The sequence below is a fragment of the Phodopus roborovskii genome, unplaced genomic scaffold (assembly GCF_943737965.1).
Source record: "Phodopus roborovskii unplaced genomic scaffold, PHOROB, whole genome shotgun sequence".
Classification (NCBI taxonomy): domain Eukaryota; kingdom Metazoa; phylum Chordata; class Mammalia; order Rodentia; family Cricetidae; genus Phodopus; species Phodopus roborovskii.
Window position 1 is genome coordinate 4013293 of NW_026126484.1, and position 72089 is coordinate 4085381.

A 72089-nucleotide genomic window follows, 5' to 3' on the forward strand; every position below is an offset into this window, starting at 1 on the left:
TAAATGGAGTAGTGACTTCAAGACAAGATTCTACCCAGCTAAATTTCCAACTTGTAAAAAGGAATTAAACAAAAGCTTAGAGCCAGGTGCAGTGGTATATGCCTTTAATCCCAGTACTCCAGAGGCAGAGGCAAGAAGATCTCTGAATCTGAGGCCAGCCTGGCCTTCAGATCCAGTTTGAAGACAGACAAGCTTAGGCAGAGGAGGAAAACATGGAAAACAGAAAGCTAGTGAATATGCAGTTGGACAAGGCGGCCGTGTTCTAACCCAAGCAAGCAGCACAACTTGGCAACTGTGGCCACATGGTTCTGGCTTTAAAGTCAAGGATAGGAGTTATGGAATCTTGCTCCTTGACTAAGGTAAGTTCCTGAAGCCAGGCATGTGTCAGTAGTGACTTTGAATAGAGGCCTGGAGAGACCATTGTGTGAATATGTGAAACTGAATCCTAGATTGCCTTGAAGACCCCAATATATTGGAGATGCCAGAGCCATGAGATACCTGCTGAGGAAAGCTGCTGTGTTGCCATGAAGAGACAACATGACCAGGACAACTCTTATAAAAGTAGACATTTAATTAGGGTGGCTCACTTACACTTCAGAGTTTCAATCAATTACCATCATGATGGGACATGGCCATGTGAAGATAAACATGGTGCTGGAGAAGTAGATGGGAGTCCTACATCTTGCAGGCAACAAGAAGTGATCTGAGACACTGGGCAGTATCTTGAACATATATGGAACCTTAAAGCCTGCCTCTACAGTGACATACTTCCTCTAACAAGACCAAACTTACTGTCACAAGACCACATCTATCAGTGCCATTCCCTTTGGGGGCCATTTTCTTTCCAACAACCACAGTTGTTAACAGGGAAAGGAACCAGACAAAGAGAAGTATATTGCACTCAACAGAGATTAAAGGAGTTGAGAATATGAAGAACATTTTGATATCAGACATGTAGATGCAGAGTTTGGAGTTTGCCCAGCTGGTTTTTGGTCTTCCTTTGGTCCAGTATTTCCTCACTATGCTCCTTTTCCTGTGTTTTAAATGGTAATGTATATCCTATGCCATTATATGGTGGAAGTATGTGACCTGCTTTTTTATTTTGATTTTACAGGGGATTATAGTAAAAGATTACATGAATCTCAGAATAGACTTTGAACTTTGAATTTCAAAATATTGTTGAGATTGTAATAGGTTATGGAGACTTTTGAAGTTGTACTAAATGATTTTGCATTGTAATATTGTTACAAGCTTATTGGAGCCAGGGAGTAGAATAAGGGTAATTTGAATGTAATTAGCCCCCCCAATTTCATAGGGAGTAGCACTATTAGGAGGTATGGCTTTGTCAGAGTAGGTATGGTCTTGTTGGCAGAAGTATATCAGTGGGGGCGGGCTTTGAATTCTCCTATGCTCAAGCTGCACTCAGTGTCACAGTTTACACTTCCTGTTGTCTGATGATCAAGATGTAGAACTCTCTCTCATGTCTTTCTCCAGCACTATGTCTGCCTGCATGTTGTTATGTCCCACCATAATGATAATGGACTAAATCTCTGAAACTGTAAGTCACCCTAATTAAATGTTGACCTTTACAAGAGTTACCCTAGCCATGGTGTCTCTTTGAAACAAGATAAATCCTAACTAAGACATGAGCTAATAATTTCTCCCAAGGCAAGTCCTTTCTTGAGTTATTATAGGTAAGAGATACATGTTCACTATATTATCCTTCCTGGATTTGGGGATGAAGAGAATTAATTATTTTTCTGTTTTTACTTCAGAATAGATAGGGCAGAGCACAGGTGGAGTTATTCAGACTGGGTCATAGCACTGGATGTGAGAACCAAGCTTGGTTGTCATACTTGGCAATGGCAGGAGAAAAGGATGACTAGAACTGTAGTTTCACTTTCATTTTTATCAGTTCATTCATAACTCTCATGCTCTTTTTAATGGAAAACTGATAAAATGCTAGAGGTCATGGTTAAAAAAACAATTGAAAGCTTTTATCTATACCATCTCATAAATCTACAATTTTATCATAAATCTCATATAGTATCAACTTATTGCTTTATTCTTTTCCTTTGTGACTTCATCTGCCCTCTCCCACTGCTGTAAGCTCCCAAAGAGAAAGTTTTATTGCAACTCATAAGTAGAAGGATGGGAGATCTCGATTGCAGTTTTAAACTTTGTATTTTTTAAAAAAATTTATTTTAAAATGCATTTCAAAACTACAGAGACATTTAGATTTAGGTTTCAACTCCCATTTTATAAAGTTTTGGCAAGCAGAAGAGTGCTAGTGTATTAAACACCCACTTATAGCTAAATTTCCCTTTATCACTGGAAGGCTTATGAAAATGCAAAAGGAACATAGAATTCTAAACTCCTTCTCTTTGACAGTGATTAGTCTGTGACTCCTTGAAAAACAAAGGGGAAAAGTGGAACTGTTCTTCTGCACTGTTCAGATCGACTCCACCCTGGTGAGTTTGCAGAGATGAAGTAGAACCCAGCAGGTGGTGGATGCAGATTTCATCTCACTTGTTAGATTTCTACATACACATGAGGGTGTGCTGAAGATTTGCTATCTAGCTTTAGGGGTAAAAAAATCTCATTACACCCCAAATGTAATACCAAAATAGCACTGAAATAATAAGAATAACCAACATCATTTATAGGATATAATTCTTTTGTCACCCTTATAGAATGGAAGATATACTTTCTTGTTTCAGAATGATTTACATAAAATTGCCTACTGCCAACATCGGTTCATGCTAATGAAGGTAGTCTCACCTACTTGAACTGCCAATTAATTGTCAACAGCAGCTACATATAAATTACCCTCACTGAAATATCTAGATTAGAGCTTGGTTAAGTAACTACCTACAGTCTAGTCAAATTGACACATAAAATTAGCCATCACAATCCTCCATTCTTGAGGAATGGGTGATTGAATTTCTTCTCTGATTCTGTTACAGGGTTCACAGACAGCTGGTCCAGAAATATATATCTAATTCCTGCAACTCAGATTTATTAAGAAAACTAGGAAAAATAATGACAAAAATTTAGCCTTCCCAGGCAGGGTAGGAGCCAACAAGTGTGAGGCTTGGAAGGATCAGTGGCACTGGGGACAGCCAATCATTCTATGATAGAGGCTCAGGCAAACCTACAGAAAGAGACAAGACTGGGGCAGACTTGGTTGCCAATCAGTGAGGTCTAGATGCATTCCTGCATTTTCACTGATAGAATGATTTCAGTCTTATGAGCTATTCTCATTGTTCCCTTTTTAAATCTAGGGATGTTTTCCTCATCACTCTTTAAGCAGGGCTGAGCTGGATTTGTGTCAGATGCAACTAGAAGTGATTGTAATAAGATAACCTGAGAAGATTGTCTGGGGTACATAAAAGCATTTGTTTCCCTCTCACTATGGGCATGTGTTAATAACACATTGAATTAAGAAAGTTACTATAGAAACAGAGTGGAATGAGTGGCTTCAAGATATAGCAGGGAGGACTGCTGTGGTATGAATGAATATGGTCTCCCAAAGTAGGTGTCACTATTAAGTGTGCCTTGTTGGAGTACGTAAGTGTGGTCTTGTTGGAGGAAGTGTGTCACTGTGGAGCCGAGCTTTGAGGTCACATTTGCTCAAGCCACGGCCAATGAGACAGCTGACGCCCTGTTGCCTGCAAGATGTAGGACTGTCAGCTGCTCCACACCACATCTGCCTGCACACCACCATGTCATGCTGATAATGAACTGAACCTCTGAAACTGTAAGCTAGCCACCCCAATTAAATGTTTGCTTTGTAAGAATTGCCACAGTCATGGTGTCTCCTCACAGCAATAAAAACCTAACCAAGACAGGGAGATATGGGAGTTGAGTGGATACTGAAGAAGGAAAAGTGTCACATTTTTGAAGTTTGGGGATTCCGTTTGAATATGCTGGGTTTGAGTTGAGTGCCGTTAAAACATCCAAGAGACATTAAGTAGAGAAATGCACACGTGGGCATCAAGCTTACCAGTGCCCTTTGGAAGCCCCACAACCCAATTTTAAAAAGTAATTGGAGATGGAAACAGAAGCAGACACCCACAACTAAACACTGAGCCAAGCTGGAATCCAGATGCAGAGAGGGAGGACAAGACCAGGCTACAGAAACCCACAGAGACAGCTGACCTGAACAAGGAGGAGCTAATGGGCCCCCAGACTGATGGCTGGGAATCCAGCATTGGACCAACTCAGAACCCCTGTACATGGGTCTCAGTTAGAAGGCCTGGGCAGTCTAAGGGACCTCTGACAGTGGAACCAGGATGTATCTCTGGTGCACAAAAGGACTTTGGGAGCACATTCCCCACAGAGGAATACTCCCTTAACCTAGAGGCAGGAGGGAGGGACTAGTCCCTACTCCAAATGACTTGACAGATTTAGATTACCCCTCCTGGAAGTCATCACCCTACTTGTGGAGAGGGGGGCGAATGGGAGGGGAGGGTGGTTGGGAAACATGGGAGGGTGGGAAAGATGGAGGGAGGGACGGAAGGAGGAAGAGGGAACTGGGATCAATATGTAAAATAATAAAAATAAATAAAAAAAATAATTTTTAGAAACCTAAAAAAAGGTAATTGGAGGGAATGTTGTAGAATATTATTTTAAGATGTGTTACATTTGTTTATGCTGTGGAACATTTGTTTAATGATGCAAAGATGTATCAGATTCTTTTATGGTGCATTTGTTTAACTCTGTGAAGCTGTGTTTCTTTGCCTGTCTAAAACACCTGATTAGTCTAATAAAGAGCTGAATGGCAAATAGCAAGGCAGGAGAAAGGATAGGTAAGGTTGTCAAGTAGAGACAATAAATTGAAGAAGAAAAAGAGAGAAAAAAGATTGAGGAACAAGGAGAGAAGGACACTAGGGACCAGCCACCCAGCTACACAGCCAGTCATGGAATAAGAGGGAAATTAAGATATTTAGAAGCAAGAAAAGGAAAAGGCCCAGAGGCAAAAATCAGAAGGGATAATTTAAGAAAAGATGGCTAGAAATAAGCCAAGCTAAGGCCAGGCATTTGTAAGTAAGAATAAGCCTCTGTGTGTATCTATTTGGGAGCTGTGTGGCAGGTCCTCAAAAAACTAAAAAACAACCAACAACAGGGAGAGTAGAACACATGTGACATGAAGGATGAGTGAAGAATACTGTGGGTTAAATGATTAAGCAAGTGTGGGGCAGAGAATAAAAAGGGATTGTGGGTGCATTAATCAAAACAAAGTGTATATGAAATAGCCTTATGGAATCTCACTAGTTAATAGGCTAATTTCAAAGAACAATTTGAAAAGTTTGAACAAAAGTACTTTGCATGGATGAACAATGCCACCCCAAAAATACGGGAGTACAAGGCATTGGATACCTTCCAATGAGTCAAGGAAGTCCCAGAAGCCTCCAAAATACCAGCTATTGCCATTTTCCCTGGTTACCCACCATGATTACATAGTGACCCATAGCTGAAAAGATCACATACTTTGACTGTAGAACATAGATAAATCAATCACAAACTGACCAGAAGACTTCCTCTCTGGTGTCTAGCTTTCCTAGTGCCAGAAGGCACTATGCACACAGGCTGCTGGGAGAGAAAAACATTAATGAACTTATCCAGCACTGTACCCTGCATGATGCAATACAGATATGCCAGGAAAGATGAGCTTACCTCTGCAATAGTGGCATGGCTGTCACTGAGTAACTAATTACTTTCTGACTATATGTGAAGCCTGCTCCGTGTGAGGAATTTCATGCCTAGTATTGCAATTCCCATGACTAGGAAGGTCATGGGCCTTAGAATAAAACCTGATATTGTTATTTTGCTAAATGGTCATGTTGTCAAATTGCCACTTAAACATTTATGTTTATACACATAGATCTGGGCTTTCCTCAATCTTGATCAGAAAAGCTTCTTTTTGCAGTAGACACCTGTCAATGGGAAGATGTAGATGTAGTCAAAGTACTGAAAATGAATTTAAATACTTAGACCTAAATGGGATGTTTATATCACACACACGCGCGCGCACACATACGCGCGCACACACACACACACACTGTGAGAGAGAGAGAGAGAGAGAGAGAGAGAGAGAGAGAGAGGATACTTAGAAAACACTTCAGAAGAGGAGATGGAAAGAATGTGAGAGATGGAGGATGGAGAAGGATGAAGTGAAGTGTTAGCTTCTGGATATGGCATGGCTCTCACAATGTCAAACTCACAGAGGCTGTAGTTACTTTCACAAAGTAACTACAAATATCAAGCCAGCCAAAATTCTGGTGTAAATGAGGTAGATGATCTCCAAGCCCCACCTATTCTTGAGGAGCTATTGATGGCTGAAAGTTTCTGGGGCAGAGAGAATCTTTCTTTTTTGGATACTATGGCCAACTGATATGATTCCTATGTTCCAATAGACAACCCCTCTTCCATGCACATTGAGGTAACACTAATTGAACTTAGTGGTTTATTATTTTTTTAAAGACACAATATATGGAGGGGGCATGCTGGGGTAGTATGAAAAGAATTTCATTTTAAATGTTTGAAATTCTCAAAAATAAGGACAGATATTAAGACATTAAAAAATAAGCATAGATCAGTTAACTCAAGAGGAATACATAACCTAGCTACACATAGCACCCTCAGAATTCCTTAGAACTGCAAAGACAAAAACACCTAAGGGAAAGGGGAAGTGAAATAAAGAGTGAGGTCCAGTATCAGAGAAGCCAGAAGAGATTGTTTCTAAAAGGAAGGAAGACCAGCAGCTTCCAGTGTCACTGAAACATGAGAACTAAGAGACAGCAAGTGAAAGTCCATGGCAGTTCTGAGGGTGAAAGGCTGAATATAAATGACTGAAGAGTAACTGAGAGGTGAGCAAGAGGAGGTAGCAAGCACAGACAATTTTCAAAGTTCCTTTATAATGAAAAAAAAAAAAACAAACGGTGATTTGAATGAGAAGCGAAAAGCATGATGAAGGCACTTCAAAGAAATGGAATACAAATGGCAAGGTACAGAGTGAAAAAAAATGAAGATACACAAACAAAGTGAGTAGCTCTCTAAAAGTGGCGGGAGGAACTGAAACCTAAAACACATATTGAAAAATGGCCTCTTCTGGCCCTGCCCCTCACCTGGGTAGCTCAAGGTGGCCCAAATGGCATGGGATTAGGAGAGCTGGCTCTGTCCTTCGCCTGAGTAGCTTGGGAAAGGTGGTTGGTTGATCAACTCAGTTGCCACCCAAGCCCAGATTCAGGGCTTGGGGTTGGCCAGGCCCAACAGCTATCCTATTTATGAGCTCCTGGAGCTGAGAAGGGGCCAGTTCTACTGAATCATAGTTGCCGGATCTCCATGACTCAGTATGACAGCAGGATATCAGAAAGGAGTCTTAGTGAGGGTCCAGTATTAGTGGTATAGCAGAAGCCAGAGGCCTTGAAACAGACTAACAACTCATAGCAATGAATCTTTGCTGGTAAAGCTGTTTGGGCAAAAGGGTATACTATACTGTGTGACACACAGCAGCTCCCAATGCCACGACAACAAACTAACATTTGCTGGAGTGGAAAAAGAGCAGCAGGTCATGCCCAGAGGGATCAGTGAGATGTTTTTGTTTGTTTGTCTGTTCGAGTTTTTACTTTAATTTTTAGTTTTCTTTTGTAGGGGAGGTTCAAGGATGGATGGCAGATATGGAAGGACTGGGAAATGGGTAGGATTAGGGTGCATGATGTGAAATTCCTAAAGAATCAATAAAACATTATGAAAGAAGGAAGGAAAGAGAGAGAAAGGAGAGAAAGGCCTCTTACTATAAAAAGAAAGAGGGCACAAACTATGAATATGGTCAATAATTTAATTTCACTGTATTCAATAATATGCATCCTTAATTTTTCAGTGAATTCTTACAATAAACTCTGTAATAAAGTTACAAAAAAGGTAGCAACAGAATTTATTCAAGTGTCCTACTTATTATTACTTTTTTACTCCCAAGACTCAAAACTACCCATTAGGAAAAATTTGGGACTTTTCTCCTTTTATAATGTACCTAGCACAGGGTCTGAAATACATTAAGTGTTCAGTAAGTGATGACCTCATCCTTTTTCCTTGATTCTGGGTTTAAACAGCTGCTTCCTCTCTAACAGCATTTGTGTTGTTGGGCTTCTCTGATCTGTACTTGCTGATTTAATTCAGTGTCTGCTAGATCCATCCAGCTTTTATAAATACTTTCTCTTCTGCTCTGTCCTTATTTCTGCATTTCTCTGGGAAAAACCAATCTGTTTATAAAGAAGCTCATTTTAACAAGTTCATCTAAATTAAATTAGAAGTTTGCATGAAGACATGAAGGTGTTCTGTTGACACACATATCCATACCCATCTGTGGACATAGGAGCAGCTAGAAACTGATGCTGAGATACTTTAATCCCTCTGGAAAAATGACATAAAAATTAAATAAAAGCTAAAGTGAATCTCAATTTTGATATTCACAGACACTGACCAACGTTCATTTCCATACTTTTGCAAAATGCATCAAAGAGCACTTTAATTTCATTTCCAGTGATAAAATACATACTTTTTATAACTCACAAGGATAAAACATGTTCAATAATAAAAGACTGAAGAAATTTTCAGGAATTAAACAGAATCAAGTGTATCTATTAAGGGAACATATCACTTGGACTATTACTCCAAGCAGATAATGGCTTCTAAATAATTATTAAATTGAAAGGATAATGTAAAATACCTTATCATATTAGCCATATTTTAGAGTACAAAATACTACACAACTATACATCCAAATTTTTATTTTATATTATTTTATAATATTAACATTTCTTCTAATATATCAGAAAAAGGACAGTAAGTATGGCAGCAATTGCCTGTCATACCAATATTAGGGAGTTGAAAGCAAAAAGATCAGAATTTCAAGGCCATCCTTGGACAGTGAGATCAAGATCATTTAGGGCTGCATGAGAACCTGTACCCACCTTAAAAATCTCAAATCAGTGCATATTAACATAAAAAATATAAAAAAACTTTATATAAATCAAGGCTTCCATAACAATCGAAGAATGTCACCACCTTTATTTATATATTTTTCTATGCAGAAATTGTTAATATCTGATGAAAATTTATCTAATTTAACCCAGAGCAAAGTAACTATTAGAACCAGACAATGAAAATTTATGCATTTGTCTTTCTTATCCTTACCACACACCAGCTATAGTTCTAGGGACTCTACAGGTGTTATCACATTAAATCTTAAAACTATACAACAGAATTTGACTTTAAAAAGTCACAAGAAAAAGTGTTTGTGTCACTTCTCATTTTGCAATATCATATAGTCACTTAGAAGCAACAAAGGCCTAATGATAGTAATTTAACTTAGACTCATGATACTTGGGGCAGTTATTGGCTCTGTTTAGTGTTCTGTACAATCACTGAATTGTCTTTCCCTCTAACCTTACAGAATGTCTGAAAATGTGTGATCCACAAGGGTCTCAAGTTCTCAGAACACCATTCTTTGTGTTCTCCCTAGTGTAGCTACATCAATGAGGCCATGTAGAATACCTATGCCCAGGTAGATACATTCATGTTGACATACATGTGATATCCATTCTTAGTCTCTACTTAAGCTTACCTGTCTCCATGACATGATACCAAAAAAAGTTAATCTGGAAACTGAAGCAATAATCTTACTAATTTAAAAGTATAAAACAACAACCTACCTGTTCTGGTTAGTTTTTTGTCAACCTGACACAAGCCAGTCATCCAGGGAAAGGGATGACCAAATGAAGAAATGTCTACACCAGATTGGTCTGTGGGCAAGCCTCTTGATTAATGACTGATGTAGCTGGGCCAAACCCATTGTGTTTGGTGCACAGATCATCTGGAGTTGTATAAGAAAGAAGGCTGAGCAAGTCATGGGAAGCAAGCCAGTAAGCATCATTACCCCAAGGCCTCTGCTTCAGTTCCTACCATTAGTTCCTACCCTGACTTCCTTTATAAGGAACTAATAGAAAATTGTCAGATGAAATACCCTTTCCTCTTGTGGGGGTTTGAATGTGAATGCTCCCTGTAGGCTTATATATTTGCACACTTCGTACCTAGTTGATGCCCTGTTTGGAAGGATTACAATGTGTGTCCTTGTTGGAGGAAGTGTGTCACTGTGTATGAGCTTTAAGGTTTCAAAAAGCTCATACTAAGCCTAGTTGCTCTGTCTTTCGCCGCCCACTTTGGCCAGCAAATCAGGTTATAAAGCTCTCAGCTACTTCTTCAACACCATGCCTGCCTGCCTTCCTGCTGCTATTTTGATGGTGTAACTATAAACAAGTCCCAAATAAAATGCTTTCTTTTATAAGAGTTGCCTTAATCATGGTGTCTCTTCACAGCAACAGAATAACAACTAAGACACCTTCCCACTTTATCAGAGCAATAGAAAATCTTTATTTCAATGTATAGGAAATCTGCACACACATATGCCTCTCAAAGTTTCGTAAGCAAAATCAGGGTTTTCTTTCCCCATTCAACTAAATACAATATGTTTTTTATTCATGGCTCAAGATATTTTCTCAGTATTTATACTGACACCATGAAGAATACAAACACAAGTAAAAATAAGTGTTTATCTTCAGGCTGGCAAAGATACTGTCATAAATATACAATTGTAGTCTAAGTTTAAAAACATAAGTTTTGCTGAATTTTAGAGATTTTACAAGCATTCGATAATAAGACAGAAATACTCAAGTGATAAAATGTCCTGATATAACTGTCATATCCAGATGAACATGGTAGGAAGTATGAGAAGGAACAGTGCAATTGAGTCTCAGGGGCATTTTCTCTAGACATTGGTAGCCTGGAAGATTCCTGGAGAGCCCCTGGTCCCTAGTCAATGATGAACGTTTGGAAATATTTGTTCTGATGTCAAGGAAGGAATCAGCAGCAGCCACAGCAACAAGGCAAATAACTGAGCAAGAGGGAAGGCTAGAAGGCCAAATGACCAAAATGCAAGATGATTTTCTTTCTGCCATACCTTTTATCTGGACTGCCACCAGAAGGTGCCACCCACAGCCAGGATGGGTCCTTCTATATCAGTTAAAGCAATCAGGACACTTCTTTAAGTGATGCTCCCTGCTCAGGTCATTTTAATTTGTGGCAAGTTGACATTAAAACCAACCATAGGGTAAGTCTGAGTCTATTATTAGAAAATTATAAAGATTTGAATGCTAAGGCATGCTCCAAAGCCTCTGGGGCAACTTCTTGGAACAATTAAGAGAAAAATCTCATAAGCTGCTGTGCAGACAAAATGAAAAACAAATGTTAACTTGTTGTATGTCTTACAATGTTCATAACTGTAACACTACTTAGACATGTACTCTGATTTTTTCATTACTGGCGACAAACTATTAACCAACTACTTTTCTATTTAGCCCCCCAATACATCTTGGGGATTTTAATTGCTATTTCAAGATACATAGCTAGTGTATCTTTTTCATATACTTTTATAAATTGGTATGTAGTAAACATGTCCTTAGCTATGCATTATTTAGCCGAGAATATGTTTAAATGTTCCAAATGCATAAATCTTTCCCTAAATAAATATTGATGCTATGAATCTAATATCTACCATTCATGATGAACCCTGAACAACCCACAAGAGACTCTACCAGTCACTATGCATTTGACTAACCAGTGATACAAATGTCATTTTCACAGGTATGCTCACATTCACATTAAATTTCAGATAAGCATGTAGGTGAATGTAAATTCCTATTACCCCATAGAAACACGAGTAATATTTTAAACACAAAATCTCAGGTGACTGTAGTAGCTAAACATAATTCTGATATGCTTCACAAAAATCGCAGTTAGTTTGTATTTTTCCCTAAAGCATATATAACCTATGAATAGCTGTGAACATAGAAACTGTTTATTAAAACTTTCTATGTTATTATTATACTACACTAAGATTTGGCTCATGAATAACAAAAGCAAATTTGTAATTTAAAAGGAAATCCAAGCCTGTTTAAAAAGATCTTTCATGTTCTTCAATTTGCCCAAGGAGAAAAATCTAGTAATGAATGCTCCTGGGTTCTACTAGACAATGATGGGGCTATGAGTTCTAGCTTATACTAGTTCAATTAGTAATACCTTATGATGCTCTTTCGTTTAAATTCTTGGCAAGCTTATACTGCTGTTATTTTTACAGTATCTCTGAAAAGCAGACTAGTAAAGTCATTGCCTTCATTTTATAGGTAGAGAAATAAAGGTACAGAAAGATTAAGGAATTTTGCTAGGGTCATATGATGAACAAAAAGTACTCATAGTAGATGGGGTGATAAATGATTGTGATTCCAGCACTTGGGAGGTGGAGTCGGAAGGATAAGTGCTTCCAGGTCATCCTTGGTTATGTAGAAAGTTATAAGATTAGCCTGGGTTACACAATTCTGTCTCAAAATTCTAGAACTGGGGGTGGTAGAGGGAGAGCAATGGCAAAAAAATAAAAATTAAAAGACTCTAGTTAATTGTTCTCATTCTTAGTTCATAGAGGGGTTTTGTTCTTGTTATTTTGTTTGTGGTTTTGTTTTAGACAGGGCTTACTATGTAGCCTAAACTGATTTCAGATTTACCAGAATCTTTCTGTCTCACCTTCCTAAATGCTGGTATTACAAGCTCAAGTAGCTGCATGCAGCTATGTGGTTTAATACGCATAAACATACTTCTACTCTAAAAAATCTGAGAAAGTGCACTTAAAGTAATCAAGAACCAAAGGTAAATAGGTCTATCAGTATGTATTCAAAAACACTATTCTACAGGCATATAATAGAGTAAAAACTAATAATTTGGTTTTGGCTGGGTGCTATAGTTATTATATATATTTTGTTACTTGCAGCTTTCAGAAACTTTTCAGTTCTTTTCAAAATGAACTGTTGATTTCTGTCATCTGATGCTAGGTTAACATAGCTGTGAACAACTACGCAGTGGCTGAGACAGTTTGATGAATCTGAGGTTGTTCTCCATTCCATAGCTATTTGTGAAGCCCACTCTCCTCTCCATCGATCTGTGATTAGTACATGCTGTTGTTATTAAAAATATTAACAAATACCAATATCGATAACACTTCATCTCAGTTTGCAATACTATATGAGGGTTAGCACTGACTTGTTTCTGGTATACCTGACCTTTTTATAGTCATTAGACCATTAGGTATTAGAAAATACTAGACTATTAGAATTTCTATGGATAGTGAGATATATTAATATAGTATATAAAAATTTTCTCAAGTAAAGGCAGAAAGGAGGAAAGGTTTTGCAATTGTGGTCAATGAAGTGAGACTGGATCTGCTTGAATGTGGTCATGTAAACCTGTGGTGTTTCTATCTTCAGGTCCTGCAGAATTCTGAATCCACCACAGAGCAACTGCCATTAGATAACACCACTCTTATTTCAAATAAAGAAATCCTTCTCCCACAACCTATGTCCATCCTTCTTTATCTCTGTAGTAAAGTACACCTTTATGTAATGGAGATATAGCTTTGTTACTGTTTGCTAGCTAGGCATTGAACCCAGGGTTCCATCCCCAGCAAAAACCAAACATGATGGTGCAGGTCTGTATTACCAGTACTTGGGAAGTGGCGTCTGATGTTTAAGGTCAACCTCAGTTAAGTGGCCAATTGGAGGTCAGCTTACGATAAACGGCACAGTCTCAAAACATCAAAAACCACACGCAAGCTTAACCTGCATCTCTCCCAAGGCAAAATAAAACATTCTCATTGCCACTTCCATTCTCTTTCCTACCTAGCAAATAATCCTCACCTTACATGGATGGCTTCATCATTCAAACCATCTCCTTTAGCCACTTTTAACACCTTCTCTTTGTACTAGGAAAAGGCATTTACTTATGTTTAAAACAGTAAAGTCATCAATTCTTCCCTCCATTCACACTTCCAAACACAGCTATTTTGCTTTTTAAAATTCATTTATTTTTATGTGCATTGGTGTTTTGCCATGGGTGTCAGGTCTTCAGGAACTAGAGTTACAGACAGTTGTGGGCTGCTATGTGGGTACTGAGAACTGAACCAGGGTCATCCGGAAGAGCAGTCAGTGCTCTTAACTGCTGATCCATCTCTCCAACCCCAATCACTTGTTGTCCTGACAGCCCACTTGACTGGGGAGGCAATCCTTGAAATAGTTATGCCAACCAAGTCTTGGCTCTCAATCTGAGGCCAAGGGAGATAGCATTTTAAAGTCACAGGAAGAATGTGTGTCAACAAACAGACGTTGGTAAAGTATTTCGAACTTGTAGGAAGGTTTAAAGACAACAACCAGTTCCGTTAAACTACAAATCAGTGTGTCAATGGGGCCACCGCCTTATCTCTGCACCATATCTACTAGTATCGAAGGGGACCTTAGACGTATCCAAAAGGAACCAGAAGCCCATCCGCAGAGGCCAGTCCCAACCACAGTGGCCAGTTTTTCGGGGTAAGCAGCACTGAGACCGTCCAGCCAAGACAGGCGACCAACCCACCTCCCAGGATTTGACCTGAGATAAACCACGTCGCAAGCTGCACTGGAAAACGCCTGCCAGAGAACCCAGCAGCCCCCAGAAGCAAGATGGCGGCGTCTCCCTCCCCCTCCTTTCCCCAGGAGCCCCTTCGTGTCCTGAGGGGACGAAGACGCCGCGGCCAGGGAACCCCGGCCAGGCGTTGGGAGGTAATTAGGCTTCGCAGACGGAGACAGCCACCGTGAGGCCGCCTGAAGGATGTCCCACTGAGCCTCGCCAGTGTCCGTAGAGCCTTTGTTCGTGGCCGCCATGGTCTTTCCGGCCCCGCGGACCGGAAGTTTCGGCGGGCGCCCCGCCCCACTCCCCCGCGCCCCGGAAGTGATCTGGGGCGGCTGCTGCAGAGCGGCCGGGAGGAGGGTGGGTCTCCCCAGAGCGGAGTGCCGGAGTCCTCCTCCTCCGCCGCCCAGGCCGCCGCCGCCCTCCGGACTCCTGCCGCGCCCCGCGCGGAACTCCGAGTGCAGTGCCGAGCGCGGCCCGGTCGGCACAGCCGAGGCCCGAGAGCCCGCGGGGCGAGCAGCTCGCGGTGCAGGTGAGCGCCCGCGGGCTGGGGAGGCCGGGCCGCGGCGGGGGTGTGTCCGACGGGCCTGGCCCGCGGCCGCCGCGATGCACGTCCCGCCAGTCGCCCGGGCTAGAACCTGTCTGCGCCCCGACAGCGGGCGGCCTCTCGGGAAGGTCACCTGCATCACGCCGGTGACTCCCAGGGCCGCGCCCGGGCGGTGCCCGCGACCTGGGGCCGCCGCAGCCGCAGTCCCTGCGCCGCACTCCACCCCTGGCCTCCCTCGCCTTCAATCCACTCCTTGCCGGTACAGAGCAGCTGCTTTTCAAGCTTCTCCGCCAGGGTTTGGTGCCAGTTAAAGGAATGGCTTTTTCAGACTGAAGTCTTTGGACGCTTCGCGTCCAGCTGAATGCTCATGGGCTCTTGTACAGGTTTAGCCTCTAGAAGAGGAAGGGAATGTGGGTATTGTGGGTGTCTTCCGCGCTTGGTTCCTGAAAGATGTCCAGGAGTAGAAGACAAGATTTGTGTGCTTTAATTAGGTATGAGTGTGTTTGAGTGGACGGGCGTGGCGGCTTGAGGTGGACTTGGGGTAAATTAAGGAATTAACTGGCCTTTGCTTGGAAACCAGAAAGTCCAGACTTGTGAGAGCTCATCCAAGTGTCTTTGAGCTTCTGTGAGAAGGAACTCTGGTGCCACGCCCTACCTGTCAAGCTGGAAAGCACCCAATCCACAGTTTGGGTTTTTGTGCCGGGAGAACCTTTATTTCTGTAAATTCTTTTCCTGTAAATAAATTACAGCTTTAACCACGTTCCCAAAATTGGGTAACATATTCATTACTGACAATATAGAAGACATTTCTTTTGGCTTATGTTTGTTAATATGTCCAAGAGTATCATTGGCTTATGTTTTTTTGTATCTGTTGATACAATATTCTTGTAAATGACTCTTGTGACCTTTAAGATGTTTCTTACACCCAATCTTAATCAAAAAGAGGAAGTTAAGAGTTGATACTGCTTGGAAATACACGGCAGAGCAGGGTTGCTCAGAGTGGCTCATTTTGAAGTCTTCTAACACCCCAATGTGACCTTGCATCTTTTCCCAGCAGGAACTTTCATGTTTCTGTCCTGAGATCCACATGTTTCCCTCTGCTGAGTGTGCAGTTGTGTGTAACATTTATTTTGAAGCAGTATTTCATTACAACACTTTTTCCCTAGGGTTTTCAGGGTGGGGAAGACTAATTATAGGAAAGAATCTTGCTCACCACTTTAAAGGGAATATTTTGGACTATGGATGGTTGCATTATTTTCAGTTCAGGGATGTCTAAATGAAAAGCAAGCTGCAGATGTCTTCTTCTAGTAAGTATATGATGGCCCTGGCTTTCTAAAGAGCACTGTTTCTACAGAGCACAAATAAATGTACCAATACTACTTCTTATTTATGGAACCACCAAACTAATAGGTTCTTGTATTCTTTCATAAATGGTAAGGACAGTCATTTTACAAATACTGGCATAATAATCTGAATGTTAACTAGGGAAGAGATTATGATCTTGAAGTGTTAGGAGATAGTATGTTTCCATTGTTTTATAAGATATTTTAATTCTTAGATTAAGGAGAGGGAAGCCTTTGGTTTCTTTTTTCTTTAACTTTATTTTATTTGCATTGGTATGAAGGTATCAGGTCCCTTGGAATAGGAATTACAGACAGTTATGAGCTGCCATGTGGGTGCCTGGAATTGAACCCAGGTCCTCTGGAAAAGCAGCCAGTGCTCTAGGCCAAGCTTTGGTTTCTCAACATTACTATGTAGAAGTTAGGTTTCCCTTCTTTAATTCAACAGCCATCATGGCATTAATAGTTCTCATTTATTGATTGCCACTCTTACTTAAGGATTGTAATGATGCTAGTACTACTTGTATTTTTTTCTTATCTCCACAATATCTCTGCAAGATGGGTGGTCTTTCCCCAGTGCTAAGAGATATTATTTGGCCAGAGGCACAGCTCATAAGGTAGTGTGTAATAGAGCTTGGATTTGAAAGTACAGTAACCAGTTCTAAGAGCGCTGAAAATGGCAGCTAGTCCTTAAAGTCCTAGGAAAGATGATTGTGACTGAGCTGAGTGTCCAGAAAGCCAGATACTGCTTCTTAGCCATGAAGTATGACCTGGTGTCACCAGTGACCCTAGCCAAGGAGTGTCAAGTGGGAATTGCTGGCATCTTTATCTCCAGGGTGCTTGCAAACACAGTGAGTGTACCCCTACATACAGTCTGTGTGTGCCTAGAGGAAAGTGGTAGAGCATTGTTCTTGCTGATGTCCCAGTAGAATACTAGGACCTCCCCACAGGCGCTCTGATGACTTTATGCTCCTGCAGCACCTGTGTGAGATGAGTGCCATGCCTGTTTGAAATCATGTTTGTTTTCTTTTTCTTTCTGCCACTGATGTAAGTGTGATCCAGGTAGGACAGTAGGAAGAATGTTTAAAAAAACACACAATACTTGCTGAACTCTGTTTGTGTAGGTCTGATTGTTTCCCCCCTCCCTTTGCAAGTATGTACTAAAAAAAGAAACAAAAAACAAAACAAAAAAAGTTTTAATGGGTTTAGTCTAGAGGATGTGTCTGTCTATTGGTTTAAAAGATGAGAAGGAAGAGGCTATTGCTCCAAATAACAAAGCTCCTTTTGCACCCTTATGAGGAACAGTCTCTTAACTGTGAGACACCTTTTTTTAGTATGTTACTGTGTTTAGAAAAAGTTGCTTTTCAGAGAGACAATGAAATTAAAGCTCTGTGAGGCTTTTAAAACTGCAGAAATTTTAGAAGGGAATTTTCATCATTGATTTAATCATACATGAAAGTGGAGGTTTTATTTCCTCAAAACCAGGAGAGTAGTCTTTATAAGCCATTAAATAATTTTTGTTTTTCCAGGCAGTGTTTCTCTGTATTGCTTTCAAGCCTGTCCTGGAACTAGCTCTGTAGACCAGGCTGGCCTCAAACTCACAAAGATTCACCTGCTTCTGCCTCCTGAGTGCTGGGATTAAAGGCATGGACCACCAACGCCCCAGCAAATAAATATTCTTAAATGCAAAAATAACTTTGAATAGCTGAAGGAAAAAGTATCACTCATGTAAAAATTAAATATGACACTTTTCTGAGAACTTTGCACAGTATTAGATACAAGAGACAGAATACCAAACATACATAATTTCCTCAACTCCAAGTTCCAGTTTTTTTGTTTGATTCAGTTTTGAAACTGTCAGGCTTTCACAGTATAATTATGGACAGTCATGCAGTGTGAAGGTAGATGAAAATCCTATTTGCACGAAGGATATGATGGTGGCAATTTAAGTCACAAGATGTCTGTGTCTTTTTTTTTTTAAAACAGTCCAATAGCTATGGTGGTACCCATTGAAAATGGAGGCAGCTCAGTGGGTTTCAAGTGCTTTTATTCTGATTACTGAGACTCCTGCTTGCCTGGTTCACCTTGTAATCTTTTCCTCATATTTAAAACAGACATCATATCTTAATGGTTGAAATCCTATGGGTCCTTTTCCAACATTATCCTTATCTGGTACATAGAACCTTCCAGAAGCTACTTACCTAACTCCCTCACTAGCCTCATCCTTTTGCAGGAGCACAGTTCTAACAGTGCTACCATCTGAGAATCCGAGTGCTTACTCAGGTGATCCCACTCTTCCCCCAAGTCCAGTAAACTGTGAGTCCTTCAGACTCCAGTTAGTTTACACCTTTTCCAAGAATTGTGTCTAGTTGGGCTTTTTCTTCTTAGATCCATATCTTAAAAGAAAGAAAGAAGAATCTTTAATACTGGACTAAGTAGGAGTAGCTGAGTACTATGGTCATGCCTCTAACTCAGCTGAGGCAGGATGACTGTAAGGTGAAGTAAGTAGTGAGACTCTGCCTTAGGTTGGAGGGAGTCTGCTGTGCTTCCATGACTATTCCAGAACTTACTGGAATATGCTTGTGGAGAATGCTTTTATCCACTTATTTCAAGTTTTGTTGTATTCTCATGGCTGCTGAGTTCCCAGTGTGTGCCACAGTGTAGTTTTCTTTTGTATTTTTCTTATTATAAGCGAATTGAATGCTTTTAATATGCTTAAGAAGAAATATATTATTAGCCTGGTTTTCTACATGATTTTTTTTTTTTGGCATTTTTTTAACTTCATCTTTTCAATGTTCTCTTTTTGTATTTAAGAACATTAGTTTTTAATTGTTATAAGTTAAGATATTTAGTTGCTTAAGTTGTTTTTGTCATGAAAATTTTTCTTTTGCTTAATCAAATATATTCATCTTAAACTTACTTCATCTGGAGTTCTAACCATAGAAAGCTTTTCTGTGCCCTTAGGTTATGGAGGAATTTCTATTTTCTTACAGTTTTATTTCTCATATTTAGTTCCACATGGGGCATAATTCTATATATGAAGTGATAAATGAATGTAATTTACTATGTTCCAAATATTGATTGTAGTTATCAAGTGCCATTTATGAAAACCAGTATTTTGCTCATTTGACACATGTTGTATGAAGCTGGGTGTGTTTCATTCTGTATGCTTCTTTGACCAGTGGTGTGCCAATACCAACACTCACTCTTAGAGGTTTCTGTCACACTGAGGTAGGTCTGCTGTACTCTTGGACTGGGTAGTCCCCATTGCAGTAGCTCTTCCTCAGTGTTTCTGTGGCTCTCTAGTTTTGCTGTGTTTTGTTCTCCTAGTGAATTTTAGCACCAATTTGCATGATTCTGTTGCTGTTCTTACTGGAATTGCATTGAATTTATGGATTTACTCAGGAGCAATTGACTTCTTGATGGTATTGAGACACTTTAACATTAATGTAAAATGTCCTTGTTTCCTTGTTTATTTTTGTCTTTAAGAACTGACTTAGGTTTTTAAATACAACTTCTATGTTTCTTATTTAGTCACATTTTAGCCTTTTTTAAGTACATCTCCAAACTGATTATTATTTATGCATATAAATACTGTTGATTTCTGCTCATTTTCCTGATACCTTGCCAAATTCATTTACTTTATACTGTTTTCTCTTAGGCTTTCCAATACTGTCACATCTGTAAATACAACTCTTCTTCCTTCTTCTCTGTGTTTATCTTTTAACATGTCTAATTTCTTTAGCTGGTCTCTCTAGAACAGTATTAAGTGGCTATACTGATGCATACAGTGTACCTGGATATTGATTTGGTGTTTCAAATACTGCAGTTCTCTGCTGTCCCTTTAAGAGAGATTTAAATAGAGACAGATACATTGAGAGGCAGTCAAGGCTGGGTTTCCTGGGGGGAAGCAGCAGACTATAATGATGAGCCATGTTAAGACTGCTTGGTGTTTCCCCAGTTTATGTATAGATCCTGTTTTCTTTCAACTTCTCTGTGGTGTTCTTCCAGACTTTACTGTTGTCTTCCCTCAGCCTCATAAGCTGCCATAAATATAAAAATTGAGGGGATCTCCTATAGAATTTCTCTGTCTGAAGTGGTTTATGAACTTTGCAGATGAATTCAGGTCACTTTATCCTGCTGTGGCTCTGGCTTGCATCATTGGTTCTTCAGGGCATATAGTAAAGCTGATGTGTAATCCGATGAGTGTATCCAGGGATAACTGAGAGTACACAGCTATGGGGTAGTTCTAGACAGGATTATCCAAGGGCCTGGATCATCTGGCTTTGCGGTTGGCCTTTCTTCAGTTTATGTTTCATAAGAATAACTTTGTTTCATAATGAAGATTGAATCTAGGACCTTGCGTATGCTGGGCAGGTGCTCTATAACTGAGGTACACCCCAGTTAGTACATAGATTCTTGTAATTTCTGGATTATGTAGGTCCATGTGTGAGGATCAATCCATATCCCATTGTTCACTGTTTAAATCTTTCCTCTCCCAGGAGTGGTAGGCAGTTATTTTCTTGAACCTTAGACTGCAGAGCTTGTCCCTCGATGTCCCTGCACTAGCCTATTTATCCTTACTGTCATAGATGTGCTATCAGGGTATTAATAATCTCTTATTGTCCTAGGTTGATAACATCTTCCTGGATATCTTGGTCCATGCCCTACTGTGCATCTCTGCTTTCCTATATAGGAAAGCATTTTCTCTGCATCTTGCTGCCTCATTGGCCTGGAATTTTGATTTGTTTGGGGAACTTCATTCTTTGGAGACCCTCAGATCTCACTCTGGCACATATTGCTTGCTGTCGTAGTACAGAGTTTGTAGTAATTTTCTCTCTCTCTCTCTTTTTTTTTTTTTCAAGAACATCTGGCCTGGAATTTTTGACCCCTTGCCTCCATTATGCTAAGATTGCGGGAATGTATCACTTCACTTGGTTCCACTCATCTTTTTTGCTGAAGACATTCAGTCTGTGAAAGAAAATATGTCTTCTGAGGCTTTAGGTTTCTGGGACACCAGCCCTGATCACTTAGTACTTAGATAATTAGTACCTTTCCCACGGCCCTATTAGTCCCTCAAGTCTCCCTGATTCTCCTGTCTGTGTGCTGCAATAGAATAATTCTCTATGTCCCTTTATTATTTATTATCATTTGCTATTTTTGTTTGTTGTTTGCTTAATTCCAAATAAGTGAAAAACTGCCTTTGTCCTATTCTTGCTTTCAGTTCAGAAAATTCACTCCTACTTGTGTTTTTTTTTAAGTCTATATTTGTCTTGTTACAGTTACTTGAAATTTGTGTGTTTATTGCTTTGCTTTTCTATGACTTGTCCTTTAATGTTTTGCCCCATTTTTATGCAATGAAGAGGCTAATTCTTTTTTAAAACATTGAAATATTCATCTACCGTAACCTCATCCTTTTTTAAATTTCATAGTTCAGTGGATTTTAGTATAGTCAGGAAGTTATGCTATCTTTACCACTCCTAGAGCACTTCCATTGCCTCTTGAGAAAGTTGTGCCCATTTGCTAGCTATCACTGTAGATTATCCTGTCTTGCAGGGTCTCTTTAGTTGCTGTATTTCATGTGTCTACAGATTTGCCTATTCTGGATGTTCTAGAATTCCATAGAGGGTCTTTTGTATCTGACTACTTTGTTTAACATGGTGTTTTTCAGACTTCACCATGTCATAGCATATATGAATACTTCATTTTTGTATGATTGAATAATTTGTTGTATGAATATGTTGTGCTTTATCTATTGATTAGTTGATTGATATTTGAGTGGCTTCTGCTTGGAGGTTTATGTTACTATCTTAACACTGAACTATATCTGCTGACTTACCTTTAAGATTTTGAGGAATGGTCAAAGTATCCCCTAAGGTACTTGTTCCATTTGGTGAATATTTGGAAGAACTAGCAATGTGTTTCCAGTTGTATTCCATCTTACTGTCCATTTTTTTGTTTATAACCATTGTAGTAGGTATAATTTCTACATTATTTCATCTGCTAGGGCACTTTAAGCAGTCTTATCTGTGAAGTAATCTGTACTTTAGCACATCATGTCTTTTCTTCTTGTCTTTAAGATCAAATACTGAGAAAGCTTTATTATAAGAGTTATAAATGTGACTTTTTTGAACTAAGTAAATTTCCTTTTTAGTTCACTAACAAGGTTTATGTTTTACATTAGCATTTTGTTGAGCTTCATACTATTAAAAATTATATTTTAATGTGTGCATGTGTTTATGTCTGTGTCTTTATCTGCTGTGTATACATGAATGTCCAAGGAGGCCTAAGAGGGTGAGATCCCCTGAAACTTGAGGTACAGGTGGTTATGAGTTGTCTGACATGGGTGTTGGGAACTGAACTTCTGTCCTTTGGAAGTGCAACAAATGCTGGCAACTGTTGAACCATCTCTCTAGTGCCACTGTTAAAACTTTAAAGTATTAAAATACATTGTTATTTTAGGTAGAGGAGTTAGTATTTATAGGGAATACTGGCTGTATCTCTTAAGTGAATGGTGTAGTGTTGACTACAGACTGCAGAACCCAAATTTTAGGACTAGAGTAACCAAAAATGGTAGTTTCATGATACACACACACACACACACACACACACACACACACACACACACCATGCTTTTTTTATTTTATTTTTGAAACAGTACCTTTCTCTGTAGTACTAGAATTATAAGTGTGACCACACCACCATACCTGTTCTATCTATATCTGCTATTTGTTAAAGATACAGTGAGGGCTAATGATATGGTTCAGTGAGTAAAGATGCTCGCTGCCAAGTCTGACAACCTTAGTTTCATATGCAGAACCCACACAGTGGACAGAGAGAATCAATTTCCACAAGTTGTCCTCTGACATCTACCCACTTAGAGTGGCATACTTGCATCCACACTCATCACACACACACACACACACACACACACACACACACACACACACACAATAAATGTATAACAAACTTAATAGAGATCAAATGAGAAGCTGGATGTGGTTACATGTTTGTAACCTGATCACTCAAGATGCTGAGACAAGACAACTGAAAGTCATATGAAAAGCAGCCTGGGCTACATAGTGAGCCTTGTCACCAAAAACTAAAAAGTAAAATTAATGTAAATTGAACAAATAAGAGTTCATTTGGAATGTTTTATTTTGAAACTTTTCACACCTACAGAAAAGTTAGAAGAGCAATACATTGGATACATACAAACCCTCACTTGTATTCATCATCCACTGATTATTGTTTTTTCAATTTATTCATTCATCCATCCATTCAGTTTAGTGTTGGGGATTGAACCCAAGGCCTCATGTATCTGCTGGGTATGCTACTGATGAGCTACATGACAGCCCTGATTTTCATTTTGCTACCTTTGCTTTTCCTATATTCTTTTCCAGGAATTTCCCTTTGCCTTTTCTGGACAGAAGATAAATATTGAGTCATATATGTGGACTTTCATGCTTTTTAAAAAAAATTTGGCGTGTTTTTTATGACTTGTTCATACTGAATATAAAACGACATCTCATGGTGATGAACTCTGTTTATGTAGTTATTTTTGTCTCCACTTCCCAGGTGCTGGGATTCCATGTGTTCATGGTCACTTTTGTGGTACTGAAGATTGAATCCAGAACTTTGTGCTTGCTAGGCAAGCCCTTTTCAGACTGAGCTACATCCCTAGCCCTCCTTGTGATTTGATTTGCATGTTGGGCATCTCTATGTTCTTAGAGGACATTAATATATCTTTTTTAGTGAAATGACTAATATAGGCCTCCATATTTCTTTTTAAATTGAGTTGGTGCCTTATTATTATTGAGTTGTGTATGTTCTATATATTAGATTATATATATTTGCCTTTCATTAGATGTGTATCATTAATAAATGATTTAGTTGATGAGTGCTGGTATTCTGTAATGACGTTAACCATAAGTTATGTGTAATGCTTTGTCATTTGCTATGAAGCTGCTTTTTGAGGGTTGGAATTTAAACCCAGACTTTTCTCAAGTCTTCTGCATGCTTATTATTGAGCCACATGCATAGCTCTTGATTTAGTTTTGTTGTGGTGGAGTGAGGAGTGGATAGTTAATTCCCTCTATAAAAGGAAGAGATGATGCACAGACAGATATGTGTGCTTGTCTTGTTTTATGGTGTTATATCATTCTGTAGTGAATAGATGGTTGGTTAATTATGAAGTATTTAAGAATAAAAACTTGTTTGTTACCTGATTAATTTTGGCCCTGATCAGACTTTATGAGTAGCACTTTTTCCAAACACATGTAACACATGGTTTAAGATAAAATATCCCAAAATTTTCCATGTCCTAAGGAGGTGAAGGTACTGTAGTAACAGGGAAATAACCTGATAATGGCCCAATCCTACTTTTTCTAGCCATTCTTTTACCTATTTTCTTTAGCTCTCTGAGTAGGGTTATATCCAACTGATTTGGAGTCTGTGCATTCCTACAGATTGCAGAAACCAATCTTATGTGGTACCCTTCCACATTCACTGAAGTGGGTCTCTCAAGCTGTGTTAGTGCTCATATGTTACATGATTCATCTTTGAAGTGATTTTTTTTTTTAAGTAAGGCGTTCCCAGTTCATTTTCATAACTGGGTGTGTGATAGGTATGATGACAATGATGAGGACTGTTGACTTAGCTGATTTTCCTGCTCAATACCAGATTTCTTTTTTTCTTCTCACTTGAAGTCGTTGTTTTATCTAAATCCTGAATCAGTAATAAAATTAATTGTTCATATAGTTGAGCAAGTAATTGTGTGGATTTTGCATTTCTTCCATACACTGCCTTCCAATATATGAATGATTTCTTTTCAGCATGTAAAGGGGGACAGATTTAAAAGGTTATCTAGTATATTTCTTCACCTGCAGGAGAAGCATCTTAGTGTTTAACTGCAATAGGTTCTCTAACAAAAAATACCTATAAAGGAAAAAGAGATTATTTAATGTACGTGACACACATGAGAGGAAAGTTCAATGAAGAGTGACACAGAGCAGTGGCTAATGTAGTAACTTCAACAAAGAATAACATTTGTGGAGAATTATAGGATTACCCCCCCAAACACACAAACAAAAAAATGATTTTATGATTTCAAGGACTAGGAACTAGGAAGAGGTGTGCATGGGAAGAAACTAATGGAATGAAATTTATATATGAATTTTATGAGTGTTGTCTAGAATCCACTGCAGTGGTTTAACCTGTCTCTTGGCAGAAAAGAGGTGGATAGAGAACTGGCCCTTACTTTCTACATCTTGATTGCCTTCAACTTAAAAAAAAAGGGGGGGGGTCATAGGCATGGTTTCTGTTCTTTACCCCCACACCTTTACAACTTACACACACACACACACACACACACACACACACACACACACACACACCCCTATCCAGCCACTACCCATGGTTAAACACTTGTAGTGGAGCTTGGAATGTGCTTCATGTGGGGATGTTTGCATTTAAAAAATGTAGGGGACATTATCTTGAGCCTTCTCTTTGATCTTTGTTTTTTCTAGATTACACACTTAAGAACTTGTTAAACTGTATATCTGGTAACAGACTTGAAGCCATTTACTGTGTCATATAACTTACTCAACTCAGGGAAGCTGGTAGTTATAAAACTGGTGCTTCCCACATGATCCACCAGTTCATCTCTTTAGTTTGACAACATCCTAGTTTTAAAAGAGTTAACCTATCGTTAACTTATTCAAAGCTTAAGTTTAGAGACCAAATATGAATCCCTAGAATCTATAGATTACCTTTTGTTGTTGGGTCCTAACCTAGGCAATTTCAGATTCAATGTTTCCATGTACTGATCCAAACATACAACATGTGGTAGAAAATCACTGTATCTTTAAAAATTAGGAAGTAAACTCTATCTGTCTCTCTCTTTTAATAAAATACTTTTCCGCATCTAAATTAGAAATTCCAAGACCACACTGGTAACAAGTTGTTATTCATTTGATGCTCAGGAATATCATTAGGCCACAGTACCTCACAAGATTGTGCTTGTTAAGTAATTTCCCAGTGATTTTTTTTTTTATGAGTAAAAGAAAACTACTGAATGCAGGTAGTCACATAGGTTGTAGTAGTCAGTAAGGGACATGTATGGGAGGGAGTCAAAAGACAAAAAGGCTGAAAATACTAGTTATAACCCATAAGAAAAAGATTAAACTTGAGATAGCTAATCTTGATTGTCAACACACCTGCTGAAAACAGGGACACCCCTCCCCCCAGCACCCCAGTTGAAGAATTGCCTTCTCCAAATTGGCCAATAGGCATAATGTGGGACATTTTCTTGATTACTAATTGATATGGGAGGGTCCAGTCCACTGTGGGTAATACCCTTCCTAGGCAGGTGTGCCTGAACTTGTAAGAAATGTAGCTGAAACATGAGCCTGGGAGCAAGCCAGTATAGTGTGGATCTGCTTCATTTCCTGCCAATGGCATCTGTCTTGAGTTACTGCCTAATTTCCTTTGATGAAGGTCTATGATCTGCTAGTATAAGATAAAATAAACCCTTCCCTCCCCTCAGTTGCTTTGGGAAAGAGTATAACACTTCAGCAACAGAAATCAAACTGGAAAAAAAGATCATCATACTGATATTTGGCCATCCAGAAATTTTTAAGGAACTGTGTTGTTAAATTGAAGAATTTGTGAAACAGATGAAATTCCTACTTAAGAATCTATATGCCTGTCATTATTGTGCTATTGCATAGTGCCATAACTCTTGGTGGTGTATCAAGAATGGAAGAAAGGACCTTGACATTTTTCACAGTAAGGATATTATAAATGAGATTAATTTCTGTTTAACTTGTAGTTTTGTTACATCTTTAACTTTGTGATATATATACTAACAATTTGTTTCTTAATCAAAACTTGTGTTGTTTAAAATCCCAGAATTAAAAAATCTTTGTCAAAGCATCACTATCATTGAGACTATAAAATAGTGGAGTTATCCTTGCTTTTAATGATATTTTAATAACTTCTTATTAAAATTTCCTATATTATGCATAATTAGAATGCATGGCATCGAATGCAAAATTTGTGCAAGAGTAAGAGACCCATATTCTGCTCATAAATTACTTGTGTTTCACTATATTAATAAATTAACTGTAATGTAACCAAAACTTTGATGAATTTTGGACCTTAATTGTAAAGTACCTTTTAGTTAGAAGTATTGAAATTATAATTGTAACTTAACATTAGGATTTAGAACTGAACACGCGCGCGCGCGTGCACACACACACACACACACACACACACACACACACACACGGAAAATACTATTTCTTATTGTCCTAGTTAGGGTTTCTATTGCTGTGAAGAGACACCATGACCATGGCAACTCTTATAAAGGAAAACATTTAATTGGGAATAGCTTATAGTTTGAGAGGTTTAGTCCATTATCATCATGGCAGGACATGGCAGAATGCATGCAGACATGCTGTGGAAGAAGGAACTGAGAGTCTTACGTCTTGATCAGCAGGCAACAGGAAATAAACTGATCTAGACTTAGCTTGAGCATAGGAGACCTCAAAGCCCAACCCCACAGTGACACACTTCCTCCAACAGGGTCACACCTACTTCAGCAAAGTCACACCTCCTAATAGTGCCACTCCCTATGAGCTTACGGGGACCAAATATATTCAAACTACCTCACTTATGGTATAATTATTAGTTCAAGGGTAAATAGCAAGCTGCTTCTTATGGCCTTCTTTGCCGTATTAGTCATATTAGTCAATACCCCCCCTCTTTTTTTTTTTTTTTTTTTTTTTTTTTTTTTTTTTACTTTGTCATGGTATAGGATATGAAGGCACAAGAGTTCAGAAGCAACTTTTCCCTTTTAAGCTACTCTTGTGAACATATGTTGAGATGAAAGTTGCTAGTTGCTATTAATGCTTTTTCTTCATACACAAACTGGGATGAATTGGTGGTTATGTTTTGTAAGTGGAATGGGAAAATAACAGCAACTGGGGGTGTATTTGTTTTGTTTTTTGTTTTTTTGTTTTTTAAGGCTCTATTGGTTGTTCTTTAACATTTGGAACTAATGGTATGCATCTGTTATCTATAGTGTAAAATCTCAAAGCAGCACCCTTGTGGTGGAAGACACAGTGTATGGTATCACAGTGCAAGTCTTGTTTAGTAGCAAAACAAAAATGAGCCTAGCCTTTCAACCCTGTACTCTTTAATTTTATTCTTCAATATTATCTTAGCTGTGTGGAACCTTAGTATTTTCAAATTTTAAAACTAACCAGTATCCACATTGATTCTATAGATAAATAGGGGAAGTATGTCATTTCTACAGTATGAGTGTTTGTCTTAGTTACTTGTTTCATTGCTGTGATAAAGTATCCTGACAAAACCAGTATAAGGAAAAGAGAGTTCATTTGGGTTCACCCTTCAAGGGAACCAGTTCTTCATGGAATGTAGGAGCTTGAAGCAGCTGGTCACATTGCATCCATAGGCAAGAAGCAGAGGGAGGAGAATGATTGTACTCAGCTCAAAGTCTTTTTATTCAAGAGAGTTTTATAATTTTATTTACCACCCCCATTAAAGGTAGGTCTTCTCATCTCAACCAAACCAAATCTAGGTTACTCCTCACAAACATGCCCAGAGGACAACCTACTTTACATAGTCTCTCAGCAACCATCACTATATTCTAACCCATTAACACAGTCTAAATTATTGCTTCAGTTTCTCAGCAGTGTTTCCTAGTTTTCTAGAAAAGTTGTTTGTGGTAGCTGTGCTTTAAGATGTCCACCAAATGTCTTTGCTTCTTTATATTCAAACCCTTGTGTGGTTCCTTTCACAATAAATAATGGCAAACCTGGAGATCCAAAAGACTATTGAGAAGTAATATTAGCATGGGATTTCAAAGGCCTATAAAAGTAGTGCAGCACCTGCTTTCCCTTGTTAGATAACCCAGTATAGAAGACATGAGCTGTCACATCATGATGACCTTAAATTAGCCCAGTGGAGAGGCCCAAGTGCCAAGGAACTGAGGTCTCCTGTCAACAACCACATGAGTGAACCATCTTAAAAACAGATTGTCATAGGATAACAACATCCATAAGAGTTGTGAATTGTATCAGGCAATTGAAAGGTAGCTGGATCTAATGCATGGGCCAAAGGTTTGGGGATGACTTACACATGAAGAGTTAGTAAGGAACAACAAGTGTACCTTCATATTTGTGTGGGGACCTCAGCATAACTGAGTGGTAATGCCATTCACTGAAATTTGCCATCTAGAAGAAAGAACAGGTTGTTTTAATAAGTTCAAGCGTAAGACTATCCCATGGGAGCAGTTGGAAACAGATGGGTGCCATCAACTCAAGTCTTTAACTGTTACGATTGAATTTTGAGTCAAGATACATACTTCCTTGTACAATCTTAAGAGTTTTGTTTACACCTGTGTGGTTCCTGCTTTACAAAACATTTTGATGAATACTATAAAATATTCGAAGGCAGTAAGTATTTGTCCCCAGAATTTAGCTTCATTTCATTTAAAAATAAGCAGGAATGACAGTATGGATTGAGAACTTTAATGATTCTATTGACTTATAAGACAATTCCTTCTGGGAAGAAATGTATTGCCTCTGCCCTTATGGGTCTTGCCCTGTGAGTATTATTTGTAATAACTCAATTATGAAGATTATTTTTGTACTTGTTAGAATCTAGTTGGTTATCTCTGATTAAAGAGTTCCTTAGGTGTCTGTGGCTATTCCAGTGTATTATTTCATAAAACTAAAACTTGTATTGTTGTAGTTTTTGGATTTTCCTAGCTCCATATTTTCATTCCAGCTTAGACATGCAAGTTTATGTGTCTTCAGTATCCATATACTGAACTCCTAACTTCTAAGGTGATACGTTTAGAAAATGGAGCTTTGGGGGTGGGGGTGATTAGGTCATGAATGTACAGCCCTCAAGAAGGGATTTGTATAGTCCCTGAGAAATCCTCTTTCCTCATACCATGTGAAATTACAATGAGAAGAGAACTATCTTTGAACCAGACTCCATATATTCTGGCACCCTGATCTTGGTTTTTGAAGTCTTAAGAATTAAGAGGAATAACGGTGTTTTGTTCTAGCTTTGGAGTCCTATTTATATGGCTTATCACAAAAATAAAAAGTCCAAAAACTGTTGCCTTCTTATTTGTGTTATAATTAAAGATCAAGATGTGAGTTTCTAAGCCCTGGAGTAGTCTTTAGCAACTGTTGTGTATATCAGGACATTTTCCTGGGAAGTCACACTTAAATCCCTTCCTATCAGTCTTTTAATGCTGTCTCTAAAGTCACACAAGGGAGAGCAAGTTGGCTCACTTGTCATACAAGCCTGACTACCCAAGTTTGATTTCTGGGATGCATGTAAAGTTAGGAGAGAGCCAACTTCACAAAGTTCTCTTCTGATCTTCACACTGTGTTCTCTCTCGTTCTCTCGTTCTCTCTCTCTCTCTCTCTCTGTCTTGCGCGCGTGTGCGCATATCTCTAATAATAATTTTTTTAGTTAGTTATATCCAAATTTTAGAGTTTTAAATATTTTAAAGGTTCTAGGACTTTGTTTTCAATTTTTTCTTGCTATACATACAGACCTGAATAACTTGGTCTGTAAAGATTTATGAGCAGCAATAAACCAGATTTTTTTAGAGGATCAGCCTCAGAACCTAGGACCATTGCTACATATTCTAGCCCTCTTTCTGGTTTAGCGTGTAATCAGAGCTTTTTGTTTAAAATACTATAAAAATAAAAAATTATACATACAGTGTTTTTTGAGTTTTGGTTTTTTGAGACGAGGTTTCTCTGTGGCTTTGGAGGCTATCCTGGAACTAGCTCTTGTAGACCAGGTTGGTCTCGAACTCACAGAGATCAGCCTGCCTGCCTCCTGAGCGCTGGGACTAAAGGTGTGTGCCACCACCGCCCAGTATATAAAGTGTTTTGCTGACAATTTTTCATCACCTTCAGAAAACATGCCCTTTTCACATTTAATTAATCCATTCAATAAACATTAAGTCACTACTATATGTTAGGAATTATCTAAGGTAATAGAGTTGTGACGACAAATAAATTGAATAGAATCCCTGCCCACATGGTTGTTATGTTCTACAAGAGAGCATCCATGGGCATAAGAGTGAGTCCTGTTATATCTTCTTCCCCTATAAAGGATAGCAAAAGCATATAGAATAGATAGAGACCATTGTTGGGCTTTATTCTGATGTCATGGAAGTCTTAGAGTAGATACAGTTTGAGAGATTTGTCAACAGTAAGGTCTTAGCTATGATAGTGAAATTAAGGATTTTAACCTGAGCAACTTGATGTTTAGGGTTGCCCTTTTCTAAAAGAGGGAAAGTGAAGAGAGAGACCTGTTGGGGTAGATTAATTAAGAGCTCAGTTTTGGTAGCTTGGAGTACAGACAGTTATGTTAAAAGTTATTAGACAGCTGGTTCACGAATTGAGCAGGAAACTGAACATGAAAAAAATGAAATCTGAAGTGTAAATGAGTATCATTACATATAGCCATACCTAGTAAAGTGATTCAAATGTTCATACCTCCACAGTTCATATTAAAACTCAGTCCACAAGGCAGAGTAGTACCAGGTGGAGCTTTGGAGAGATGAGGTTATGAGGAAGGAACCACAAATGGGATATGTGTATTTATAAAAGGACTAGAGGGAAATGCTCTTACTACTGTATGAGGACTGTGTTTGTCATCTCGAGGTACCATCTTGAAATAAGAATAGTGCTCTATAAACAACAAACCTGCAGCATCTTGATATTAGACTTACTATCTCAAAGATACAGAAATAAATTCCTTTGTTTTGTAACTGCCCAATCTCAAGATATTTTGTTGTTATACAAATAGCACAAGAATTGAGCAAAGTCCTTTGCTAAATATAGATAGAAAAAGGAGGCCCAACTATACCAACGTTTAGAGTGAGGTGAGATCTTAGCTGTGGGGGGAAACAACAATGGTAATTATTTCTCTAGAAATCAAGGTTTTTGTTTTGTTTTAATGTTTTAATAAGGCACTGGCAGGATGGTTTGGTGGTTAAAAGATCTTGAAGCTCTTCCAGAGAACCAGAGTACATTTCCTAATAGCCATGCCAAGCAGCTCCCAACTACCTGTAACTCCGGCTCCAAGGGATCCAACACTCCTCTGGCCTCCATGATCTCTCTCTCTCTCTCTCTCTCTCTCTCTCTCTCTCTCTCTCTCCCTCTCTCTCTCACACACACACACACAGCTTACATACAAATGCACATACATAAGTAAAAATAATTTTTTTAGCCTGATGTAGTGGTGTACACCTTTAATTCCAGCACTCAGGAAGGAGAGGCAGGTGGATCTATGTTATTTTGATGCTAGCCTGGTCTACAGAGCAAGTTCCATGATAAGCCAGAGTGTTACACAGAGGAAACCCTTCTCTCAAAACAAACAAAAACAAAATGAGTTTTCAACGAAATTGTTAATGAAAAAGAGAATGGCTGTCTTAGTGAACTGCTACCAACAAGTGAAGAATAATGAAGATATAAAATTGACTACTAGTCTGAGCAATGTGATCATTGTTGTCCTAAACTAGAGCTAGTAAGCATAGGCATGAGAGATGATGAGAGGAGCACATCAGTGAGTTTAAAAAACTGGGAATAGAGCCCAGCAATTTCTATTCTTTAAGACGAAGGGAGGGTATTCATGTCAGACACAAATTGATGAATGACAAAAGACACTTTTGTGGAGTGGTCTATTGAACTAGCTGCAGTGAACGGAATCTTCTGTATAAGTGAAAGTATTAGGATTACTATGATTATTTATAAAAGGGGCAAAGCCAAATCTACCTCACTGTCAGATTTTAGATAAAAGCTGTTTTGGAATACAGTCATACTCTTTGACTTAGGTATTGTCAATGACTGTTCTGGAGTCCCCGTGGCAGAACTGAGTAGATGCTACCAAGCTTTAAGTGTTTGCTAGAAAGCTTGCTGACTCTAGATTTATAGTAGTTGAAGAAGAGAGGTTGAAATATGAATGGGGAAGGCAAAGAAGCAAAAGTTAAATAAGGGAACTAAATTTTTCCAAGAATGAATTCAAGTGTCTGTTTTGTTCTGGTTAAAAGGTTGGAAATCAGAACCTTGAACTTAGCAAACTGTCTGGCGGCTTAGGTAGTTTTCCCAAGGTGGGTTCTTAGAAAGTCCTTAGTCTCTGTTAGCTTTCTATCTATATGACAAAATTTAAAAAAAAAATAGATCAGTGTAAAAGGAAGAAACATTGTTTCCAGGCCCTTGTGTGGCAGAGCATCATGACATGAAGTACATGACAAAGAGCCACTTGACTCATGGGACAAGCAAAGGGAGGAAAAGAAAGGGAATGAGGAACTAGACCTCGCCTCCTCAGGTTCCCTTCACCCTCTCTCCAGTAGTCTGTTTCTGTCAGCTATGGCTCCATTGGTGGATAATATATTGATGAGATTAGAGGCCCTAGTCCATTTACCTCCCAAAGGCTCCAGCTCTGACTTAGTTGTATTAGGGGTTAAGCCTTTAGACCATGAAGCTAAAGGACATTTTAATCCAAATCATGACAGCAACCAAAATTGTAAGCCAGCTGTGTAGTTATATATTGCTGCATTACAAATCACCCTAGTCTCTACTGCTTGGAACAACATACATTTCTTTCTCTCACACCTTGTGCGAGTCAAGAACCTAAAACCTGCTTAGCTATATGGTTCTAACTCAGTATCTCATCAGACAGCACTCAAACTGAGACTTGGCTAACTGTGGAGAATCTGCTTCCTAGCTTATATCGCTGTTCACAGGAGCTTCAGTTCCTTGCACCTTGGGCCTCTACTTAGAACTACTCACAACATGGCTTTCCCCAGTGAAACATTGAGGGAACAGCCAGAATAGAAACCTTGGTCCTTTATTAATTTATCCTAGAAATGACATACCTTCATCTCAGTGGTGTTGTATTGGTCATACATACCAGCCCTAGTACAACATTGGTTGGGAGCCTTCTTGGGACTCTTGCCCACACAGGCCTAGTAGAATGCCAGTGTTTCTATAGCTGCCCAGAGCAGTTATTTGTGACAATTTGGTTGTATTATAATCAAAATACTTGTAAATTCTTTTCATTTTCAATAATCTTTTTCTTTTTCCTGATTTCAACAGTAACATTCAAGGTAGAAAATTGGAATGCAGATAACCAAATGTCCTAGAAATTGAACATTTTGTATGTATCCTTAGGTTACTTTTACTGAAATTTCATTTGTTAAAAATAAAGATCTTCCATAAATGCTATTTGAAAGCTTCTGTCTTAGTTACTTTTCTGTTGCTGTCACAAAACACCACAATGAAGGAAGCTTATGAAAGAAAGTGTTTCTAGTTGAGCTTACAATGTCAAAGGGTTAGAGTTCATGATGATGGAGTGAAGGCATGGTGTCAGGAAGCTGTAAGGTAACAACTGGCTCTGCAAGCAAGAAGCAGAAATTTCAAAGCCTGCCCCCAGGGCCACACTTTCATTAAGGACACACTCCCTAATCCTTCCTAAATAGTCTACCAATTGGGCACCAAGTATTCAAATATGAACGTGTGAGGGCCATTCAGACCATCACAGGTGCCTTTGCATTTTCCTAAAATTTTGCACCAACATTCAGTACTTTATTTTTTGAGACAGTGTCTTATTATTTGTAGCCTGGGCCTGAATTCAAGATTCTCCTGTTTCTAACTCCTGAGATTATAGTTGCATATCACTATGCCTATCTCCCGACTCACAACATCATTATTAAATGCCTTGTCATTCATTGTCTGACTTTCCATAAATAAATCCTTGTTTATGGGTGCTACCATAAACAAATATTAATCTCCTAAGCACAGTCATGATCCTGATAGCCATTCTGTCCTTCCAAATATTAATTCTCACTAATAACTCACATATATATTCAGCAAAAGCAGTAAGTTTACCACTTACTGTGTATAACATTTATTAAAGGGAGCATAGCCCTGATTTGCTGGTTTGTTCTTCTCTGCCCAGCCCTCTAGTTAGGATTTTGGAGGATGAAAGTTGGGAATTGGGAAAATGATGGTGGAACCCAGGAACTTACATTTGTAGGCAGTCACTTTACTGCTGAGTGCATCCCAGACTCCTAATGAAGAATTCTAAGCAGGGCTCCTTTTCCTCCTGGGGTATAACTCGGGTCATTTTGTAGAGTTGTTTCCTGTGCAAATGTGTATGTGTATGTCTGAAGTAAAACAGACAGCTCACACCAGGAAATCCTGATCCCATGGGGAGTAACACTGATAGAAATCTGGGCTAGAACGCTGGGACATCACTGAGGGGTTGACCACGTGGAAAGCAAGCAGGAGGAAGGGAAAGCAGTGCAAAATCAACTCTGTTTAGCAGCCTTCTGTACCACTGTGGGCATATTTACTTTACCCAACTAAAGAAAAATGGGAGTTTTGTTTTTCTCTTTTTTAAAACTGTCTTGCTTGTAGACCAAGGTAACCTAAAATTTGTGATCCTCAATGGTTTCAGGCATGCACCTTGAGAAAAAAATACTTTTATATTTGTGTGTAGGTACGTGTGCACATGTGGGCAAGTGCAGTTTCCTGTGCTCTTGAGTGTGGAGACTATAGGAAGGTGTAGGTGATGTCTCACTTTATTCCCTTAAGACAGGCTTTCTCGCTGTTCCTGAAGCTGGAGGTTTGGGCTAGACTAGCCAGTGAGTTCTCAGCATCCTCCTGTCCTGTCCTGCAAATGCTAGGGTGACAGCCCTGCCTGGTTTTTATGTGTATGATGGAGATTCAAACTCAGGCTCCCAGGCTTGGACAGCAAACACTCTTAGCTACTGAGCCACCTCTGAAGCCCCCAAAATGTTTTAACTGAAAACGTTTTGATTGAGTTGTATGGACCACGAATAATTTCTATGTTTATCAATGACTATTATAGCAAATCTGCATTAAGGTGGTCATTTTAGAAATAACTAAAGTATATAGAATGAGAAGGAATTTAATCAGCTCAGTCTTCTGCCCCATTTTTGTGTGCTTTTTCTTTGACGAGCACTTATAGGAAGTTCATTCCATTTTTACAGTGATAAACTAGAAAGATTTTGACAGTAAGACAAAATCGGCACATTTTTGCCTTTTCTTCAGTAATTTTATTTTTAAGTTGTAAAAATTGTCTACCATTCGGAACCTTATCTTTTCCAGTTTCTTAATTTTATTTTCAAGAGCAGCGTTTTCAGTTTGATGAAAGTGACTTCATCCATTTGATCTTTGATGGGTTTGCTTTTGGTGTTAAATCTAAAAGTTATTACCTAAGTTAGTGCCACATGCCTACTCCTTGTGTTGTCTTCCAGAAGATTGGTGGGTTTAGCTTGTTTATCTAGAATGGTCCAAGAGTTAGGTAGTTGTTTGTATGGTATGACGTATGGTTGGTTCGAATTTTTATGTATGGATACTTAGTTGTTTCAGCATCAATTTTGAAAAGCTCATCTCTGCTGCATTACCCTTAGCCCCTTTGTTAACAGATGTTGAAAGTTGTTAACAATAGGAATGCCCATCAGAAAGTGAATGGATAAGGAATTGCAGTGTGTCCATATTGCAGAGTACTACTTAGCAATGAAAGGAAATGAACTATTGATAGAAACAACAGGAATGGTTCTCAAAATAGTGCTGAATGAAAGATGCCAGACGAAACAGTGTATATTGTCCCATGAATAAATGTAGCTTTTACATTTTATTTGTTGATTTCTGCATTATCTAGCTTGCCAGGCAAGCAGTTGATTTTCTTTGTTTGTTTTTTTCTTTTAATTTTTAAGAAATCAATTTAAAAGAAGAAAGCAACGTATATTACGTAACTTCATTTCTATGTAAATCTAGAAAATGCTTAACTAATCTATTATAGAAAATCAGATCTATGGAGAGGAGACATGTAGTGGAAAGAAGGGATTATAATTTTCTAAATCTGTGATATGTGCAATATACTTATTATATGGAGTATTTCAGTAACCCTGTTGCAAGTAAAATTCTATGTAGAGAAATAATGATTGGGTCAAGTTTTAATAGTGGAGTCTTTCTTTTCCCATCTAAACATAACATTTGGGAATTTTCTGTGTTGTAAATTAAGTATACCAAGTCATGGCATGTCAGTCCTACCAGGGCCTATTTTTGATATCATTATTCAGCTGTTTACAAAGCCATTTTGGTAGTTGACCCAAATGTTCACAAATTGTCTTCAAGTATTTCATTAGCATAATTTGCAAAATGCATCAGGATTAACATACAACATTTAAAAGGTTGTGAATGAAAGAAAAGAGCAGTGGAAGGTGGTTCTAAGGCATTAGCATCTTAACCTGTGGTCAGTATAGCTTTTGGAGAATTTTAAGTCAGCTCTGCAAACTACTTTCACTCTATTACAAGGTGGATTTACCTTTCATTACAGTACAGGCAATATTCCTAGAAGGGACTTTGAGATCCCTGTGATAATGTAGGTAGTCTGTAGATGTTTTGAGGGTCAAACTCAAAACCTTTATTCTACTTTCTTTTATTTATTTAGTTCCATACTTCATTATAGTTGTGTCCTGTAGACTGAAATGTAACTAGTGATTCAAAATTCAGCATCATTTGATCTTTCTTAGTTCTGAATATTCCTTCGGTTCATGAGAGTAACAACTATATTTAGGCCTAAGAATTTATTCTACTTGAATTAAACACCCCAGGCTTCATCTATTCATGCTTGTAATTTCTTGGGTTGAACTCTTGTAAAACACCATGTAAAGAGCTTTAATTTTTTTTCTTCTTTCTTTTTTCTGAGCCCTTAGAGTCCAGGCTGACTCATTTGGGATTAGTTATGAGGCTGGTATGATTCATGATCAGTGAGAAATGGGGAAGAGAAAGGAGATGATGTAAGCGCCACTGCAGATTCCCTGACAGTGGAATGCAGCTGCTTAAAGCATCTACTGAAACTTGTCTTTGACTTCATAAAGTTCCCCCCTCCAGCCATAGTATGTTTTAAAGCCCTGCTCAACAGGAAGCCAGGCAGTGGTGGTGCATGCCTTTAACCCCAGCACTGAGGAGGCAGAGGCAAACAGATCTCTGTGAGTTTGGGGCCAGCCTGGTCTACAGAGCTAATTCCAGGACAGGCTCCAAAGCTACACAGAGAAACCCTGTCTCAGGAAAGAAAAGAAAAACAAAAAACAAATAAGAAACTACTAGGTCACATTCTGGCCAGCCCTACTGCAAATTAAACCCAGTCTTGTAGTATGTCAGATTAGTGAATATGGACACTATGAGTTCAGCATCCACTTGCTAAGTGAGCCAGTTATGTCAGCCTACCTCTTGAATCCTGAGTTGACTCTGTGTTTAACTCTGCCACAGAGGTTCTCCATCAGATATCTGCATATCAGATATTTACACTATGGTTCATAGCAGTAGCAAAATTATTGTTATGAAGTAGCAATGGAATCATTTTGTGGTTGGGGGTCAGCACAACATGAGGAACTGTATTAGATTGTTGTAGCTGAGGCTTTACCACTGCAGCTTTACCACAGTTTCCTGGAACTTCTTACAAGTGTCTTAACTCTCCTGATGCTCTATTTCCTTATATGGAAAATGAAGAGTTTGGCTTATGTATGCTTCCTTCTGTGATTCTTCAGATTTATTGTATATATTTTTAAAAAGAAATCTTACTTCAAGGTAAAAAATAAAGCAGCTTATTAAAATCACATTACTTGTAGAACTGGAAAACAAGGATGTTGTATTAGAAGAATTCTCCAGGAAAAGCCTTTCCGTGGGGATTAGATCTTCCAGATGTCATTGCTTTAGCTATCAAACTTCTCAAACTTGGTTGAGCCCTATTAAGGTTCATAATTAGTATAATTTTGCTTCTAACTTTAGATTGGATTTTATTTGTGTGCATGTATGACCACATATATATGTGTGGTGTATGTGGATATTGGGAGGCTGGAGTTGCACATTTCTTTGAGAGTCTCTCAGTGAACCTGGAATTAGACTAGAATATACTATATTGAGTAAAATAATTTAGATCTAAAAAGGCAGTGGTTGGTGACTTTTTTTATTTGAGGATAAGAATTTTATCTCATCCCTTTTCTTTTTGTCTTGTGTTGACTATATGAATTTTCTCATTGAATCTGTTCATGATTATTTTTCATAGCATTATTTTAGTTTTTTTAAAAATTTTTTCTACATATGAATATTTTTCCTACATGTAAGTGCATTGTGTGTGTATGTGCCTGGTGCCCTCAAAGGCCATAAGAGGGCATCGGATATCCTGGAACTAGAGTTAGGGATAGTTGTAAACTTCATGTGGGTGCTACAGATCAAACCCGGGTTCCCTGAAAGAGCAACAACTGCTCTCAAGTTCTGAGCCATCTCTCCAGCTCCTACCCCTTATGTTTAATCATGATAATGTGTTGAGAGGGTAAAGAGCACAGGTTCCAGGAGTGCTTGTGTGTGTCTCAGATGACTAACACCAGTGTTAGGATTGGGAATGAACCTGTGGTAAGCAGATATAAAATGAAGTAGTCTTTGTGATGCTTTCCATGTACAGTAAGCATCTTACAGTACTACAAAGATGCTACCTGACTAGATGAGTGTGTATGTGTATGTTATGTGTAGCAAGCAGAATTTAAAGTTTGCTGCTTTATGCCCTCGTCCTCCCATTCCTCCCCATTGTTCCTTAAAAAGAATTGATCATTTAACCACGGTTCCTTAGACTAGCAGTTCAAAGAGTGATCTGTAAAAGGGTAGGATTCATTGGCATAAAGAGAATCCTTGTAGTTTGAGAATCGATCATTAATTCCTGGTTTCTAGAAATTATTTTGGGATGTATTTTGAAAGCATTGGCTAATCAGTATGTCCTTAAGACAGTACCTGACTTTCACAATAAATACAAATTAGTATGGGTTTGGGTTATGGGAAAAAGTATGGCCATCAATCTTAAGTTAAAAGATCAAAAAAGCCACTATATAAAGAGAACATTAACTGCCTTAAAAAGTAGACTTTCAGATGTCTGTAAACCAGCCGCTATACTTGGATTCTTATTTTAAAATGTTTTATTTGTAGCCAAGCATGGCTTTGCATGCTTGTAATTCCAGTACTTGGAAGGCTGAGGCAGGAGAATTTTAAGTTCCTGGCCAGTTGGAGCTTCGGGATGAGAACTTTTTCCTCCTTTTATTGAAAATACATTTTTTTCTCATATAATATTCCTAAATACAGTTTCCTCTCCCACTACTCCTCTCCGTTCCTCCCATCCAGATCCACTCCCTTTCTGTCTCATTAGAAACTAAGCAGGCTTCTAAGGGATAATGATAAAATACAACAAAATATAGTAAGATAAAAACTGTCGCATCAGATTTGGATCAAACTAAGGGAAAGAGCTCAAGAAAAGGCACAAAAGTTAGAAACCCACATTGATACACAGGAATCAGATTAAAACACTAAACTGGAAGCAATAATATACACAGAGGACCTGGTGCAGACCTGTGCAGGCCCTGTGCATGCTGCCTCAGTCTCTGTGAGTTCATATAATCTTTGCTCATGTTGATTTAGAGGGCCTTGTTTTCTTGTCCTCCATCCCCTCTGGCTCTTATATTCTTTCTACCTTTTCTTTTGAGGGGTTCCCTGAGCCCTATGGGGGTGTGGGGAGGTTATGGATTCATCCCATTTGGGCTGTTTGCTCTAAGAGAACTTTTCTTAATAGTAGTAACATTTCATATACTAATCATTGTTTCCTAACCAACATTTTCCTGATTTGAGGGGTGATAACTTCATATGGTAAAGATACTTGCCATGAAAATCTGGCTCCCCAAGTGTAATTCAGAATTCTTGTAAAGGTAGAAGGAGAAAATAGAATCTACAAAATTATCTTCTGGCTTCCATACAAATGACACAATGTACATATATGCCATATGTGTTCATATACACACAAATTTTTAAATATATGTATGATTTGGTGCTTGATCTAAATCTTGTTCATTTGACCAATTCCTTACTCTTGTAATATGGTTTGGGTTTATTAGAGTTTTTAGGTGGCTGTTTGTCTATTTTTATATTGGGTAATGAACCCAGATCCTCAAGCATCCTACTAATTTTTAAAGCTGGATCATTGAAACATGGTTAAATCAGTTTTGTTTTGATAGCAGTTTTTTGTCTTGGGGATTGTTTGGTTTTGGTTTTGGGGGGTTGTTTTGTTTTGTTTTTGTTTTTCGAGACAGAGTTTCTCTGTATTAGTTTGGAGCCTTTCCTGGGACTAGCTATGTAGACCAGGCTGGCCTTGAACTCACAGAGATCCACCTGCCTCTGCCTCTTGAGTGCTGGGACTAAAGGTGTGCACCACCAATGCCCGGCTGATAGCTGTTTTTAATTAGCAAATTTCTCATGCAATAAGTAGTGGATTTTAGTATAGCAGAAAAAAAACACTAACACTAACCCAGTAAGTAACACCATACTTACTGCTCATACACAAAACATAAATTGTTTTCAATCTTCAAGTGTCTTCTTCAGTTTCTTCTGTATCTGTAGGGATCTTCAGTTTCCTGGTTAACTTTATTCCTAAGTGTGTGTGTGTGTGTGTGTGTGTGTGTGTGTGTGTGTGTGTGTGTGTGTGTTTATGGGTTCTGTGAGTGGGATTTATTCCTTGATTTCTTTTCCAAAATGTGTTTGTGATTGTTATAATAAAAAGTGTACTGATTTGTATTTTAAATGTTTTTTAATTTTATTCAATTGTCTGTTGTTTGAGAATTGTATACATGTAGCCAATTCAGATTATTTTAAGAGAATTTTATTTTTATGTGTATTAGTATTTTGTCTGCATGTGAGCATGTGTACCACATGTGTGCCAGGTGCCCACAGAGGGCATCAGATCTTCGGGAAATGGAGTATCAGATGATCTGTGAACCTCCCATGTGGGTTCTGGTAGTTTACCCAGGTCTCTGCAAGAGCAGCAAGTGCTTTTGACTAAGCTATCACTCCTATAATATGTTTTCATCAAGCCCACCTCCCATGTCCCCTGTTCTAATTCTTCCCCCACTTCTCAATCCATATGTTCCCTCCCAACTTCATGTGTTGTGGTTGTTTGTTGTTTTTTGTTTTGTTTTGTTTGTTTTTTGTCTTTTAAACCTGAGCTCACTGAGCTCTGCTATTATGTTTATGGGTGTTTGGCTACCTCCTAGAATATGGTTAGCCTCTTATTGAACCACATGCCTGAAGAAAAATGACTCTTCATTTGCCAAGAGCGTCTCAATTGGGCAGGATGGGACTTCATGATCACCTCTCCCTCTCTGATAGGATTTTGTCAGGCTTGATCTGAGCACTCCACAGTCTCTTTTTCTCTCCATGTTGACCAGTTGTGGGTCTTTGTGTTTACGTCTGCTGTTAAAAGCCTCTCTGGTGAGGTAGAGATATGCACTAATTTGTGGGTATAATAATAAGTCATAAGAAGTAAATGTACTATGTCCACTTAACCAAATAATAGTAATAGGTTCTCTCTTGGGCCTAAGCTATCTAGCCACAGGTATACTACTTTGGTGCAAGTGTTTACCAGCTTTTAAGAGTTGTTCAGTGAAGTCTGTAGGGTCTTTTATGTATAGAATCATAGCATCTACAATTAGGGATACTTTGAGTTCATCTTTTTCAATTTTTTTATCTCTTTTTTTGTTTCTTTTAATTTACTGCTGTAGTTGAAACTTCAGATACTGCTAAATATGAGGGAAGAGAGTAGAAACATTTTTAAATTAGTGATCTTAGCAGAAATGCTTTGAGTTTTTCTCAAATTAGTATGATGTTGGTTATAGGTTTGCCATGGCTTTATTATGTTAAATTGTGCTCCCTCCATCCTTAGGCTGTCCATGACTTTGGTCATGAAGGAATTGTTGGAACTTATTGAAGACTTTTTCTGCATGTATTGAGATAATCATGTGATTTCCGTTTTTTAGTACATTTAAATGATATGTTACATTCATGGACTTAACATCTGTGCATCTGCTAAATGAAGGCATATTGATCATGATGAATTATCTTTCAGTTAGGATCTTAAATTTTGTTTGCCAGTATTTTCTTGAGAATTTTTTTGTATCTATGTTCATAAGGGAGATTGGTCTCTAATCTCATTTTTTTTGTGTGTGTGTCTTTACTGGGTTTGATATCACAGTAATACTGGGTCCATAAAAATAATTTTGAAGCATTCCTTCCTTTTCTGTTTTATTGAATAAGTTGAGTGGTATTGATATTCTTTTTAGAACTGTCTCATCTCAAAACTACAATACATTCATCTGGTCCTTTGAATTTTTTTGGTTGAAAGACCTTTAATTACTGTTTCAATCTCGTTGTTGGTTATAGATCTTTTTAAATTATTTATTCCCATTTGGTTTAATTTTTATGGTCTAATGCATCTAGAAATTGATCCATTTCTTTTAGACTTCTGTAAGAGTCTGGCCTCCACCTTGAGAGCCTTAATGTAGTAAAACAAATGAATGTTCTAAGGAAAGTGAGGGCGTGCTGCCTCAAAGCAGTGAAGTTACATTACTCAAAAAAAACCACAGATGTCCCCATAGCATGGTTGTTGAATTATGCACTGCTGGAATCCTATTTATAAGTCTGTTAACAGTTGTTAGATAAGATCCCTTCACTTACAGCACGCCTTTCCAAGGAGGTCCTTAATGCAAATGGCAGTCTCTGTTTCTTACTGAAGTTAGGAGGAACATTTCTTTAAGCGTTGCCCATATAAATTAACATAGAAAAACAAGTAATCCTTTAGCCTATTCTCATACTCTGTGTGAAGATATTCCAGTGTAACTAATACCATTATGGTCACAGCTCTGCAGAATCTATTAGATAATGCCCTTGGATCATTGTCATGTCTCGTTGTTGCAATCTCTGATGGATGAGTCCCCTTCTAAGAGTCTGCACTTTGCTTACTGTCTGTTTACAGTTACTGCAGAGTGGGAGCTAGTGTCTTGAACTCTAAGGGCATTGTGTTTCTTTCCTCCACTTGAATTCTAAGGACTATACTGAGCCCTACCTGTCCCATTTGTCTTAGATTCTTCTTAATCCTCTGAAGACTCTGGGAAACAGGATGGCTGCAAATAAACCCAAGGGTCAGAATTCTTTGGCCTTACACAAAGTCATCATGGTGGGCAGTGGTGGTGTGGGCAAGTCTGCCCTGACTCTGCAGTTCATGTATGATGAGGTAAGTGCCACCTTCACTTGCTTCACTTGAATAACCAAGGTTGGGCTTGGAGAGTATAGTCCTCTAGCTTAGTTTTAGTATTACTTGGTTGGATTCTTTCAGCCCTTGAAAGCTCCTAATATTTTTCCACTTTTAAATATAAGGCCAATATCTGTACTTACTTAATTTTACAATTTAAAATTCAAGGACCAGTCTCTAGACCCCAAGTTCTCAAAACAAAATAAAACTGAAAACTGCCTCTTTTTTTTTTTTTTTTTTTTTTTTTGAGTAATCTAACTTTAGTGTTTTTAAAATATTTTAATGGCAATTTCCTCCTTGAATTTCTAGTAGGTATAGAACATCATTGAGACCTGAAATTAATATATGAAGTGTTTGTTAAATAACCTCAGAACATAGTCCCTTGTTCACCATGGGATTGCACCCACCATTAAACAGTTACAGGTCCAGGCCCCATCACTAACACTTGTAATTAGTAGTCAAGTTACAGATTTTTTAGTATGTGTACCAGACTGTTTTCTTTCCCCAGTGTAATACTATCAAGTGTAATTATTATAATTGATAACAAAGTTAGAAATTATAAACATATGTGATCATTTATTCTCAACTCTTTCTCTCAATAGAATCCCTGTTTATAGTTGCAACATACTTTCTTTCTTAAGCCTTGTAACAATCCTGGATGGTAAATAGTAGTGTCTCCATTTTAGAAGAAAAAAAAGAGAACCCACCTTGCCCAAGAAAAATCATCTCTGGTGAATTACCAATTGTTAATCTTGGTGTTCTAACAACAATAACAACAAACAATCAAATAAAAAAACATGCAAAGTCTTTGTTTGTTTGTTTGGGGGGCTGTTTGTTTGTTTCTTTGTAGCTTTGAAGGCTATCCTGGAAGTCACTCACTAGAGCAGTCAGGCCTTGAACTCACAGAGATCCACCTGTCTCTGCCTCCCAAGTGCTGGGATTAAAGGCATGTGCCACCACCACCTGGCTAAAACCTGCAATTTTTAACACCTGAAGTGCTAGCATATCCACACTTTCCCTTACACCCTCCACCCTCAAATCTATGTCTAAAAAATTGAGAGGGGGCTAAAGCAGTACTGGTTTATTTGTTCATTTGCATTTACTATACTGTTAATTTTCATCTTCTCTTAAACTAATCTTTATATTAGTCCTTTCCTCCTCCTATTTGGGTGGAGATTTGAGGCAGAGTCCTATATCTAATCCGTACTGGCTTGAAACTCAGGACAGTTTATCTGCCTTAGCTTCCCACATGCAAAGATTACAGGCCTGAACCACCATGCCCATCATTAGTCCCTTTCCTGCCAGTAAGGAAACCAAAAATAAGAGCATTCATGTTTTTAACTTTTCTAAATAGTTAAGAGACTTCATCCTGATAGCTATAATCAGTGCTTGTCAAAATGACAACTGAAAGCAAGTATACAAAACAGTAGATTACTAATTATGTACTAAAAGCAGTAAAATGCCCCATAATACCAAACAAACCAGTTCTGAGGGTTCCCCAGGGCAAATTGAACAGCACCAGCTTTTTTAGTATTTATCAAAACACAAAAGAAAAAAATAGAGGTTGTCTTTGGATGACAGGTCAGACCCTTGCTGGCTGAGGGAGGCAGCTGCTTCACATGTGGAAATGGGCATGCTCAAGTTTGTTGGGCTGGAGTGAGCCTACCCTGCCAGCTTACACCAGTTTCTGATCTGCCTGCCGCCAACATGTTCAAGTAGGCCCCAAAACAAGGTGAAAATGTGGGTTGCCTTCTAGCCCAGCCTCTCTCTTGCCAAGGACGAGGCTAGGCTGTGCAACCCCATGGCTGCCAGCCTGCCCCAAGGTAAGTACAAGCAAGCTGTGGAGTACAGGTGACTCAAAGCCAGTCAGGTCTCAGGGTCTCCACTGTGGTCATGCAGCTGATGGTGGTATGTTTGCACAGAGTAACAGCCAATCTAGTGTGTTAGTATTCAGGCTGTTACTACAAACCTTACCCCAGGCTTATTCACACTTCTGTGTGCTGAAGTGTTCTTGTCTTACATTTGTTTTAAGTGCACCGAGTTTGGGTTGAAAACCAACCATCAAAATGAATCGTGACACCCAAATCCATCCTCGCTACTAACAGATAATTGATTCTCTTCAGAAGCAAAAAGCTAAGTAATATTGCATAGGAGTACCAGAAACTGTCTGAGTAGAAACAGAAACTGTTTACATTAAATAAAACCTGGCTGTAGACTGTATATGCATGTGACCAACCCATGAAGACAGCTCTGGCACACAGCACCATGGAGTCATGCTTGCCAAAAGAGAAGAAAGCTGAATGCAGAGAAGTAAGATGGGGGAAAGATCTGGTTCACTTCTGGTTCCAGTCCTGAGTAGACAGCCAGTCTAATCCTCTATAGACCCATCCCCACTGGTGAGACAGGTGACTTGAATGTACCAGTTCTGTAGCATAGAGAGTGTAGCCCCAGCTTGTGTGTGATTTCAGCTGCGCTCATGGCCCCGGGCAGATCCAGCTAGTGTCTGCTTGTTGGCAAACAACACAGTAGCATGGCATAGCTCAGCCTCAGCTTGCATCCTGATAACTCCTCAGGAGCCTTGTTCATACATTATCCATTATATAGATCAAGCTATGGGTGTTTTGCAAGTAGTACCACCGTGGTGGCCAATCTTGTTCTGGCTACCCACACCCCACATGGTGAAGTTAAAGTCTTTGCACTCAACAGTCACCATACTGAAACCAGTGGTGGAAATGGTGATTGTTGCACCGAGCTTCAGTTGTGTAGAATTCTTGTCTTACCATCCAGGCCCATGTAAGAATGTGTGTTGCTTTTCTTTATTCTCCTCCCCACACCCCCCCCCCAAAAGTCCCTTGAAGAGGTTTGCAATGATATTTACCATGCTAGTATACAGAAAGAGACCTTAGCAAAGGCTGCTCAGAACCAGTCATTGGATTTACTCCCACAAGATGGTGAGGTTCTCTATGTTTTAACTTGTAGTAAATGGTTAAGCAGTGTTGGGGGGGGGGGTTACTAAAACATGTTTTATAAGCAACCCCAAAAATTCTACCAGGGAATTTCTACAGCTGATAAACACCTTTAATGAAGTGGCTGGATATAAGATTAAGAAAAAAAAATCAGTAGCCCTTCTATAGACAAATGATAAATGGGCTAAGGAAGAAATCAAAGAAACAACAACCTTCACAATAGCCACAGATAATATAAAATATCTTGGTGTAACTCTAACTAAGCAAAGGAAAGAAAGACCTGTATGATAAGAACTTCAAGTCTTTGAAGAAATTGGAAAAGCTATCAGAAGATGGAAAGATCTCCCATGCCCAGTGGGAACAGGGACTGTCTTTGACTCTTTTGGGGCTTTTGGGACCCTGTTCGTTATATTGGGTTTCCTTGCCCAGCCTTAATACATGGGAAGATACTTAGTCTTACTGCAACTTGATATGCCATGTTCTGTTGATATCCATGGGAGGCCTGCCCCTTTTCTGAATAGAAATGAAGGAGAAAAGGATGGGAGGGGTGGAAAGAAGGTGGGGGTGGTACCTGGGAAGAAAGGAGGGAGAGGATACAGTCAAGAGGCAAAAAATTTAAAAATTTTTTTAAAATATTGTTTTAAATAATTATTGTGATCATCTACCACAGTGGTTCTCAACCTGTGGGTCACAACCCCATTGTGTGTCAAATGACTTTCACAGGGGTCACCTAAAACTATCACAAAACACAGATATTTACATTACAGTTTATAACAGTAGCAAAATTACACTTAGGAAGTAACAATGAAAATAATTTTATGGTTAGGGTCATCACAACATGAGAATGACTAGTCTACCATGTAATGTCTACTGTTCTAGACTTAGGATATATAGAACTGAGTAAGTAGTAGTTCAGGGCTCCTGCAGTCAAAGGTAAATTCTAGAAACTGATATCAACATTATGAAAATATTTATAAAAACATTTTAAAACTCCTCACAATGTGTACAGTGTGTGTGTGTGTGTGCACTGATAGCAAACAGATCTATGGACATAATTATGGTAGTAAGGATGACACTGTTTAAAGGTCAGTTAGTTTGGGATCTCAAAAGGTTAAGATTTTCTAGAGAGTGGTATCCACACTGTATTGACTTGTCTCATTTTAGAAAAGGAGATAGTGGTGCTTATCTCAGTGTTGGCTTGTTAATTATCCCCACAATTCTCGCACCAAAATCTTGTTATTTGGGGTCATCTGAAGTGGGATTCTAAATCTGATAAAAAGTATATATGTGTTATTTTTTGTATGTATAGTACTTTTAGAAAGAAAATGGACTAATTTCAAGCTGTAAATAGCCTAGAAGTAAGACTTGAACCCAGTCTTTTTGCAAATAAATTAGTTGGTGAGTTATTGAAAATGAAAATCAATGGTTTTCACCATTTGTGAAAACAGGTACAGAGTAGTGATTTCTAAATAAGATTTTTTTTTTTAAGTAAAAATAAAAATTTAAAAAAGGATGTGTTTTTCATGTTTTCTAGTTTGTAGAGGACTATGAACCTACCAAAGCAGACAGCTACAGGAAAAAGGTAGTGCTGGATGGGGAGGAGGTGCAGATCGACATTTTAGATACAGCTGGGCAGGAGGACTACGCTGCAATTAGAGACAACTACTTTCGAAGTGGGGAGGGGTTCCTCTGCGTCTTCTCTATCACAGAGATGGAATCCTTTGCAGCCACAGCTGACTTCAGGTATGATGGAGCCTAATCTCATGTTGTACACACAACTGTCCTTTCCAGAAACACGTGGATAAGTAGAGCTTTTTGCTTATTAATCTTTTAGTGCCTCGAATAGTGTGTCTTTGCACTTTGATATTAGTGTGTGACTCTGGCCACTATGGATACATGTAACATATTCAGTTCTTACAGCTGCCCTAGTGCTGAACACATTGTAGTTTCAAGTACCCAGAGATCCCTTATGCTTTACTAAATCATTTTTCTTTACGAGTACAGCATTACTGTTGCTGTGATAGTACAGCAACACTTCCCATATTTTTTGTAGTAGTTACTAATTTCTCAGCACCTGTGTTATAGTTAAAGACACATTGCCATTCTCCTTATAATATGGTTATCTAAAATGTTTAAAATACAAATAATCTTTTAAACTTAAATATTTTATAAAATGAGGATAATACTCACTGTAGTGAGTATAATTACTTGATTGTGTTCTACAGTATATTTTCTTTACTTTGCACCTAATCAGAGTATGACATACATTGCTTAGAGGAAATGACTTCACTCTGTCTGAGAGACATTGTCATGAATAGTCTCTGGAGTAATCTTGAAAGTACTGTGTGCATCATCAATGATGTTCTGTCTGTCTATATTTTTATGTCTGTGATAGGAATTTCATTGTGCAAGACACAAAAAAGCATGTAATATGTCCTCTAATCAAGATTTGCACACCCTAGTTGTATATATAAGGCATGAAGCAAAACCTGGTGGAGTGTAAAGTAGGAAACATAGGCAGTAATCATTATAAAGGAGAAGGATTGGGAATACTTCACAAAAAAAAAGATGAGCCTGTGAAAAATGATGAGCCTTAAAGAAATCTAAGAGAGCAGTCTTCCCCCTAAAAGGGCATATAATTGAGAAAATGCACAAGATGAACTGATTAAAAAGATTAAATTTGTTGGTTTCTGTAAAGGAATTTCATACGTGCTATTGCGTAGATTACAGATCCTGGAAACTTATAAAGTAAGAGACATGGAAAGTTATATTAAGTGTTGATGTATGCCCATCCATTCCTCCAGAAAACACAAAAGGGTTTATTATGTAGCAGGCCCTGTGGTAGGTAATGGAATAATTTATTTTTCACCATAGGAAATTAGAATGATTCATTGTTCTTCTGTGTACCTCCAATGTGTTGCCCTTCCCATAAGGAAAAGTGGATCTAGTGACTCAGCAACAGCGGGAAAATTCATGTAGACAGTCTGACTGGTCACAGAAGGGTCTCCACATCATCTAACCAGCAAGTGTAGCCCAGGTGCTACTTCCTAATTACCTTCAGCCTCAACCCTTCCTGCTCATCTCTCACCAAGGCAGGCCATTACTTCCTTTCTCCTTAAACAATGTGCTTGTACGGTACCAGTGTGACACCGTCACACTTTTTAATATGTGTGGGTAGTTTGCCTGCATGAGTGTCTATGCATCATGGAGGCCAGGAGAGCGTGTTGGCTCCTCTAGATCTGAAGTTACTGTTGTTAGCTGCCAGGTGGGTGGGAATAGAACCCTGGTCCTCTGGAAGAAGAGTGAGTGCTCTGACCATCCGAGCCCTGTCTCCAGCTTCATACTTAATACACTCTTGTACTGAACTTGACTTAGATATTTTTCCTTACCAGGTAAAAAGTCTTAAGAGCAGAACCCATTTCTTTCCCACCTATAGCAGTTACAATCATGACTCTGTGACACATAGTTATATATACTAGACTTGAGAACTGTGACCTCTGAACTGCTTGGAGCTCCCTTTCCTTGTGTTAGAAATGAAATTGGGCCAGATTTTAAAGGGACTTTCATACTTTAAAAATACTATAGCAGTATCTGTATGAAAATAACTATAGCCTTAAGTAAAATGTATGTGAAGGTTATAGACCTAACAACCTTTCTATGTGACAGGAAAGTAGTTAATAAAAATAAAATGCTTAAGAAAAATCATCTTCTTGGGCATGTGTGGTTAAGAGCACTTGTTGCTCTTGTAGAGTACCCAGGTTTAGTTCCCAGAACCCACCTGATGGCTTACAACCATTCCTAACACCAGTTCTAAGGAATCTAATACCTTCTTCTGACATCCACAGATACCAAGCATGCATATAGTATACAGACATGCATGCAGACTAAACATCCATACATAAAATAAATAAAACTAAAATGAAATTAGAAAAAGAAAAATTATTATCTTGCCTCTGGCCCAGTGGGTCCAGTCTTCTCTGTTTCTGATAAATTTGGTCACTGTAGTTTCATACTGGATCTTCCTGCAGCACCTAGCTAAGTGGCACCGTGTGGGTGCTGAAAACTGAACCTGGGCCCTCTGCAAAAGCAACACATGCTCTTGATTGCTGAGCCATTGCTCCAGCCCCAGTTCTGTGATTTTTTTTTTTAATATATGTGCATTGTGTTATTATTTCTTTCTTTCTTTTACTTACTTAGGGAGCAGATCTTAAGAGTAAAAGAAGATGAGAATGTTCCATTTCTCCTGGTTGGTAACAAATCAGATTTGGAAGATAAAAGGCAGGTTTCTGTTGAAGAGGCAAAAAACAGAGCTGACCAGTGGAATGTTAACTACGTGGAGACATCTGCTAAAACGAGAGCCAACGTTGACAAGGTAAAATGTTAGTGCATCATGTGTAAGTTGTTGATTGGCCCTGTTATCCTACTTTTTCTAGACTCAGAGATCCAAACTAAGATTTAATAGAGTGTTGAGTATTTTTATTGTTGTTGTTGTTTGTTTGTTTGAGTTTGCTTTTATTTATTGGAGGGAGGGTGACATAGCATCAGAGGGTAGTTCACAGAAGTCTGTTCTCTCCTTCCACTAGGAATTGAACTCAGGTACTTAGGCTTAGTGGCAAGTACCTTTATCTACTAAGCCATTTCACCAGCACTGACAGAGACTGATTTTTACCATCCCTAAATGCTGAAATAAGATATGTTAGAAATATTATATTTCAACTTATCTTTGAATTTCTCAGATGCAAGACACTACAGCTAAATGTGCTTTTTTTAAAGTCTTCATCAGCATCCCCATCCTACTTACTGCCTTATTTTTAATGGGATTGCGTATTGTAAAAGAAATTCTCAGGACCCTAACATGCTAACACTGTATGTGTTTGCCCTGACTAATGCCTTTCTGGTGCTATGTCTCTAAAGGGGAGGTACCTTCTGGATGGAGGAACTCCTAATTAAGATTGTTCTGAAGTCTTCATTACTACCATGATTGTTTACCCTCAGCCTTTGTTTCCCTGAGTGCAAAGGGAGATCCTCTACATCCCCCTCATTTTCCCATACCATGTATAGTGACACTTCTTGAGAATCCTTTCCGGGATTGGAGGAGACTGTCTTCAAGACTGAGATGGCTTTGGCTCTTGGAAACTCCCAGTAGGATCCTCTCCAGTCTCTGTGTACTGTGACTATTCAGAGGAGCCTCCTAAACCCACTATGCAGGCTGTTAGTTAGTCCTAACAAGCACACATCCTTAAGGCTCATCACCAGAGATTTTTCTGGAACATTTGCTCTGGAACAGGGCCAGATCATTTGGATTTCTAGAAAGCTCCCATATGGGCCACACTTGAGTTACATTGCTACAGATGACCTCAAGTTTTTGTGGATTGGTCTATTTATACTTAGAAGTCCATAATCCTGATTCATAAAGCATAAGGTTGGCCATATGTGGTAGCATGACCTTTAATCTCAACTCTGGGAAGCAGAGGCAGGCAGATCTCTGTGAAATCAAGGCCAGCATAGTCTCCATAGTCACAATGAAAACATGTTTCAAGAAGAAACACACATACACAAAAAAAAAAAAAAGAAAGAAAGAAAGAAAAAGAAAAGTGAGGCAGAAAGCATAGGGTTAAAAAATCATAAGGTCTTTTTGTTCATCTGTGTCTGAGTTAGGATTTCTATTGCTATGAGGAGATACCATGACCACAGCAACTCTTATAAAGGAAACTATTTATTTGGGTGGCTTACAGTTTCAGGGGTTTAGTCTCTTATCATGAGGGGACATAGCAGCATGCTGGAGAAGGAGCTGAGAGTTCCATGTCACTTCCAGGTAACAGGAAGTGAATTTCCTCACTGAGTGCAGCTTGAGCATAGGAGACCTCAAAGCCAACCCCTACAGTGACATACTTGTTCCAACAAGGCCACACCTACTTCAACAAAGCCACACCTTCTAATAGTTCTACTCCCTATGAGCTTATGGAGGCCAATTACGTATAACTACCTCAATCTGTAATAGATATGATGGTGTCATTATGATTAATTGTTTTTAGAAATGTGTCAGATTTTTAGTACTTGTACACAGTGAATCCTACAATATTTCTGTTGCATATTCTGTACTATTTTTCTGTAAGATTACGTTAAGTATTTTTAAAGTACTTATAAAGTATATTTTAAAATTTAGTATGAGACAGTGAAAGGAAAAATTGAACAGTTATAACATATACATATCTTTCTTCCTAATTGTCTTAAGCAGCTTGTGAAAATGACTGGGATTAAGGGGAAAGGGAAAGAGAGGCAACTAGAGATGAGCTGTGCTGTCACAGCCATGTGGTAGTCATCTGCTGACCTCAGAGGACATGGAGGCAGAATCAGAGCTCTCATGGGATAGTGAGAAGACAGCCAGTAATCTAGCGAGACCACAGTCCAAGTGCATTACAAGAAACAAATGTAGATAGCTTTCAACTTGAAAAGGAGCTTAGTCTTATCTGTAAAAGCAGAAGTACATAATATGATTTTTTTTTTAGTCCATCTCATTGGGAAAAAATGAAAATATATTCTTAGCAAGAATGTAGAAAAAGCCTCATGTTTATGGAAGAGCCAGTGTGGTAATTACCTATTAAAATTATGACCCACCACTTCAAATTCTAAAAGTGTATTTATCCTAGCAAGGACAAGGAAAAGTGGCACAAAGTCCCACTCCTAAACCAAGAAGCTATTTGTAATTCATGATGAGTAAGAGAAAAAAATCAGTTTTCTCCAATGGACTGGGTATATCAACCTACTCTGCAGGGCAGATCCCATACCTAAGGTGTACTTGGCCGACACAAAGGGGACTCCATGTTTTTTGCATGATTTTTTGTTTGTTTGTTTGTTTTATTTTCTTTTGTTTGGTATTTTGGGGGGTGTGTATTTGTTTTGATTTGTTTTTGTTTATTGAGAGAGAAAAAATAAAGTTGAATGGGTAGGGAGGTAAGTCATGATGAATCTTTATAGTGAACCCAACCATTAAGGAGAAAGTGCTTTTAACCACTGAGCCATCTCCCCAGCACCCACAAGTTTTTCTACTGCAAACAGTGCTGCACTGAACTTCCTGTGGGTACTCAAAAAAAAAAAAAAAAAAAAAAGCAGGGGTTCTTTTTAAACAGTGATGCTAAAGTGCCTGCCATAACAGTGTCCTTATACCCCATCCTCCTTATAAGAAACCATTTTCACCCTGTCTCACAAAAAGAAAAAAGAAACCATTTTCATATGGCCTTGCCAGCCCAATTCAAACAGCCTTTACAAATTGCAAAAAAGTGGTGAACCCTGATTAGCTATGAGACTCCTCATGCCTTGATTGATTCATTGGCCTACTGTCAATCTTCTGCCAAGTCTGAAGTCCCTTTTTTCTACCTAACAGATTTCAGACCTTTTGATTTGTATATCTGCTTTATAGTAATAACATTAATCCTTTGTCTACTGTTATTTGTTGTTGTTATTGTCTCCTAGTCTGCAGCATAAGCCTTTGGATTTGTTTTGTCTGGCTTTATTTTCATTTATGTGAAGAGGGATTTCCTCTGGTTATAGTGTAGAATTAGAAAGTCAAGTTTCATACATACTAAGTTACTCTAAAATGAGAAAAGAGGATGGAGCCAAGAGAGCAAGATGGGAGACTGGGAAAGAAGTTGATGGTCCTGTGATTTGGGGGTGTTGGTTGTTTTGTTCCTTGTTCCTCTTTCCTAGTTGCTGTGTCCTTTAGTTGGCACTTGAAACAGGACTTTCTTTAATTCCTCAAATTAGCTGATGCCAACTTTAAATCTTTGCTACCATGTTTTCGTGGTTTTGAAAAGGGATTTGCTTGTTAGAAATTTAAGCCTTATACATCCTTTTTTTTTCTCTGCCCAGATGTTTTTAGTATTATTATTATTATTATTTAAATTTGAAACAAGCTTGTTTTACATGTGAATCCCAGTTCCGGCACCCTCTGTCCTCCCCTGTTCCCCCCCCCACCCCCATTCCATCCCCTTTCTGCTCCCCAGAGAGGGTGAGGCCTTCCATGGGAAGTCTTCAAAGTCTGTCATCATGTGGAGCAGGACCTAGGCCCTCCCCCATGTGTCTAGGCTGAGGGAGTATCCCTCTATGTGGAATGGGCTCCCAAAGTCCATTCGCTTATACATCCTTTTCATAGTGCACTGGATCTGTCGGCAGTAGAGGTCAGTACTGGCGGACTCTAAGGAAGACTTCTGGTCAGAAAGGAGGCTTCCTGCTGGAGCTAGTCCCATCTGGACTGGAAGCAGAGGCTTCCGAAATCTCTGGGAGAAGTTGAAACCCAGCAGTGGGATCTATGCCATTGTGGTATTTCAGCATTGTACATTCCCCTGTCTGGGATTTACCCTTTAATCAATCATTCATTTCCCTATCTATTGAGCCATTAGTATTTTATAGCATCCTCACTTCCTTCTCTAAACTTTACATTTCTTGCTCCAGCCCAAAAATCAACTATTCACCTAAGAATTTTTAGTTCCATGGATTGATGTTCACAGCCTCAACCTCATCGCTTATTATTTTTCAGTTATTATCGCTTTCTGGATTGTCACTGAACAGTGACAAGGAATACTTTTTTTTAAATGGAAGAAAAGTACATGGATTCCTGTTACCAGTTCAGATTTACTGTCGTAGATTCTTACCTCTCTGAGGTAACATTGACCCTGAAAATCCTGGCTCCATAGCAATAGAATGGCTCAATGTGTTGTCCTGCAGTGTGTGTGAGTTACTTTCACAGCAAGCTACAGAGTCACTCCTAAGACTTGGTGGCTTTGTTTTTGTTGTTGCTGGGATTTGGGTTGTGTGTGTGTGTGTGTGTGTGTGTGTGTGTGTGTGTGTGTATGTGTGTACCTGTATGCACGCACACATGTGTGTGGGTATGAGTTTGTGTGTCTGTGTCTGTGTGTATATATGTGTTATTCAGGGTCACACTTAGAGCCTCATGCATGCTAAGCATTGTTGTGATCCTTGTTGATGGACTCTTGTTTTTATTTTTAACACCTAAGGTGAATTTGCCATATACTGTGTTCCAAAGACTCTTGAAGCAATGCTTTCCTCTACATGGTGTGCTTGGAATGTAGTCATGCTTGTTTCCAGTTTTCAATTTTTAATGATTTTTACCTTTTATTTCTGGTTTTAATATACAAAATTATAATTTTCCCAGTAAAAATTACTTAACAAAGTATATTCAGAAATGCCGGATGGTTCTAATGTCTTCCATTGCTCTTGAAAATAGTGTTCCTAAATAGCCAGTGGGTATTTGGTTCATTGTTTGATTGTTTTGCCTTTGCAGCTGCAAGCAGATGTGTGTGCCCTGTTCCTCCCACACAGGTGCCTTTCGCCATCCATCTCTACCATGCAGTTTACACTTGGTTTCCCTTGAGAGAGAAAGGCATGTTAGGAAAAGTATATCAGACACTGTAGTTATTGTAATTTGAAGTATATGTGACCTGTTATCTTTTATAGTCCTTGTTTTTAGTCTTATTGAGTTTTGTTTTGTTTTTTGCTTTTTTGTTTTTTTTTTGTTTTGTTTTGTTTTATGTGTTTTCTGTTTAATTCTACAATTCAGTAACTGAATTTCTGAAGAAAATTCAAGCATTTGTGAAGCTAGGGCAGGAAGTTGATGAATTCGGACAGCAAGATTCTTAAAAACCAACAGAATATTAGAATATGGACTGTGCGACTTAGCCTCCCCTCTCACACTTAGCTTACTATGTTTTTCTAGGCCTTTCTTTGTTAGAGAGCAGAAGATTTGTAGTTGAAATTTAATGCTTCAATTATTTCACTAGCAATTTTTAGTTACTATGCTAATTTTTTCATTATAAACATAATTACTGTTAATTAGCAAAGTACATTTTTTTATCACAAAGTGCTCAAAATACATATTTATGTGATCTGGAGAGCTGTTAAAAGCACTGGCTGCTCTCACAGAGGATCCAGGTTCAGTGCCCAGCACACATATGACAGCTCACAAGAACCTGGAACGCCAGTTCCAGGGGATCCATTCCCTTCCGGCCATTGGTGCACATACGTGTATTTAGGCAAAACACTCATATACATAAAATATAAATAGCCTTTCAAAAGTACCTCATGTAATCATCTGAGTTTTATCTTGAGCCATATCACTCCTATATAGCAGTTTTCACTGGAATCCTGAGAATTTAGTAAGTAACATTTTATCAAGAGGGATATGTCATTCACAAAAGTTGCTGGGGTTTTTTTGTTTTTGTTTTTTGTTTTTTGTTTTTTTTTTTTTTTTCCCTCAAGCTCCTTGGAGACTCCAGCTTGCTTATGTGCTTTCCTCTGCCTGCCCTCACCAACAAGCCCTTTCAGGGGCAGGGCAGGGCAGCACCTGCCAGCCTGTGAGTGGCCCTGGACCCATCTCCAGAAGGAACTCTTAGATGTGATGCTTTCATCCCCAAGGTTTACTGCTATGATCCAGAAGCACTAACTTCATGCTACTGCTTGTTTTATTTACTCTGCTTTCTTATTTCTAGGTATTTTTTGATTTAATGAGGGAAATTCGAGCCAGAAAGATGGAAGACAGCAAAGAAAAGAATGGAAAAAAGAAGAGGAAAAGTTTAGCCAAGAGAATCAGAGAAAGATGCTGCATTTTATAATCAAAGCCCAAACTCCTTTCTTATCCCGACCACACTAATAAATGTAATTTATAAGCATTGCCATTGAAGGCTCAATTGACTGAAATTACTCTAACATTTGGAAATTGTTATGTATCACTAAAAGCATGAATTGGAACTGCACTGGAAGTCAAATTCACTTTAAAAAGAAATTGTGTGGCTTCACAAGAAGCAGAGCTCAATTTATTTCATAATTGCCTACATTTATCACAGTCCTGAATGTAGCGTGTAAGCTTGTTTTTTTGGGGGGTGGGGTGGGGGGTCTTTCTTGAACTGTTAATCGAGGTGAGATGGGGTGGGGGTGGGAGGAACGGCCACTTCCTCTGGTGTTTATTATAAAGCTTAAATTTTATATTGTTTTAAAATGTCTTGGTCTTCTACTGCCTTGAAAAATGACAATTGTGAACATGTTAACTGTACCACTTTTTAAAACTGTTGTTATGCAAATCTAGAAGAAGAAGTTACTGGCATGGTTGTTGCATAGAGTAAAACTGAGAGTAATTCATCTGTGAATCTGCATATTAATTACCTGATAATTAACTTAGAAAAATGGTGTGAACTTATACATGGACATTTTTGAATATGCCTTAATTTAGAAACAGAAAATAATCCAGTTACATCACTCTGGGTGTGTTCTCACTAGCACTTGGGGCCACTCACTGCCTACATGACTGGTAACAAGGTCTATCTTGCCAGGCAGTGTAAGAAGATTCCTGAGAAATATGTGTCTACTAGGGGTCTGACCAAATTAAAGATGTGTGCCATACTCTGGTTCTTAGAGTTCCAGAGCTCCTTCATTGGTTTTAATGAACTATAAGGTAGTTAAAGATGAATGGCCAGCATATATTTATATGATGATTTTAGATTATGGATGTGAGTACCACTTAAATTTGAGTGAATGCTCCTTTTATGTAGGATGCTGGTCCCCAGTAATCACTTTCTGCAAGTGATGAGCTTTTAAGTGTTTAATATCCTGGGAGCAGGGCATAGGGAAGTCCATCAGGAGAGCTAATGTGGTTTGCACTAGGACACTTGAGGAAGCATGCTTGCCACCTGTCAGTTCTAAATGTGTACTCATGAGGGTACAGTGTGGGCATTAGGAGGAGACTTTGTAGTCTCTTTTTGTTCATAATGAATACTGTACCTGTATTTCCTAAGGTTAACATGAAGCAGTTGAACATGTTTGGCACACAGTGACTAAATGTCAGACTGATGTTTCTGCTGCAAGAATTCAAGCATGTTGTTAGGAGCATAATTTCAATGGGAAGTAAACCACTATTAGATTTTTCTTTTCCTCTGTGGGGCTAAGACACTTGATTAAACTGTTTTTTCTCGATGCACAGTCCAAATTTCATCAGGTCAAAGCGATGCTCAGGCATTCCAGGAAACAAGTGTGTATATGAAGTTACCAGAGACAGGCATTCAGGAACTGCTGTCTAGATGCTACATTCAGCATATCATAAATATTTGTCCTTAAAGGGTTTGATTTAATATTTTCACAGACTAGGCCATGTGCAAAATTAGAGTTCCCTGTGTAACCCCAGCCAGCAGGCCCAGCATGGCTGCGTTCATTCATTGCAGTCTGTTGAACCAGGGTCCTAACCACTAACATTGCAATTTGCTTTGAGACCTTTCCCTCTCCTGGGTACCAGGTGCTATGAAGCCAGCTGACAGAGATGCATCACATGTCTTAGGCTGATGCCACTACCCGGTTCATTTATTTGCAATTTGAGCCATTTAAAGACCAATAAACTTCCTTTTTTAAAAAAAAAAAAAATTGTGGCGTTCATTGATGTTTACAGTATGTTATTTTTACTGGGATGGGACATCTCAATCAGAGATGAAAACTGCTGAGTCTTTTGAGCATCAGTTTGGGGACCTTCCCTGTAATGTCAGATTCCTCAAATTACAGTGGAATTTGTGCTCAGGTTGAAGTCGATGCTCAAGATAGGAGACTTCTTTGAACAATTGTGGGCAGATGTTCTCTGCACTGTCATAAAAATCTCAGCTGCCTTTGCCTTCAGATGCTTCTATGCTTCAGAATGTACAGATGGCAGATTTGTATTTGTTTTCCAATCAGAACATTCCAGAGACAGTTTGCTTTGAAAGGTGGGTAGGAGTGACTGACCGCCTTTATTACCGTTCACAGTAACTGTTGAATAGACTTTGAGTTAGAAGAGCACATCCTTTCAAATGCAGTATATTAAATACCTTAACCCAGGAGCAGTGATGGGAGGAGTGCATTTATTTGTATTAAAGCTGGAATAATTCAACTAAACACCATGAAACATGATGCTGAGGGCTGTGAACCCATCAGGTTAGGGTAAGTTCCAGACTAAATCAGAATACCATGCCTTAGTGGACCTGAAGTGTGAACTAACAACAGCATTCTCTAAAATTCCTGAACGATTGTCAAAAATTACAAAGCTCTTTTTTGCAAATTCCTTTGGGAGTTAAGAACATGTCAGTAGTGCGTGCCTTCAGTTTTCAGTAGTATTTTTTGGTTTGCCTCTTCTGGCTATTGCTGGGAATATGCCAGTGAAGGGAAGATGGGCTAAGGGCAATCGCAATTGCTCCTAAAGGAAATGCCTACGCACCAAATGCACAAGGAGAGGGTGTGAAACTAAAGGATCTGAGATTAAACATAGTTCTCCTTAATGTTATTGCTGACCCTTTTAATAGAAGCAAACATTTACCTTCAGGGAGAGTAGTAGCCTTGTAGATTTAACTATAGGAAATAGGTGCCCTTGTTAGCCTTTATTTTTGCACATGAGGAATCTGGGGCATAGGAAGGATGACCTTGAACATTTGATTCTCCTGCCTCACAAGTGCTGGGTTTGTAAGCATGTACCAAATTATAGGACGCAAATGTAAGAATTCACACATGCTATTTTAACACTCTGCCACTGATTTAAAAAGCCCCAGGCCCCCAGTTCATACTCTAGAAGCAGAATGGAGCTGAGAACATAAAATAACTCATTTCAAGCTCACTAAGGTGGGAATCACTCAAGACTTCCCAGCATTCAAGGGTTGTCTTTAGAAAGCTGGCAGATGCTGCTGTGTAAACAAAAGCATCTCCTTGCATCCTGATAACTAGCCCTCTGGGAGGGAAACTGTGGAGTTCAGCCTGGAGTCAGACCATGTGCTTTTATTTTCCATTTCAGTAAAGAAACTGCTCGGAGTCTTCATTCCACCATAACTGCAAAATCCTTTCATAGTCCTAAGCTCCAGTAGCTCTGCACATAGCTGTTGTAGAAGCATAAGCAGGGTTGAGGGGGTAGGGGAGGGGTTTTTAGTTATCCATCAGTACTGTGGTGTCTGTCTAGGCAGGCATGAGAAAGGATGCAAAAAGTTTAACTTTATGTTTGTTTTTTTTTTTGTTTGTTTGTTTTTTCTTTTTTTTTTTTTTTTTTTTTTTTTTTTTTTTTTGTACTAGGAATCAACAGCCAGGACCCTATGCATGGGGAGCCAGCACTACCTAGTGAAATCCATTTAAGAGAAGCTCTGAGCCATGCTAACTTCCATGATTAATCTGGTAGGAGGACAAAACTTTATGAAAAGCCCCAAGGGAAAACACCCAAAGCATTTAAGGGCTTGCAAACATCCATACACCCCAAGGGCTGGATGTTAGAACAAGCCAAGAAGAGCGGAAGCCAAGAAGAGAGAACAGCTGGCTTGTGAACTATTTTTTTTCCAGTGTCCCTGTAATACAATTATTGCCCCCCTTTAATAACAGTTTCTGTGTGACATCCTTTAACAATGACTAAACCATGAAATAACTTGAGTCTATTTTATTTGGCATGTTGAAGAAAAAAAAAAGCAACTAGAAAACTAGTTGAAGGATCCAGTGCCTCAAGTTGTCTTGCTTCAGTATTTCCTGAATCTAAGCACTAAGAGAACCCTCAGAGAGAAGTAAACTGCATAGACCAGGTGGCCTTGCTGCTGGGTCCAGCACAATGGGGGCGGATGGGGGTGGGGAGACAGACCATACCAGAGTCTGAAGCAGAAACAAACTTTATTAAAAAAGAAAAAAAAATCACATGGGGCACAAAAAGCTTACCCATTAATCAGGACCACAGCCAGAGATCGGCTTCTAGAAACTGTCGACGGGGAGTGGTTTCAGGCCTCTTATATAAAATCAAGCACCAGGTGGGGGTCAAAGAGCTTTTACAACCTTGAGGTCAGGCTTGAACTCACATTACATTTTAAGTTTTACAACTTTTGGTTATAGGATGTTAACTTAGGATGTTTGCAAAAGCCTGTGGCTGACACAAGGGCAACAATGCCCTTGAAAGAATACAAGGCAGGGAGTAGAGTCACATAGGAGGACAGTTAAAAATTAAGGGAATACAACACAGAGAGTCCCACAGAGGCAAGAGTTAGAAGCCAACCTTTGTCTGCTGTACCTGCCTAGTTGAGAAGCTGGGAAGGGGAGACAATGGTTAAGTTTAACTCTGTACACAGTGGCTGCCAGGAAGTCTGTTAAGGCAGAAAGAGGTTGTTAAAGGTTAACAGTGGCTGCCAGCTTTATTTTTTTTTTTTCCAAAATGTGTTTGGGCTTACAATTTTATATTTCTATACTCCTGTTCCCTTCACTGTCAACTATAGAGGCCAGATCAGGACTTATTCCTGTGCTACTGGATCCTTCTTGCTTCTTCCATCCCCTTTCCAGGATCTTGTCGCAACCAGGAATCCTGTACTTGCCTAGCATTCTCAAAGCACTCCGTTCAATCCCCAACATGGCCAGAAAGAAACATAACTCTGATGACTGATGTAGGAAGGGAGGATTGTAGTCTGGCTTTCTTTGAACCACCAGCTCCAGAATAATGACACAGACACTTTCTATTGATTATGAAAGTTTGGTCTTACCTTAGCCTTGTTCCCAACTAGCTCTTAAAACTTTAATTAACTCATTTACATTAATCTGTGTTCTACCACGTGGCTCATTACTTTTCCTCAGTACCATATGTCCAGCTTCTTCCACATCTGGCTGGCAAATCCCTGCTGTTCAGACTCTTCCCAGAGTTCCTATCTCTGCCCAGAAGTCCCATCTATCCTCTCCTACCTAGCTATTGGCCATTCAGCTTTTTATTAAACTAATCAGAAAGTGCCATAGGCAAATTAGGTAAAACAGAGACATCACACGGTGTACAAAAAGATTATCCCAACAGAGGGTGGAGTATGAGACCCTGAAAGGAAGGATAGGTCAGAGAAGCAGCCACTGGTAGTCAAAGTTGATCTCTAGGATGGAGAAAATGATTACTAAAGCCAGGGAAGTATCAGAGAGGGGACAGAGAGAGAATGGTTATTGGGTACAGGGGCGAAGTTAGGAAGAATAAACTAGTGTTCTACAGCACAGTGGGGTAACTACAATCAACAACAATTAATTAACTAATAGGTATTGAACAGGAGTTTTGATGTTCCCAACAGAAACGAATGATAAATATGCCACCTTACCTGGAAATTATACCTGGTTACTGTTAATGAAATGTCATGCTATATCCTTTAAATATGTACAAGTACCACACATCAATTTTAAGCTTTAGCTAGGTTTACAATGGTGCACAGCTATTTAAGATGATCACTCTAGCTTAGGAATTCCTTACTGAGCTGGTGAGAGCCTAGCACATTAAAAAGTCAGGAAAACATATACATACTTAAATACTGAGGACACTGATTTTAAAATAAGTATTCTGTGCCACAGAGTAGATAAGAGAGAGAGAACAACTAACTCATATTTAGCCTCATTAAAGGCCTGGAGGAAAACATGAGGAATCACTAGAGTGAAGATGAAGATTCTCTTTGGCCTCTGATGTGAATATGTAAATGTTCTGACCTAGTGCACCACCATACCCAACTTTTACCTTGGTCCTAGTGATCTGAATTCATGCTTAGGTAGCAGCAATCACTTTGCCTACTAAGCCAACATCTCACCTTCTTTTCAGTGTTTTTGATAACAAGGAGGCCAGAGGATGAAATAACCATTGAAAGTGCAACTGTATCTTGCCAGCTATGTCTCCTGAAGGTCAGATGCTCAGTGTGATTAAGCATCCTTAAAGATGTGGTTGGTTGTTCTCACTGTATCAGGAAATATGGCACCAGGACATTCTCTCACACATGTACACTAGCAAAAGTCCAGCATTGTGTCTGTTCTAGAGGACCATGAGAAGAAATATCCTATAAAGGAGATCCTAGCCACTATGACTTGGCGAGAAGAAAGGTCACCTTATCCTATGAATATGCCATTCACCACATAAGTCTTTAAAGCACTCAACTAAGAAGCCACTAGACTCAGTGCAGCCTACTCGATTCTCTATTTGGAGTATTTTATTGGCTTAGTATTGCTCTATTAAATAAACTTTTGTTTAAACTGTCTAGATCCTCTGGCTGATATATCCTTCAAGAAGACAAGAACTAAGAGATTGCTACATTTTTTATTGCTTGTTTCATAGGAGCACAAAATTTTGTGTTGCCACAGAGTTTCACTCTTGAATTATTCCAGGGTGACCAGAGGTACCAACTCATAGAGTTGATCTAGTGCTATAGTTAAGCTCTTAACTGTTTCTGTGGTAAAAAACCTTAACGTCCAGTATAGTGCTATTGGAGCTGAAACTTTTAGGCCATGAGCCCTGGTGAGGAGAAGTTAGATCATGGGAGAGTGAGCTTCTAGGGGACTATGGGACTTCAGTCCTTTCTTCTAAGCCTGGCCATGAGGTGAGGGTATTTTCTTTGTCGTTCACCTTTGCCATGATTTGCTGCCACAAGCCCTAAGCAATGGAGCCAAATGAGCACAGATGGAACCTGTAAAGATGGTATGCCAATCTTTCTCTTTTTAAGTTGATAATCATTTTCTTGTTACAGGGATAGTAAGGTGACTAACAAAACTTAGCAAGTCCCACTGCATAGAGTGTGAGTGAAGCTGCATTTGGGGGATTACTGAATGGTTCACTGTCTTAAACCTTGAGAGTAGAGCAGCTTGCCTTCTCCTTGGTACTCCAGTCTCAGAATTCATTTGTATCACAAAATGCAACCTTGTGAATGGGCCACAAATAGCACAGGTGGGATGTCACCATAGGCTGCCATAACACTTCCGATCCCAGGAGGAAAATACCATTAATACCATAACATGTAAGTTATGGTACATGTGGGATCCACTAAATAACTTGTGAGACCTAAGCCATTCTTGTATTTATCCTGAGTAGCATCAGGAAGGAGCTCATATCACATGAGATTTTTGTTCCATAGCCTAGAAAAAGAAAAATAAGAAAACTATGTATAACAACAGAACCTCTTGTGGAAAGGCCAGCCAGTGCCACATGCAGGTTATCTCACCCAACAGCACACCTGCCAGATGGAAGCCCCCCCACAGCACACCTGCCAGATGAAACCCCCTCCCCACAGCACACCTGCCAGATGGAACCCCCTCCCCACAGCACACCTGCCAGATGGAACCCCCCCACAGCACACCTGCCAGATGAAACCCCCTCCCCACAGAACAACTGCCAGAGGAAGCCCCCCCACAGAACACCTGCCAGATGGAATCACCTCCCCACAATGCACCTGCCAGATGGACATGCCCCCCCCCCCCGCCACAGCACACCTGCCAGATGAACATACTGCATTAAAACAAGAGCACCTGCCTTGTGAGGCTGCTCCTCTCTGGAAATAGCAGCAGAGCGTCACTGTCATGTTTCTGACAGTGGACATTAGAAGACTACATGGCCTGGGGCCATCTGGGCCTCATGTCCACAGGTGGCAGCACACAAATGCTTCAGAGTGGAAACGCCTGAGCTTGGGGAAAAGACCTTCCCCTCCAAGAGGGATTGTCACCCCTTCAGTCTTTCATTCATTACCTCATTCAACCTTCCCAATTGGACTCTTTCTTAATATTTTTAAAATCTTCACTAAAATACAGTTACATCATTTTCCCCTTCCCTTCCCTCTCTCCAACCCCTCCCATGTCTTCTCCCTTTCAAATTTATGGCCTCTTTTTTCACATATCTATAACCTGCTGAGTCTGTTTGAGGTGTGTGTGTGTGTGTGTGTGTGTGTGTGTGTGTGTGTGTGTGTGTGTGTGTGTTAGAGAGAGAGAGAGAGAGAGGTCTCAGGTCAGGACTGGCTACTTGGTATTGGATAATCACTTAGGGGCCTCATCCCTGGGGAAGACTAATTCTCCCTGTCTCCGCAGTCCTTAGGTACCTGGAGTTCTATGTCTAGGAGTGAGGCCCCTTGAACTTTCCCCATTTAAGTTAGCATGTCTGTTAGTGTCATCCTTGTTCAGGCGTGTTGATGAGACTTCATGGGTTTCATTTCTAGAAAACACAGTCCCACAGCTGACTCTCTGATCCTCTGGCTCTTATACTTTCCACCCCCTCTTTTATGATGATCCCTGAGCTTTAGGAGAAACAGAAGTTGTTTTGCAGATGTATCTGATGGAGCTGGGCACCCATCAGTCAGTAGTTCTCTGTATTCTAACCAACTGTTCTCTATGATGGTCAAGACATAAGAACTACATTTACATGTGGGTATAAGGATAGCTTTGACTGCAGTTAGGAATTATACTGGTCTAGTGCAATGGAGATAAGTCCTCTATGACTGGCAACCTTGTTAGTGCTTGGTAGTTGGCAAGTTTCCAGTACCAGGCATGATTTCTCTCCTTTTGGCCTTGAGTTCAATTACTACCAACAATTTCGCCTTTAGGGCTGTATTTCCATGCTGTTGTGCTGTGGATAGGACTGGCCTCCATAGACTCATCTATTTGAATGCTTGGTCATTAGGGAATGATGCTATTTGAAAGGATTAAGATGTGTGGCCTTGTTGGAGGAAGTATGTCACAGGAGGTGGGCTTTGAGGTTTCAAATGCTCAAGCTAGGTCCAGTGGTTTGCTCTTCTTGCTGCCTGCTGATCCGGATGTAGAACTCTCAGCACACATCTGCCTGCGTGATGCCACGCTCCCTGCCATGAGGGTAATGGACTAAACCTCTGAATTTGTAAGCAAGCCAATTAAGTGCTTTCCTTTGTAAGAGCTGAGGTGCTCATGGTGTCTCTTCACAGCCATAGAACAATAGCAAACAAGGTCACTGGTCATTGTGACTCATAGGTGCCACATCTGGACTATTGATTGCTTCCCCAGTTTGGAAGTTTGCATTACACCTCCTGGTATTATGAAAATTAGCCCACGGCTGAAGCTTTTGAAGATCAGTGAAGTACAGACCCTCTCTCTGCCTTCATTTTCTCTGTGTGTGTTCGTGCATATCTGTTTAGGCACACATGTTTATGCATTTGCATGTAAAGGACAGAGGACAACCTCAGGTGTTTCAGGTGGCATCTACCTTGTGATTTGAGACAAGGCTCACCCAGTAGGTGAGCCCCAGGAGTCCTCCTGTCTCCACCTTCCTGGCACTGGTGTTACAAACCTGAGCCACTGTGTTCAGCTTCTCTTTCCAAGAGTTCTGAGAAACGAGATCATGTTGTCATGCTTACATAGTATGTATTTTACCAACTAAACCATATCCCAGCCGTTTACTGCCCCCTTGCAAATCCAAGCTGAGGAATTTCACCTAAATGACTTCTGCAGCCTTTATTCGCTCTATACCCACTCTTGCTCCCCTGTCCCTCCCAACCCCATCTATGCTGGATACAGCAGTGACACTGAGCTGCAGGTCTGATCCTGGCTCCTTTTCTTTAAGCAGTTGTCTGATCCTGGCTCCATTTCTTTAAGCTGTTCAGCCATTTCCCATTCTTCTTAGATGAAACACATGACCCAGCTGTTCTCCGTAATGGTTGAGTCATGAGAACTACACTTGAAGACATGATTGTGTGAAGCTATCTTGAGCTAGTTTGATTATCCTGCTGGATCCAAGGTAGTCAACAAGGGTCCTCCTTGTTTGAAGCTACCAGGTCTGTGGGAACTTTACAGCAGCAACAGGAAGCCAGTGACGGGGGCTACTTGGGTCTCACAGAGCTGAGACCGCCTGCTCTCCCTATCAGACTCCTTTGCTTCCTTCCCTCAAATGTGTTTCCACCACTTTGGTTCTCTGGAGCCTTTCCTGGTGCAGACTGTCTCCTGATCTGGCCTCACTGCCAGGAAAGCTTTTTCCTGTCTCTTTGGCAAGCACCATTTATTTCTTACCTGAGTTTATTCCTCCACCACCCACTCTTCCTTCCAGACAGATTCAATTTTGCTAATGAATAGAGCCTATCTCCAGCGGCTGGAGGCATCATGCCTGGCTGAGCAAACAGGAAAGCACATTCTCCCCAATGTCGGTTGGATCAGATGCCCCCCGTTTCCACTCAGTGGATTTGAGGCAACACCTGCTTCCTGACTTCAAGGAAATGTTTGTGCTAAAAATAGACATGCAGAGTAATTAACCCAAACCTGTTAGCAATGATTACCTTGGGGAGACATCTGGACCTCTGGCCATCACCTGGAATGTGAGCTAATGCAGACCACAGCCAGGGAAGAGGAACTTGGCTTTGTCGCTGCTGATTTTTTGTTTGAGGTGAAGGTACTGTTTTGTTCTGCAGTGCTAGAAATTGAAACCTTGTACAGGCTAGACAAGTACACTTCCCCTAGCCTGTGTCCTCAGCCCTGGACTGGACTGACATTGTAGAGCCATTTATTGACCAATGTGGAAGATTGCTTCTTTCTGGACATCCTTTGGGGGATGAAGCAATTTCCTCATATTTGAGCTAATTGAATTAGGGTTTTTGTTAGTTGAACCAAAAGCATCTTAACAGATGAATGATGGTCATTTCTTCTCATCTTTCAGATCAAAGCTTCCAGTAACTGGAAGCCTCCAGAGCTTTGTTTTGTATTGTTTTTCCGAAACAGGTATTTTCCATCTGTTACAGGCCAGCTTTGAACTCCTGATCTTCTTCCTCGGTTCCAGGATACTGTGATTTTAGGCCTATTCTGCCATTCCCATCCCTAAGTCTATATCCCTTGTCATGTCTTGGTGCCATCCAGAGATGAATACAAAGTGATAGTCTGCATGTTTGTGTCAGGCAAACAGGGTTGGTTCAGAGATAGAACAGTAACAGGAAGTGCTTCCTGATAAGAGGGGGACAGAAAAACTTCATGAACAATGTAAATCATAGAAGTGTCACTGAGATGAGAAAACACCCCAAGAAAGAAGTGGGGAGTCCAGAGTCACACAGTCACTAACTTTAATAGCTCGGTTTTCACTATTCAGCAAATATCTTTCCTTTGTGTGTTTATAGTACTAGGGATGGGACCAGGGCTTTGAAGATGCCATAGGAACTCTATCACTGAGCTTCATCACCATCCATATTGTGGAACGGTTAACCACTGTAGAACCAGAGAGCAGTAGAGCAAGTTGTCTGGACACCTTTGATCCAATATCAGTACGTACCAACATTCTATCAATCTTCCTCATCCTTTTTCTCCAACTACAATTTTGGTGGAGCATTTTAAGATAGCATGAAGAAATTATTTTTTACCAGTAACTGCTTTCATTGTTTTGTTCCTTTCTGGATGTTTTAGAACAACAGAACAAAAGAATGATAGGATAGCATAGTAGCATAGCTCATGTCTCTCATGTGTAAAGCCCTAGGTTGAATCTTAACAAGGTTTCCATTATTGTAATAGCACCATGGCCTAAAGAAACAGAGAAGAAAGGGTTTATTCCAGCTTGCATCTCTCAGGTCACATTCCATCACTGAGAAAAGTCAAGACAGGAACTGAAGCAGAGGCCTTGGAAGAACTCTACTTACTGGCTTGTTCTTTGGCCTACCCAGCCTGCTTTCTTATGTACACCAGGATGAGCTTTATAGTAGTGGCACTGTCCACAATGGGCTGGGGCCTACACCATCAATCATAAATCAAGAAATACCCTACAGATTTGCCTACAGCCAATCCTATAGAGACATTTTCTCAATTTAGATTCCTTCTTCCCATATGCCACTAGCTTGTGTCATGTTAACATTAAAAAATATCCAACACACACACACAGAGAGAGAGAGAGAGAGAGAGAGAGAGAGAGAGAGAAGGAAGGAAGGAGGAAGACCATCCCTTAACATTATTATTAGCATCATCACTCTATCTTACAGCATGTGTTGTTTTCTCCTACCCACCCCCACACCCTCTTTATAGCTGGATTGCTTGAATCAGGGTCTAAATGCTATTCACAGAGAACTTTTAAGTGTATGTTGAAGTCTCTCAAACATTTTTTTGTTTTGGAATAATTTTAGACTGACAGAAAAGTTGCAGATTGCAAAGAACATAACTTCTCCCAGACTCCCCAGCTGGCAACATAAAAGAGGACGTAAGTCCCAATTAATAGATTGACATTGATAACATACAGTTTGCCTCCTGTATCATTCATGAGTCTGTGACAGTTCTCAGGAGACAAGAACTAAAATTAAGCTGTCCACAGTCTCAGAGGTTCTGAGGGTGTGCTGACTAGTTTTATGTCAACTTGACACAAGTTGAAGTTGTATGAAAGAGGGAGGCTCAAATGAGAAAATGCCTCCATAAGACATGACTTTAAGGCATTTTCTTACTTAATAATTGATGGGGGAGAACACAGGCCAGTGTGGGTTGTTTTCACTCTCTCCATATCTATATAGTATTTGGAGTCTTAAAGCAATAACACAACTGAAGGAGATCAAAGTTATATAACTAGGAAAGGAAGAACTCAAAGTATCACTATTTGCAGACGATGTGATAGTATACATAAGTGGCCCTAAAAATCCCACCAAGAAACTCCTACATCTGATAAACATTTTCAGCAAAGTAACACAAAAATCAGTATCCTTTTTATACACAAAGGACAAACCAACTGTAAAAGAAATCATGGAAACAACACCCTTCACAATAGCTTTAAATAATATAAAATATCTTGGGGTATCTCTAACCAGGAAAGTGAAAGACACGTATGATAAAAATTCAAGACATAAGAAATTGAAGAAAATATCAGAAAAAGGAAATATCTCCCATGCTCACAGATCAGTATTCTAAACATGGTAAAATTGGCCTTCTACCGAAAGTAATCTACCAATTCAATGAAATCCCCATCAAATTCAAGCACAATTCTTTGCAAATGTTGAAAGGACATTTCCAGCTTCATATGGTGTCTTAGTTTGGGTTTACTGCTGTGAAGAGACATGATGACCATGGTAACTCTTATGAAAGAAAACATTTAATTGGGGCTTGCTTGCAGTTCCAGAGGTTTAGTTCATTATCACCATGATAGCTCATGGCAGAGTGCAGGCAGACATGATGCTGGAGAAGGAGCTGAGCATTCTACATTTTGACCCACAGGCAACATGAAGTGAACTGTGTATCACACTGGGTGCAGCTTAAGGATAAGATACCTCAAACCCAGCCTGCCCGCCCCCATGGTGATACACATCCTCCAACAAGGCAACAGCTCCTAGTGGGGGCCATTTTCTTTCAAATAACCACAGTGCTCTTAGCCACTGGGCCATCCCTCTAGCTAAAATTTTAGTTGTATGTGAATTGTTTTCATGTCAAAATTCTCAAGTAATTCACTGAAGACTCTTAGAGTCAATTGATAGAATCATTAAGGTTGCAGAGCACATGAACAATACCCAAAAAAATTAATTGTACTTCTGTGTATTAATAAATAATCAAAAATGACTTTAAGGAAATATTTTACTTACTCTGTTTTAAAAAAAACATGTACAGTTAGGGATACAAAATTTATAATCTGAAAATTATAGAAATTCATAGGATGAAACTATAAAGAAATCCAAATAAGTGAGAAAAATCTTGTGTTTATGAATAGCAAGATTTAATATTACTAATATGGCAATAATACACATTATGACCTACAAATTCTCT

General features: G+C 39.2%; 2 protein-coding genes across 2 annotated transcripts; both read left to right on the forward strand.

Annotated features, from left to right (window-relative positions):
• The first annotated feature begins 14799 nt into the window (after positions 1 to 14799).
• On the forward strand, positions 14800 to 15405 carry LOC127229617 (uncharacterized protein C10orf95-like). Its single transcript, XM_051194692.1, has one exon. The coding sequence runs from the start codon at positions 14800 to 14802 to the stop codon at positions 15403 to 15405; it is 606 nt and encodes a 201-aa protein (XP_051050649.1).
• On the forward strand, positions 14872 to 58306 carry Rala (RAS like proto-oncogene A). Its single transcript, XM_051194674.1, has 5 exons — positions 14872 to 15079; positions 44482 to 44631; positions 49150 to 49358; positions 51813 to 51987; positions 58121 to 58306. Exons 2-5 carry the CDS (start codon positions 44518 to 44520, stop codon positions 58241 to 58243), a joined length of 621 nt encoding a protein of 206 aa, XP_051050631.1. The 5' UTR covers positions 14872 to 15079; positions 44482 to 44517; the 3' UTR covers positions 58244 to 58306.
• Positions 58307 to 72089: the final 13783 nt, after the last annotated feature.

Excerpts from the sequence above, each read along its gene's own strand:
- Rala (XM_051194674.1), top strand. The coding sequence starts at position 44,518 with ATGGCTGCAAATAAACCCAAGGGTCAGAATTCTTTGGCCTTACACAAA. Across the intron at positions 44,632-49,149 it reads TGCAGTTCATGTATGATGAG|TTTGTAGAGGACTATGAACC; the intron begins GTAAGTGCCACC and ends CATGTTTTCTAG. Across the intron at positions 49,359-51,812 it reads GCAGCCACAGCTGACTTCAG|GGAGCAGATCTTAAGAGTAA; the intron begins GTATGATGGAGC and ends TTACTTACTTAG.
- LOC127229617 (XM_051194692.1), top strand. The coding sequence starts at position 14,800 with ATGGTCTTTCCGGCCCCGCGGACCGGAAGTTTCGGCGGGCGCCCCGCC.